Below are 72089 nucleotides of genomic sequence, written 5' to 3'. Positions count from 1 at the left end.
ATCCACCGGGCAGAAAATAAGTAAGGACACAGAGGCACTGAACAACACCCTAGAACAGATGGACCTAATAGACATCTATAGAACTCTACATCCAAAAGCAACAGGATATACATTCTTCTCAAGTGCACATGGAACATTCTCCAGAATAGACCACATACTAGCTCACAAAAAGAACCTCAGTAAACTCCAAAATATTGAAATACTACCAACCAATTTTTCAGACCACAAAGGTATAAAAGTTGAAATAAATTCTACACAGAAAACAAAAAGGCTCACAAACACATGGAGGCTTAACAACATGCTACTAAATAATCAATGGATCAATGAACAAATCAAAATAGAGATCAAGGAATATATAGAAACAAATGACAACAACAACACAAAGCCCCAACTTCTGTTGGACGCAGCGAAAGCAGTCTTAAGAGGAAAGTATATAGCAATCCAGGCACACTTGAAGAAGGAAGAACAATCCCAAATGAATAGTCTAACATCACAATTATCGAAACTGGAAAAAGAAGAACAAATGAGGCCTAAAGTCAGCAGAAGGAGGGACATAATAAAGATCAGAGAAGAAATAAACAAAATTGAGAAGAATAAAACAATAGCAAAAATCAACGAAACCAAGAGCTGGTTCTTTGAGAAAATAAACAAAATAGATAAGCCTCTAGCCTAACTTATTAAGAGAAAAAGAGAAGCAACACAAATCAACATAATCAGAAATGAGAATGGAAAAATCACGACAGACTCCACAGAAATACAAAGAATTATTAAGGACTACTATGAAAACCTGTATGCCAACAAGCCGGAAAACCTAGAAGAAATGGACAATTTCCTAGAAAAATACAACCTCCCAAGACTGACCAAGGAAGAAACACTAAAGTTAAACAAACCAATTACGAGCAAAGAAATTGAAACGGTAATCAAAAAACTACCCAAGAACAAAACCCCGGGGCCAGACGGATTTACCTCGGAATTTTATCAGACACACAGAGAAGACATAATACCCATTCTCCGTAAAGTGTTCCAAAAAATATAAGAATAGGGAATACTCCCAAACTCATTCTATGAAGCCAACATCACCCTAATACCAAAACCAGGCAAAGACCCCACCAAAAAAGAAAATTATGACCAATATCCCTGATGAATGTAGATGCAAAAATACTCAATAAAATATTAGCAAACAGAATTCAACAGTATATCAGAAGGATCATACACCATGACCAAGTGGGATTCATCCCAGGGATGCAAGGATGGTACAACATTCGAAAATCCATCAACATCATCCACCACATCAACAAAAAGAGAGACAAAAACCACATGATCATCTCCATAGATCGTGAAAAAGCATTTGACAAAATTCAACATCCATTCATGATAAAAACTCTCAGCAAAATGGGAATAGAGGGCAAGTACCTCAACATAATAAAGGCCATATATGATAAACCCACAGCCAGAATTATACTGAACAGCGATTAGCTGAAAGCATTTCCTCTGAGATCAGGAACCAAACAGGGATGCCCAATCTCCCCACTGTTATTTAACATAGTACTGGAGGTCCTAGCCACGGCAATCAGACAAAACAAATAAATACAAGGAATCCAGATTGGTAAAGAAGAAGTTAAACTGTCACTATTTTCAGATGATATGATACTGTAAATAAAACACCCTAAAGACTCCACTCCAAAACTACTAGAACTGATATCAGAATAGAGCAAAGTTGCAGGACACAAAATTAACACACAGAAATCTATTGCTTTACTATACACTAACAATGAATCAATAGAAAGAGAAATCAGGAAAACAATTCCATTCACCATTGCATCAAAAAGAATAAAATACCTAGGAATAAACCTAACCAAAGAAGTGAAAGACTTATACTCTGAAAACTACAAGTCACTCTTAAGAGAAATTAAAGGGGACACTAACAAATGGAAACTCATCCCATGCTCATGGCTAGGAAGAATTAATATCGTCAATATGGCCATCCTGCCCAAAGCAATATACAGATTTGATGCAATCCCTCTCAAATTACCAGCAACATTCTTCAATGAATTGGAACAAATAATTCAAAAATTCATATGGAAACACCAAAGACCCCGAATAGCCAAAGCAATCCTGAAAAAGAAGAATAAAGTAGGGGGGATCTCACTCCCCAACTTCAAGCTCTACTACAAAGCCATAGTAATCAAGACAATTTGGTACTGGCACAAGAACAGAGCCACAGACCAGTGGAACAGATTAGAGACTCCAGAAATTAACCCAAACATATATGGTCAATTAATATTTGATAAAGGAGCCATGGACATACAATGGCAAAATGACAGTCTCTTCAACAGATGGTGCTGGCAAAACTGGACAGCTACATGTAGGAGAATGAAACTGGACCATTGTCTAACCCCATATACAAAGGTAAACTCAAAATGGATCAAAGACCTAAATGTAAGTCATGAAACCATTAAACTCTTGGAAAAAAACATAGGCAAAAACCTCTTAGACATAAACATGAGTGATCTCTTCTTGAACATATCTCCCCGGGCAAGGAAAACAACAGCAAAAATGAGCAAGTGGGACTACATTAAGCTGAAAAGCTTCTGTACAGCGAAAGACACCATCAATAGAACAAAAAGGAACCCTACAGTATGGGAGAATATATTTGAAAATGACAGATCCGATAAAGGCTTGACGTCCAGAATATATAAAGAGCTCACACGCCTCAACAAACAAAAAACAAATAACCCAATTAAAAAATGGGCAGAGGAACTGAACAGACAGTTCTCTAAAAAAGAAATACAGATGGCCAAGAGACACATGAAAAGATGCTCCACATCGCTAATTATCAGAGAAATGCAAATTAAAACTACAATGAGGTATCACCTCACACCAGTAAGGATAGCTGCCATCCAAAAGACAAACAACAACAAATGTTGGCAAGCTGTGGAGAAAGGGGAACCCTCCTACAATGCTGGTGGGAATGTAAATTATTTCAACCATTGTGGAAAGCAGTATGGAGGTTCATCAAAATGTTCAAAACAGACCTACCATTTGACCCAGGAATTCCACTCCTAGGAATTTACCCTAAGAACGCAGCAATCAAGTTGGAGACAGATGCACCCCTATGTTTATCGCAGCACTATTTACAATAGCCAAGAATTGGAAGCAACCTAAATGTCCATCAGTAGATGAATGGATAAAGAAAATGTGGTACATATACACAATGGAATACTACTCAGCCATAAGAAGTGGGAAAATCCAACCATTTACAGCAACATGGATGGAGCTTGAGAGTATTATGATCATTGAAATAAGCCAAGTGGAGAAAGAGAAATACCAAATGATTTCACTCATCTGAGGAGTATAAGAACAAAGGAAAAACTGAAGGAACAAAACAGCAGCGGAATTACAGAACCCAAAAATGGACTAACAGGTACCAAAGGGAAAGGAACTGGGGAGGATGGGTGGGCAGGGAGGAATAAGGGGGGGGGGGAAGAAGAAGGGGGGTTTTAAGATTAGCCTGCATGGGGGGGAGGGAGAAAGGTAAGGGTGGGCTGCACAACACAGAGAGGACAAGCAGTGACTCTACAACATTTTGCTAGACTGATGGACAGTAACCGTAATGTGGTTGTTATGGGGGACCTGATATAGGGGAGAGCATAGTAAACATAGTATTCTTCATGTAAGTATAGATTAAAAATTAAAAAAAAAAAAGAAAGAAAGAAAGAAAGAAAGAGAGAAAGAAAGAAAGAAAGAAAGAAAGAAAGAAAGAAAGAAAGAAAGAAAGAAAGAAAGAAAGAAAGAAAGAAAGAAAGAAAGAAAGAAAGAAAGAAAGAAAAAGAAAGAAAGAAAGAAAAGGGGGATTACTCCTTGATAGGATAAAACTATTGGTAAATCAAAGATCAACGCATGCTTTAAATATCCTTAATGTTGATCACTTAAAGGGTGTCAGATGATCAGCTATGGAGGTACTCTTTTCTGATAATATTCCTTTCTCTTAATAAAAAAAAAAAAAAGCAGTTACTGTGTGCTGACCTCCAATGAGTTCTGCACAGTGGTATAGAGGGCATGTCAAAGTGTGGGCAAAGGGTCTGTTTGTCTCTATGCAGAAGATCAAGGCCTAGCTTGGCTACCCAGAAAATGAACTAAGATACGATATGAGGAGGAGCTTCTGGTATCAGCACTCTCTGGAGGACTCGTGCCAGGGGATGATCATCAAAAAGCCTCCACAGGGATCCGGACGATGCTGCGGTTGTGGCTGCATCCAGCCCACTGTCTCCTGGCATACAGTGAGACAACGAATTTGACCGTATCTGTACTGTTGGAACTCAACCAGGAGTTGGGAGGGGTGCAAGTTGTAGCACTCCAAAATCTTATGACTATAGACTATCTACGGTTAAAAGGACATATGGGAGGTGAACAGAACCCAGAAATGGGCTGCTTTAATTTGTCACATTTCTCTCAGACTGTTCAAGTACAGTTGGACAATATCCATCATATCATAGACAAATTTTCACAAATGCCTAGGGTGCCTAAATGGTTTTCTTGGCTTCACTGGAGATGGATGGTAATTATAGATTTGCTTTGTTTATGTCACCGTATTCCTATTATGTTAATATGTGTGTGCAAATTAGTTAGTAGTTTAAAACCTATACATACTTAAGTTACTCTACAAGAAGATATGTCAAAGAAATAATCAATCCTCCCATGTTTCCTTCCATATGCTACATCTGTAGCTTTTCTTCTTCCTTCCTAATTACAACCCTTAAATAGAATTCGTGCCTCATATCGAATTTACCGAGTATCATAATTCCTCCATGTGGTAAAGATACCTCGAGACAAGTGCTGGGCATAGAAGCCACAGGGCATAAATCTGCAAAGAAGTAAAAAGCTAACCTTTTCAAACAGTATGGCTTCTCTCTCACTTACCAACTTTACATTTCCCTGTATGGCCCCGGAAGATGACTGGTTAGCCCGAGACGGGTAAGATTCCTCAAGGGAGGAACAACCTAAGACAGGCACAGTCGCAGGGGGGCCATCAGGTGAGAATTTGGGGATCAACAGAGGTGAGGCTCAGAACCTCACCCCCCCTGCTTTGAGAGAAATCTTCTGCATCCGTGGATGTTTTGCTGCCCTTGTCTAGCTTGGATTAATACTTAGTCCATAGGCACACACCTGATCATCTGATCATCTATATTTGCCCTCTTATAGCACTAAACTATGTTTTCTACCTTTATCTTGCATCTACCTGCCACTTCAGCATTTTATTAAAAATAAGAATAATAATAATAATATTAAGGGAGAAATGTGGGATCAACATATAAATCAAGTACAAAAATCAAACAAATATTCATATTTGACCTGATTGTTTATAGGTCATAATGCATTATCAAAACCGAAAGTTTCTGTGATGAATGCCCTTGTACTGTTCACCATGTAAGAATTTATTCACTATTTAAGAATTCGTTCACCATGTAAGAACTTGTTCGTTATGCTTCAGAAGATGGGAGACTGACGAGAATTAGACTTGAGATGGATTAATGATTGTACATTGAGCATTGACCCCCCTATACTGAATTTTATTGTTGTTAACAACCATTTGATCAATAAATATGAGAGATGCCCTCTCAAAAAAAAAAAAAAAGATTTTGCTATTAGAATTGATAGTAATTAACTAGGTACTTATTATGACAATGCTGAAAGTATTCAAAATTAAATATGAGTTATATTTGCCCTTTCAGGTCATATATCCTTTAGAAGAAAGGTGCATAAATATGAAAACATGGTTATGTTAGTATATGAGTAAAAACGAATGAAACAGGCAATAATTAAAAAATGGTATTAAATAATTTTAATATTTTAATAGTCTATTGAACTAAACAAATCCACTAAAAAGAGTGTTTTTCAGTTTTTTACTTTTTTTTCATATTTCAGTAGCAAATCTGTGTCTTTCAATAGCAAATAATGTCAGTTGTGTTTGCTGTGTTTCTTAATATGCAAAAGGTCTACTTATTTTAGATTTAGAGTATGCTTCTAAAGTCAGTAGGATTTTCGTTGAATTGAACAAATGTCATTACAAAAAGGATAAGCCAAATAATGGAAGTAAGCTCTTCTCAGAGTGAAAAATGATACCACACTATATGATGCAAAATTGTAAGAGACACATGTAGACATTATTAGCTTAGATTAAGACAACTTTATAATAAACACTTCATGTAGGTAACTTTTGTGGGGTATGATATCACTTTCCCTGGTGAAATTTAAGTATCTCATCTACACTTGTTACAGTTTTCTTCCTGCAGCTCTGATAAGGAAAATCTGTTAAGAATTGACCTTTCCCTTTTGCAGTAGTATTAATGACGACAGACTGTGTTCCAGGCACTGTGCTAGAGTCTGATAGGTAGAAAGACAAGCATTTTCTTCTGATAGAGCCAATAAGGAAACATGAATAAAGAGATTCCTAAACTTGAATAACAAGTTCATCTATTTCCTCTGATGATAAATTACTCTATTTTATCTTTCAGATCAGGAGCATAGACATTTTACTTTAATTTTCTCTCTAAGTCATTGGAGTTAAAATTATTATATCCAGAAGTTAAATGCTTCAGAAAGAAGATATTGTTTTACTACTTTCAAAAATTCATAATTCTATCTGTGGATACTGCATAGACCATTAACCCAAATATTTCTTCATCCATGGATTGGTGAACCATGCTGATATCTTAAACAAAAAATGAATACTATTTTCCAAAATAAACATTTTACATGCAGAAAATGTATTATTTAGGTCTAAGTACATTGCTGAGCCTGACCATTTAACTAAAAGTGCTTAAACACCTGTTATCAGAGTTGTAAGGCTTTCACCTAAGCCAGTGGCCTGAGGGTAATAACAGATCAAAAGACAGCATCAAAAAGACAGGAATTTGTGAGCTAACACCAGCTCTTCTACTCAGAAGCTGGACTGCTGGAACTGGAGTCTGTTCCTATAACTTAGTCGATTGGATGAATCATGGGAGGTCTCACCACTCCCTCTTTTTTCCTGATTTTACATGGCTTCCTGGCTGAGATATTGCCAATATATTGGTCTCAGCTTGATATCTTCAGGTGTACTGTAAGGTGACACCACATGACAGGAGAATGGTTCCATCCAAAAAACACTGCAAAAGTACATCTGTCTTGTCACCCCTCAAACATTTCTCTTTATTAAGTTCTTATTGTTGTACTAAAGTCACAATGTGGAACCTCCTCTTGTATACAGAAAGCACAGTAATACAACTTTCATTTGCATTGTTCTTTATAACAGCCTCCCTTTCCCTCAGATTCTGGCATTTGATTGGGTAGACTTAGGTCAAGAGATAATCTGAGAGGCCATGAAATCAAAATATATGCAGTGGTCCTTCATCTCTCCACACCAAAGCCTGAGGTGTTCTTGGTCAGGCAGCTGGCTGCAGAACCAGAAGCTCCACCTTATTTTCCCCCTTAATTGTAATGTTAGTGTACTCTATGCAGATCAACAAGAGATGGCAGACTGGTAGTCGGCTGGCCACAACCGTTTATTGGCTTGATGCTGGGAAATGATCTATGGCTTAACTTGACAGTATTACTTTTTCAGATGATTCTATTTTCAGAGGCATGTAATATTATTCTAACATATAAACAAACTCAGCATTAGACAGCTGTTATGAGAGGAGATTTTTTATTCAGCTTCACATATTTAAGTGGTGAAAGAACACTTTGTAAGTGAATGATCCCTATGGTTTCTTTGCCATTAGTCAAAAATGCCTTCTTCTGTGGCTCTTTCCTATCTCACACTACAAAAATACCCACTGAAAGTGAGTAGCTTGTCCCTAAGGCATTTGAACTAAGCATAGGCAGATGACTAAGTATATTTTATGCTCGTGCAGCCAGAGGTTAGTAAAAATAAGATGTAATGAAATTGTGCTGGAATTTCAACCTTTTGAATTTTTATCTTAGGACTGCTTCAGTTTTATAAGAAGTTATTTGGAAGGGATTTAGAGTTTATTGCAAAAGGGATTCAGCCCCTACCTCTCATACATCGTCACTAATGATGAAAAGCCGCAGTGGGCTGCCATGGCCATAAGTTTTCATTGCAATCCTAATTTAGAATCCAAACACTTCTGGTCATTGTGCTCTAGGCCAGGCTACCCACATACTTGCATGGAAAAATAATACATTTTTTTTCACTAACCACCAACTGTAATTTAACACTTTCTTCTGTTACGAATATAGGCAAAAAACCCACAGTAGCATTAGTTAATTTGTTGATATATACCAACAGAAATTTTGAGGTTTTCTTTCCCCCTTGTTTTACATAGTTGTTGCAGATATCCCAAAATGTCAATTATCTCCACTTTGAGGTTATGGTTGATAATAGACCAGCCATTAAATCTTATTATTTAATGTGTTAAAAAAATCAAATATATAACTGTATAACAAATTTCAAAACATTTTGGTAATTGTATTTTAATATAATTGGCTTCCATTTGAATCCTATGTATTTTATTTTATGGATTTAAATGGATTATTCCAAGAGGTTCTTAGGCTTCAGCACTGTCAAAAGGGTTCATGATACAAAGTAGTTTAAAAACTCTTGCCAGATGCCGACATCCTAATCTTGGGCCTCGTGGTGTCGCTGTCACCAAGGACTAAAGACAACAAAAGATGAATCTAAGAAAAGATTAGCAAGTGAAGAGAAATATAGCTCACCCATGAAGAATGAGGGTGTTGGGGCACTGACCTGCATATAGTGGAAAATTCACGTGTAAGTTTTGACTCTCCCAAAACTTCATGACTGTTGACTGGAGGCCTTAGCAATAACATAAACAGTCAATTAACACATATTTTATATGGAGTATTATTAAATACTATATTCTTACAGTAAAGTAACCTAGAGAAAACAAAACGATTTTTCAAATTGTTGCAAATCTCCAAAAAATTTTCCAATATATTTATTGAAAAAGTCCACCTGTAAATGAACTCACACACTCCAAGCCGTATTGCTCAGAGTCCCCTGCAGTTACCTGATGACTTCAAGTGCTGGTCTGAACAACCTGTACCTAAGAAACTGTGGAAATTTGCACACCTCCCAAATAAGAGGCATCTCAGCTGTGTCTTGGAACATGAATCACATGAAAGAAGAAAGAATAAACCCAAAAAGGGAGAAGGATCAAGAAAAATCTCTAGATACAAATGGAAAGAGGGTTTCAGAAGGAAGTAACAGATTAAAAATAAATAGTTTTCTAAGGTAAATGCTCTAAGAAAAAGGAGATCAGGGCCTAGAGTTAGGAAGAAGCCTTTCTGAAGTTTAATCAAGCCAGAGGAAACAGGAAACCTGTGTTTTCATCTTGATGAGCTCACAACAGCGTTACTCCTTCAAGGTAGAGAATCCAGTAAAAGGAGAGAGAATCAGGTTCATGTTCCTACAAAAATAGACTATTTCTGAGTATAGATGTGTGCGTGTGTAGAGAAAGAGGAAGTGTTTGTGTGTGGGAGGGTGGGGGATTATTTTGGGATAATAGGCACTACATCCAAATAAATATAAATCAGAATATTAACAACAGCAAAATGAAACAAAGAGGCTTTGATATGATTAGAGTTCTTTAGATCCAGAAAGACTCAAGAAAATATTGCTTTACATTTACTAGATCTGATGAAATAAATTACTAAACAAAATACTATGGCTTTTTCAACAGCTATAGATTTTTCAACAATCTTTTCCAAAAAATTGCCATTTCTTTTTCATTCTGTGTCTTAAAGAAATGGTATGCCATGCAATTTCAACATGAGCACTGAGTATATCACAAAGAAGCAAGTAAATCCAGTGTCATTCCTGATTAAATAATCACCCTTTTGATACAAAAGCAAGAAGTTTTTTTATCCCTGTGTTAAGAACTACAACCTAATCTCATTCCTAATCACAGAATTAAAGGTTAGCATTTGACCAACCTGATGCTCTCTTTAAATTGTTCTATTTTTCTTCCAAAATTTCAGCTTTTCTTAACTTCCTTGATTATTCATATTCATGATTGAATCACCTATTTTTATGTTTGGGTTTTTCTTGTTTTTCACATTCTATGCTATATTTTTCATAAAACAATATTCCCTGATCACAGTATTAGAATTGAGAAGTAAATTAACAACTGATACAAACTTTGTATGTTTCTTTTTCTCCTTTGCATTAGTAATTTGTGATGTCTTTAAGTTATGGAATATATAAAATTAATTTTTAAATGACATTAAAATGGTTTGACATTTAACTTGTAACCTTATTGAGCCTTGTTTCCAGCTGTAATTGCTATTATTATAATTCTCTGAATCCAGGAAAAAAGTAATACATTTGTGATGCCTGATGACCTGCAAATTTAAACTTGAACTTCTTCCAACACAGGAACTTCTTTCATGTGCTCCTTCCAAAATCCTACTTCTGTATAACAAAAGATAGGAGCTGGCTTGCAACTCAAAATCTGCATCACGATAATTAGTTTTCTCTTTAGCCTGAGAACCTTTCACTCTATTATTTAAGACAGAAGCAGGTGGCAGGAAGAGGGGACATTGGTCTGCATTTTCTGAATGTAGATTAAGTTGCTGGTTTTGGTCAAAAGAGGGCAGGCATTTCCTTGGTAGAGAAAGATGTGCTTCCTTCAGGAGCATAAATGGTTAAAAACAAGAGCCAGCAGTTACCTAGTCTAGCACTCTTACTTTAACAAAGAAAGCTCCTGCTACTGCCAATAAGAAAGATATACCGGGGCTTGCTGACAGGTACAGAGCGAGCCTTTGTTAGTGCTGGACTTTTCTGTCACTCACCTCTAGATAATATCAAGCACTGTGACAGGGACAAGGTGTATGTGACTGCTGTTCAGGTATTGGGATCTTGCCAGCACCTAATTGAATTTCTTTCAGAGATAAAGAGATTTTTTAAAAGTATCAATTTGTCAAGTAAAAATGATTTGCTAATTGTAGGAAATTACTCAGTTTTTTTATAATGGATCTTAGTTTTATTATAAAAGTCACAAGTTTCTTCATGATCTGAACAAAATCTATTGTAGCTTCTTTATGATGTGCTTATGGGTGCTAAAGTAAAACTGCATTTTTTTAGTTCCTAGAACTTTATTAAAAAAATCTCCATCCATGTGTTGCAGTTACTACAACATTTAAAAAACCACCACCTCATAAAATATTGAAAGTATTGTTTTAGTATTTTCTCAATTATTGATGTATGTATCTATGATCACAATTATTCACTTATATTTGCTAAGATACATACTAGTGTTGAAATTCTATATTGCTAGACAAATGTACAGTCAATGTGCACTGTTTTCAAGGCTTGCTGAATACGCATAGTTTTTCTTTTGCCTGGAGGTACAGAAGGCAGACAGCTTCTTCATCATCAGTCTACTTCCAAATCTTTTCTGAAAATTAAAGCTTCCTATTTTGCATATAGACCTTTATTTCCCTCTCCCAATTACTGATATAACTAATTTTACATTTGTGATAATAAACATGAAAATATGAACAGATAAAAAATCACAATTTCTTTGTTATTTGATAAGGGCAGACAGAGGTAGGAGTCTTCTTGTGATTGAAGATACATTCATCACAGGAAGAGTATGATTTCTGCTATGGTGAAAATGTATTTAAAGGTACCTTGTGCACGTTTAATGTCTGGGAGAGTGGATGACACATTTTGTTACATTCATGTATGTGATAAGCACTATTAGAATTCAGTATTAATTGTAAAACTTCTGCAAATGAACAGGGATTTGAGTTCTTTGATTTAAAAAAATATTTTATATTTTGAACAAAATTACTGAAAAGAGACAAATACAAATGTTTACATAAGTGAGAATTTTCTACAGATGTTCCCAGCATATGTTAACCAAGAAAACAAACATACACATATTAAATTTTATTTTTCCTCTGTAAAGAATACAATGTTAGTGTTCATTTGTCAATCAATATATCAACTTATTTGTTTTCTGTGACTGTAAAGAAAATACCTAGTTAAGTTTAATACTACATATTTTAAACTCAGTTTTTGCTGTTCCAGAAAATGACATTTACTTTTTGTAACTCTAGTGTATGTATATGTCAGCATCTGTGAATTATATGCAAGATATTTCATATCTAAGTGTATCTGTCAGGAAGTCCTATTCAAGATCCATTGGAGCTATTCTGGGCAAATGACTGAAGTGAATTCTTCTGGAGATATCAAAAGTAATTACTAGGCTTAAAAATGTATGTGAAAATTGGAAAATATGAAATAAATTTTAGGAATACACTGTCAAGTCTCAAACCATTTAAAGATAGAAAAAATTCTTGTGAAGTTATTTTAATATTTTTCCTTAAGTGGTACATATATGATGATTTTTTCTTTTTTATTCTAAGCGGAAACATTTCAATGAGAGTGTCTGAAACAGCTATTTGCTAAATGGCTTTCTTTCCCATATTTAATGAAAAGATACATCCTGAGCTCCTTTCAGAAAATTAAAGATCTTTTGAGAAATCATCCGTCCTTTGCTTAATATTCCAAAGTGATTTTGACTGCCTTTGAAATTCTAAAGATGATAGTTAAATTAGAACTGTGCTGTGCCTTTATTGTCATTTTAAATGAACCCTGCTTTCTATGTTCTATTTTGGAGGATGGATAGAAAACTATAGGCACATGGTAAACACTTTTGTTATTGACCAACTCCTTCTGACCATTTGATTAAACTGTTTAAAAACAAAAGAAAACACTTAATCTTTAGCCTGTAGCTCTATTGTAAGTGTGCAAAATCTATTTTAAAAATTACGTTTATAAGGGATTTATTTTTGTCATTTTTAGCATATATGAAGATGTCTATAAAAACAGCATGTAACAAGGTTATAAAAGCCACAAAATTTAAAAATTCTTTAGTTTCCATTTCCTTCTTATCAATCTGCAAAAGAAATGTTTAGAAAGCTCTGCCCTCCATGAGTCTGGTACTATTGTAATTCTGTTCTGTAAATGAAGGAATTGAAACTCAAAGATGTTAGATAACATGCCCCCAAAGTGATTTTCTTGGTGCTGTTTCTACTTGCTTTCATGAATTAATCAGAATTCAATTTATTTTCAAACACATTTCCATCGACTTCTTTTTTCAATACCTCTGTTCAATAGAGGTAGAGAGATTATGGTGGAAAATTTTGTCATTTACAAATGTGGTGACTTCAGTCAAGTCACTTACCTCTCTGAATTACTTTTCTCACTTCTAAAATGTGTGTTTTATTAAGAACACTCCTATCAATATTTTATTATTTAAAAAAATCAATATATCTCAGAGTGCTTTGTTATCTGTAGTGTGAATACTTACTGTAAATTAACCATTTGTTCAGGCATACACAACTTTTTTCAGCCTCGACTGTGTGTTCATCACCAGGTTACCAACTTCTTTTAACTTAGTCCTGCATTGAAAGTCTTTCAGAGTCTTTTAAATATCAGTTAACTTCAAATTGTATTATGATGTCCCTGGCCTAGAAGCTATATATCAGTTTGCTATTGCTGCATAACAAATCGCCACAGTTTAAAACAACGCCCATTTATTAATTCATTATTTCTGTAGGTAAGAAGTTTGAACATGGTTCCACAGGCTTGTCTGCTCAGGGTCTAATAGGCTGAAATGAAGATGTCAGGTAGGCTGTGTTCTCATCTGAAAGCTTCACTAAGGAAAAATTTCACTTCCTAGCTCGTTCAGGTTGTTGGCTGAGTCTATTTTTTGGGGTTATGTCTCTGAGGTCCCTGTTTACTTGCTGGTTCTCATATGAGGTCATTCTCCGCAACTAGAGGCCACTCTTAATACCTAACCACATTGCCTATTCATGACAAGGTGGCTTATTTTTTTAAAACTATCAAGAGAATCCTTGAGAACAGGAAAAATCTAAGTCTACTTCTAAAGGACTCTCTAGTTATGACAGGCCTACACAAGCATAATTTCTTTCTCTTTGCCAAGGAATATCACATAATCATGGCAGTAATATCCATCATATTCACAGGTCCCACCCATACTCAAGGAGAGGGAATTAAACAGGGCATGAATAGCAGGGGGCACGGATTTGGGGACCATCTTAAAATTCTGCCTACCTGTCCTAACATCTGAGGGTGATCTGATTTGAACAGTAGAGGATGGTGACAAATGTGCCTTATTCTCATAAGATGATGAAGGTAGGCTGAATTTGGAGGGTGGGATGGAGAAGCAGCAAGTGATAACGCTGATGGTGGATGTGAATCCTAAGCCTGTTGTCACTGATGGGCGTTACTTTGTGAAATTAGCCAGTCTTGACAAACAGAATGTGAGAGGCACACCAAATTATCAAATTACATTTAATGTCTCCTATATCGGTCTCAGTTTCCAATATGACAAGACAAATTGCAATCCAGAGATCTGATTAATGAATGTATCAAAGTGGTTATTAAGACATTGGAAATGAAATAGGATTTCAATAGTTTGAGTTACTGAGCTAGGGACACATATACATAGACAATGGCACAAAATTGTCTGTATTCATGACCTAGTCCTTGAAGGTTCATATTAACAAACGTCAAATACAATAAATCAGCTATTCTTAGTCACTTTATATGTGATTCTTCCGTCATAATAGCTTCCCTCCTTGCTTCTGAAGCTCATATTGGGAAGTGACTGTCTGCAGTCATAATGTAAAAAGTAGTCCACACTTTGATGGATCCTTATTACTTATTAAATGTTTAATAGGCTGCAAGACTCACTCTAAGCTTTGTTTCATTTCCCTTGGTGACTATAGTATTACTTGTTAGGGGAAGAATACTTGCATTTCTCAGAGAGTTTTATAAATAGTAGGAAAAACTTCAAGATACTAATTATTTCTTTCTATTTAGTTTACACTGAATTGAATTTACAACTGTAATAACCTTGTTGGGGAAAATTGCTAAAGTTAAATACAAAATAGAAGAAAGAGATATCCTTATCTGCATACAGAAAACTAAAAAATTAAAGAAATCTCTCTTTTTCTGTGATCTACGCAATCTTCTGTGTATTAAGAATAGAAAAAGGTCACTGGACTCAACAAGCCACCCCCTACTGCTTTCCTCACTGCTGCTTTTCTGTTCACTCTCTATATAGTCGCTTCTTCCCTTTGTCTAATTTGTATTGACTTTCTTATTTCACAGACTCTGTGATATTTTGCAGAAAGGGTAGTAACCTAGAAGATTTTCTTTCACTGCAAAATAAAGGATCATTCCTCTGAAGGTGTTTCATATATCTTGGTTTTTAAATGTTGTTTAGAAGTGGGAGAAATTATGTAGCTTAAGGTAATATGTTTTACATGAACTTTTCTTTCTTTAAAAACCCTAACACAAAGTATCTACAGTTAGGGCATAAAAGGTACACCTATATTTATACAGTTTATAGTTTGATATAGAATTAATGCTCACACCACCTGAAACATGTATATGTTTGCATAAAAATGCATATACACACACACTCATACACACGCAAAACTCAAAGCTTGGTTGGAGTGAAAGTCTCGTTTAACATGGTTCAATTTTCTGGGACTGTATCCCACAAACTCACTAAAAATGGCTTGACTATTTATGAACCAAGAAAAATAAATTTGTCTCAGCCCTTTCCCCATGCCCAAATTATATCTTGTTCTTGCTTTGTGGCTAATGTTCTTTTCTGGAAAATGAATATTTTCTTCTTCACTGTGTCTAACAACACTGACCTACCATTTCCCATTTTCCTTATTTTATCAAATATATATTGGACCACATTAATAACTCTCCCTTTACATAGAAGACTCTGAAGAAATATGTAGGACACAGGAAGAATTTTCTTTCAGAGATATTTCTAATCCAGGAGCTTTCTCCTTAAGGAGAACTTCCAATTCACTGCTGAACCTTCCCCTCCCATTGCTGAGCAATAAGTTTCAGCATCAGTAGATACATTGATGCCCTCTACTCCTCTCCATCCAAACACCTCCTTCAGCTTCTCCCTAAGGTCAAGCCTTTAAAGCCTTCTTGGAGCTGATTCACCATGGAAATGGACATTCACAGCTAAGTAGTCCACTCCATCAAATTTTACACTACTTAAAATTTTGTCTGTTGATGTCAGTTATCATTGGGGATGCAACAGTATTACTTTTTTTTTCTAGATCCCTCCTCTGAATATGCACGTGTGTTTGTGTTTAACCTTAGGACAGCTGTAGAGCTGCTAGATTTGGCAAACCTACCAACAAACAGGGTATGTCATTCATTTTTGACTTCAGACATATGATGCATAATTGTATAGATGCCACCCTTCTTGACTAGTCTTCCCAATTATGAGTCTTTTTATTCATATTTCTTCAGGGAAGAAAAGTTTTTATGCATATGTCCCTCTGCTTGTAGGATTTCACTTAGGTTCACCAGATGCAACTGTGTTTCTTGGCTATTCATAGCTGGCAGGAAGATGAGAACTCAGTACTGATTTTCATTCTTGTAGGCCTTATATTAGAAGCTGACAAGGTAGCCTGGAGCTGAGGAAGGGTGTTAAGTAAACCAATTACACTTGCTGTAACACCAACCAATTTAAGTTTAAGGACAAAAAAATGGACATTTTTAGGCACAAAAAAAACCCTCATAAATTCTGCCTTTCACAGACTCTTCTTGTAGAAAGATTTACTTGACAATCCACATACACACCAAAATAAGTTAATAAAACAAAACAAAAGCAAGAAACAATAAACCAAACTCAGGAGCAGAACTTCTTTCAAATGCTGAATTTTAAAGGTGTATTAGGAAATAAGCGGAATCTCTTTAAAAAAAAAAAAAAACCTCTGAAACTCTGTTTCATTACAATTAAAGGAAAGTCAAAATTATCATGAGGACATTTTTTTTCCTTGCAAATAGGTTGAAAAAATAATCTAAAATTCTAAAAAATAAAAAGCTGCTTAAAAAAGCCTTAATCCACCTGTGCTGGAAAAAAACCCTATGGCATTATTTTTAAGCAAGAGGCACAAATTAATTGATCACATTTTATGTTTTTTCTTTGTGGGTCCAATCATCACATTTGCTCCTGAAGAAGAAAGTAGTTACTTAAGCATGACAGTATGCTCTTGTATATTGCTTTTTAGTTTGTTCAACATATAAATAAATGCAATAGTATATAGTTGCAGTTTAAGAAGGTATTGTTGTGAACATGGATAATGTAAAACAAGAGCATAATGAGCAGACGTCAAGAGGAGACAGTGGGAGCGAGATGAGTTATACAGAGTTTCAATAAATACTGTCTATAATTAATAGACTAAGAATTGTTTTTATGTATATGTGCTTAGGCAAAGGACTAAAAACTAAGGAGCACAAACAAAAATTGGGGGGCTAAGAGTAAAATTATAAGAGATGAAACAAATTCTGTAATATTTTCCTGTCTTAGGGAATCAATAAATACTGCCTAAATACAATCAAATAAGAACAGGAAGTATCTATTTTGATATTTTCCCGAGAACTGCAAAATGATCTAAAAAGCATAAATAAAGTTGGTAGTTTCAAAGAGACCCTAGATATTTTATCACTAATGATGGGCTTTTCTTCAATTTTACAGTTTAGACATCCTACTTCATTTAAGTTATGATGTTATCAATCAGAAGTACCATTATTTTTTAAATTTTGAGAAAAAAATCTTCAAATTAAACTATAATTCAATTAATTACTATAATTTAGAATTGTAATTTTATACTTTTTGAAAGAGATCTGTCAGATTATATATATTCTTATCGCATATCACTTTAGCGAACGTGTAAATATGGGAAATAACAGTGAAATAAATTGGTTAAGGTATTTTTAAAGTTCTTCATATAAAGAGTCTGAATCATCTCAGTCATGAATATCTCCAATTTATTAATGTCCTTGTTATGTTTTCTCCCTAAACACATTGTCCCCTGGACCATTAAGAACGTCGATGACAAACAACCTTTTTCAGACTACTCTGCGTTGTCTCCAGAATTTCCTTCTGTTATATGGATGCCAGTTCTGCAAGAGTTGCTGTTGCTTTCTTTATCTTACAAGGATGAATCAGTGGAAGGTTGTCAAAATAGAAACAGAACTCATAATCCTTTCTCAGGTGGTCTTAAAGAGTTTGAGGTGAAAATGTCGACATTTCTCTCGTGTAGCATGCTGCATGGACCAATGATGCCCATGTGTACACAGGCAGTGCTGAGTTAGTTGTGAGTGCTGTCTGCCTGACAGAAATCATAGGATGCCATCAATCATAAGATGCATCTTTATTTCAAAGACATTAACTATGAAAAAAAACTTATAACAGATGAAATGTAATACTTTTGCCTACTGTAGGACTTTCCTGCTAGTGACTGATATAGCCAAGTACTGACTTCTCAGATATTTAATGTTGACTAGGATGCAGTATTTTCTATGCCTCATTTCATTACATGTCAGGTACTGATATTTTTCAATGAATAGTTAAAAATTTCTTTACTCTGACTGTCAGAGTATATATAGTACAAATTATAATTTTCCTTCTGCCTGTTATGTTATCTGTCATTGGTCAGGGAGAATATATAAAATGTGTTTAGAAGGATATAAGAAGGAATGATTGCTTTATATTTAGTTTAACAAAATTGGACTGCATGCAACCTCAGTCCTTAGATGAAAGGCAGGAGCAGGTGTTGTGTCTGGCCAGTGCAGCCATGTGTCATTACACTTCGGGGATGTACCAGACTATGCACTTATAAAGCTTTTAAGGCTCTGCTCAAGAGAAAGCCTCGTTTTTAATTTACGGAAGGGCAAAAATTTTCCCTTGAGATGGGTAAAATTCTAGACCAGTGCAATCCAATAGAAATATAACTTTAATCACATATGTTATTTAACATTTTCTAATACCGACATTTATAAAAAGAGACCAATTAATTGAATTTGAATAGTATTTTTAAGCTCAATCATAATGAATTATATTAGAACATGTGAACAATATAAAGTGCTAGTGAAAAATTTTGCTTATTTTTGGTACTAAGTTTTCAAAACCCAGTAGGTGTTTTTTACTTAGAGCACATCTCAGTTTGGACTAGAGCCCAACAGCCAAATGTGACTGGAGGCTAACATACTGGACTGCTTGACTCTAGATTACAAGTACTAGTGTAGTTCTAAACTATCAAGGCCAATGTCTTTGAAGTACCTCTACCCCTAGCTTCACCTTAGATCTATCTGCCTCAGACAAACGTGTGTGTGTCAAGTGTTATGATTTGAGGTTAACTGTCTTCTCAGGCAGCAGTGGTTACCCAAGAACTGATGTAAATATGAAGCGTGAGGCAAGATGTCACAGCTAAGGGATGGCACGGTCCTCAGATTATGAGAGACCGACAGGAGGGAACTTCACGATTTATTCACTGTTAGCAAAGACCTGAACCAGGCTGCTTAGGTCATTAGTGTCTGGAATCTGTCTCACATTTTAGCCTCTATTTTCAGGCCTCAATTTTGAGAGAGAGAGATTTTCTGTGTTTATTTATTTTTCTTCTTGACATCTTCCCTCTGCACCTCATTCTGTCCTATGTGCCATCTCTCTCTTTCTCTTTCATACTCTATCTTTATTCCTGTTTTCCCCTCACAGATCCAAAATTTTTATATCAGCCATGATTAACCTTTATCATTTTATACTTTCCCTTTCCTTTATTTCTGTAGGCTCTCCCCACATGTGTCTTTTCTCTGCTTTTTCTGTCTTGGGACATGAAATCTGCTCACTGTTGATCCATCATTGGGCAATACTGCTTTTTCCCTTTGATATTAGTCCATCTGCATGCTCGAGCATGAACCATACACTCTATCACTACTAACCCTGTGCCTATGCAGAAAATCAGCTACTTGCCATGGGTTTGTTGTGTTTAATGCTTGCTTATAATTTATACTCCATATAATTTCTTAAATTTTATCTGACTCCCTTTCATCAGGATGCCTTTGACATTCTGAGCTGTATTCCTCAAGCTGTGTTGTGGTCTAGTAGGCACTAGCAAATCTTTATTATTGCCATATGCTTAGAATGAAAGATTAAAGAATTATTATTAGTTTCTGGTTTTCTAAAACAGTGTGCTTTTGTTTCTTAAATATATACACAGAGCTTTGAAAAGTTAGCATTGTTTTTAGTCATTTAAAAATAAGACTAAGGCTAGTGATAAACCTACTTAGCCAATTAATGATGTTATCATCTATAGTGGCATATATAAAATATATTTTTCAATACTTTTAGTTAGAAATTGTTCATAAAGATCCCAACTTAAGAAAAAAATTGTAATTCTAGAGCCTTGATTTAGTTTTATATTTGACACTATTAAGTAATATTGGTTTTTAAGAAAACAAGATAGAAATGTATAAATAGTCATTAGAAGAAAAAAATTATAAAAGACTGATAAGAACTTTATTTTCAAACACATTCTAGAGAAATGCAGGCACATAATTCTATGTTGTAAATGTATCAAGCTCTTGTTATGTGTCCAGTGTTGTTGCAAGCATGCGCATCCAAGAACATATTTAATACTTAGAGTAACATAATGAAATTTGTTCCCATTTTTCACAGATGAGGAAACTGATGTACAGTGAAGTCAGTAAGAAAGTAGCAGAGCCAGGATTTATTCAAAGGGCATATGTTTTCTGAGGTGGTTTTCTAAATGGTTACGTTGTTACACTTCTCATTAAGTATTATACGTCTTAGTAGAATGAAGACAATAGGGAATTCTGACATAAGAATATTTTATTAGAGTAATAGGACTGATAACTATGACTCGGAGTAGCCAATTCATGTAAAGCCATAGAACACAGTTTTCAGCCAGGCACAGGGTAGCCTGGGATGAAAACTACATTGCCCAGCATCCTCAGACCGAGACGTGGCATGTGACTAATTTCTGGCCTATGTGAAGTAAGTGTAAGGAATTTCTATTTTTTTTAATGTTCATGTTGTGCCCTTAAAATAAGTTTTGGCCCGGTTATACACAACCCTTCTTCTTTCCATTTTCCCAGTGTGTAGATTGTCTGCATGGGTACTGAGTCATCTTAAACTATGAAGTCAGGTCATCAGCCGAGGGATGTTATACAAAATAGGAAACACCTCAGTCATAGATAACTTCATATGTCAGAGTCTTCACATCAACCTGGGTCTATATTAAAAATAAATAAATTTCTAGTTTCTTTAAATCACTGTTACTTTTGGTCTCTGTTAAAGCAGCCCAACCAATGTCCTAACCAATAGAAGTGAATCAAATTTTCTGTGTAGCTCTTTTTATCAGTATCACCGACGTCCTTCCTGCCTGTCCCTCATCTTTTATTTAGGTGTTGGCTGAAATGTCTGCTCGAGAAAAGAGAGCAGAGCAGAAAAGTATAGTATGGTATTTTTACTATGACTCTGTTCAAAAACTTTATGCCCAGCTTATAAACTATACTGTGCATGTTACATGCACACATATATACACCCATATGCACACATACACTGTTTTGTCACCATAAGCCTTCAGAGATAAATAGTTCTGCACAAAACATATGTGTCTCTGATAGGAGTTGTGTAGATGACAATATTTTCAGGAATTTAGTAACCTAGGAAAGACTTCTTGTTGGAAAATATGACCTAATTTGACTTATTCTAATTGACTGAGACAATGACTAAAGAAATTCATAATATGCAGAAATCTCTGAGTGAAATAATCTGGTAGGTTTTCTTAGAATTTGAAGGATATGGGTTTTTTATGCCTCTGAGTAATATTAGAAATGCCAGTTAAGCTGGTGTTCCAGCTCACAGATTTTTCTCACTATTCCTTGAAAATTATAGAAGGAGAAAAGAATTTCATTATACTTCGTTTTAACTGTTTCAAATTCCTACCTTAGACAAACTATGTACATAGAATCAAACTGTACTCAGTTTGAAACAATTTGACACTGCATATATTAAGCTAAATGGAAGGCAATGCTAGTACACTGAAACTGATTTAGTATGCAATATTTATCCATGGGAGAGAGAAACACAATTCAATTCAGGCTGATTCATCCTCCATTTTCTGTGCACAGAATCCCACAGGAGGTCATCTACTATCATTTTATACCTATTAGGTATGCTTGAATATATCAGGCAGGAATAGAGTAAAACCTGTGATCGTGAGTGATGCGGTAACATGCTTTTCCCCAGGAAGCTAACATGCAGAGCTTCAGTCTTCGTTTTTCTCTCTCACCCACTATGTGAGCATGAAATTACTGTAATTGTTTTGAAAAACTTTTATGTTTTCACTGTATCAGTCAACCTAGGAGGTCTTTCCATGCTGTGTGCTGTTTCTATTTCATGATGAATATCACTTTAAAATTTTGAGATGATCTTACTTTTATTTATTTATCCAGTTTAGTTAATCCTCTTTTCACAACCCTTTGATAGGGGACGACTTTTTAAAACTTTTTCCTAGCTTACGTTGTTTGCTTTCCTAATTGAACGCTGTTGCTTTCTTCATATATTTTTTTCAAGTGTTACTTTTTAAAGGTAGATTTACTAAAGATTCACATGCTAGTAGGAGCAGTGTCTCAGAAGACAAATTTGAGCACTGAATATATTTAATTAAATACATTTCTTTATCTATTCTCACTGAGTTACTATGTGAATTCTATCTAGTATTCTATTTATTTTTAGTAATATTTAATGTCCTAAGAAAGATAACCATTAAAGTTTGAGAATGCCCTTTAAAATATCTATTAATTTAAATACACAAACATATATATGATGACTAGTAAAAAAATAATCAAAATTTATTTTTCTAAATGCATATACTGGATCAAGTAGATTCAAATGATAATTATTCAAAATAGTAATTTTGGAAGGCCATCACTTTTTCCAAAACATTGTCAATGTTTAGAACTTCAACAGAAAATTTCTTATGAACTTTCTGAGCTGTTTTATAAGTTTTACAAAATGACCACTTTTATTAACAAATAACCATACACTTATTACAGTTTCATTGCTTCCCATATTTCCACTCAACCAGAAGGAATTTTGAATTTTTTTTTTGAGAGGGCATCTCTCATATTTATTGATCAAATGGTTGTTAACAATAATAAAATTCTGTATAGGGGATGCAATGCACAATCATTAATCAACCCCAGGCCTAATTCTCAACAGTCTCCAATCTTCTGAAGCATAACGAACAAGTTCTTACATGGTGAACAAGTTCTTACATAGTGAATAAGTTCTTACATGGTGAACAGTGCAAGGGCAGTCATATCACAGAAACTTTTGGTTTTGATCATGCATCATGAAATATAAACAATCAGGTCAAATATGATTATTCATTTGATTTTTATACTTGATTTATATGTGAATCCCACATTTCTCCCTTATTATTATTATTATTATTATTATTTTTAAATAAAATGATGAAGTGGTAGGTAGATGTAAGATAAAGGTAGAAAACATAATTTAGTGCTGTAAGAAGGCAAATGTAGATATCAGGTGTGTGCCTATAGACCAAGTATTAATCCAAGCTAGACAAGGGCAATAAACATACACGGATGCAGAAGATTTTTCTCAAAACAGGGGGGGTGAGGTTCTAAGCCTCACCTCTGTTGATCCCTAATTTCTCACCTGATGGCGCCCCTGCGACTGTGCCTGTCTTAGGTTGTTCCTCCCTTGAGGAATCTTACCCGTCTCTGGCTAACCAGTCATCTTCTGGGGCCATACAGGGAAATGTAAAATTGCTAAGTGAGAGAGAAGAAATATACTTTGAAAAGGTTGGCTTTTTATTTCTTTGCAGATTTATATCCTCTGGCTTCTATGCCCAGCATTTTTGTCTTGAGGTATCTTTACCACTTGGAAGAATTATGATACTTTTGATATGAGGAACGAATTCTACTAAAGGGTTGTAAGTAGGAAGGAAGAAGAAAAGCTACAGAAGTAGCAGATGGAAGAAAACATGGGAAGATTGATTATTTCTTTGACATATCTTCTTGTAGAGTAACATAAGCATGTATAGGTTTTAAACTACTACTTAAATTGCACACACACATTAACATAATAGGAATACAGATACATAACAAAAGCTGACCTACAATTACCAGCCATATCCAGTGAAACCAAGAAAACCAGTTAGGCACCCTAGGCATTTGTGAAAACTTACCAATGATATGATTAATATTGTCTAACTGAATATGAATAGTTTGAGAAATATCAGACAAATTAAAACAACATATTCCTGGGAACTATTCTCATCCTATATGTTCTTTTAACAGTAGATAGTCTATAGTCACACGATTTTGGAGTGCTGCAACTTGCACTTCTAATTCTTGGTTGAGTTCCAACAGTATAGATCCAGTCAAATTTGTTGTTTTACTGTATGCACAGGCCAGCTTAGATATATCCTTCTTCATTCCAATGGCAAGTCCAGGAACCGGTGGGATGGATGCAGCTACAACTGCAGCATCACCTGGATCTTTGTTAAAGGTTTTTGATGATCATCTTCTGGAATGACTCTTCCAGAGTATGTGGATGTTGGAACTTCTTCATATCGTATCTTAATTTGTATTCTGGGTAGCCAAATAAGGCTTTGATCCTCTGTATAAACATAAACAGACCCTTTGCCCACACTTTGATATGCCCTTTATACCATTGTGAAGAACTTATTGGAGATCACCACACTGCTTTTTTTTTTTAAGAGAAAGGAATATTATCAGAAAAATGTACTTCCATGGCTGATCATCTGACACCCTTTAAATGATCAAAATTAAGAGTATGTAAATCATGCATTAATCATTGATTTGCAGTTAGTTTTATCTTATCAGGTAGTAATCCCCCTTTTCTTTCTCTTTTTTTCTTTTTCTTTTTTTTCCTGTTATCATTAAACTACAATTACATGAAGAATATTATGTTTACTAGGCTCTCCCCTATACCAGGTCGCCCCCACAAACCCCTTTACAGTCACTGTCCATCAGCATAGCATCACAAGACAGTTTTGTAGAATCACTACTTGTCTTCTCTGTGTTGTACAGTCCTCCCCTTTCTCCCACCCCCCCATTATGCATGGTATTCATAATACCCCCTTTCTTCTTCCCCCCCATTATCCCTCCCTACCCACCCATCCTCCCCAGTCCCTTTCCCTTTGGTACCTGTTAGTCCATTCTTGGGTTCTGTGATTCTGACGCTGTTTTGTTCCTTCAGTTTTTACTTTGTTCTTATACTCCACAGATGAGTGAAATCATTTGGTATTTCTCTTTCTCTGCTTGGCTTATTTCACTGAGCATAATACCCTCTAGCTCCATCCATGTGGTTGCAAATGGTAGGATTTGTTTTCTTCTTACGGCTGAGTGATATTCCATTGTGTATATGTACCACATCTTCTTTATCCATTCATCTACTGATGGACACTTAGGTTGCTTCCAATTCTTGGCTATTGTGAATAGTGCTGCAATAAACATAGGGGTGCATCTGTCTTTTTCAAACTTGAGTGCTGCATTTTTAATAAATTCCTAGGAGTGGAATTCCTGGGTCAAATGGTAAGCCTATTTTGAGCATTTTGAAGAACCTCCATACTGTTTTCCACAATGGTTGAACTAATTTACATTCCCACCAGCAGTGTAGGAGGGTTCCCCTTTCTTCACAACCATGCCAACATTTGTTGTTGTTTGTCTTTTGGATGGTAGCCATCCTTACTGGTGTGAGGTGATACCTCATTGTGGTTTTAATTTGCATTTCTCTGATAATTAGCGATGTGGAGCATCTTTTCATGTGTGTGCTGGCCATCTGAATTTCTTTTTCAGAGAACTGTCTGTTCAGTTCCTCTGCCCATTTTTTAATTGGATTATTTGTTTTTTGTTTGTTGAGGCAGGTGACCTCTTTAAATATTTTGTATGTCAAGCCTTTATCAGACCTGTCATTTATAAATATATTCTCCCATACTGTAGGGTGTAGGGTATGTTTTTGTTCTATTGATGGTATCTTTTGTTGTACAGAAGCTTTTCAGCTTAATATAATCCCACTTGTTCATTTTTGCTTTTGTTTTCCTTGCCCAGGGAGATATGTTCAAGAAGAAGTCACTCATGTTTATGTCTAAGAGGTTTTTGCCTATGTTTTTTTCTAAGAGTTTTATGGTTTCATGACTTACATTCAGGTCTTTGATCCATTTCGAATTTACTTTTGTGTATGGGGTTAGACAATGGTCCAGTTTCATTATCTTACATGTAGCTGTCCAGTTTTGTCAGCACCATCTGTTGAAGAGACTGTCATTTTGCCATTGTATGTCCATGGCCCTTTTATAAAATATTAATTGACCATACATGTTTGGGTTAATGTCTGGAGTCTCTAATCTGTTCCACTGGTCTGTGGCTCTGTTCTTGTGCCAGTACCAAATTGTCTTGATTACTATGGCTTTGTAGTAGAGCTTGAAGTTGGGGAGTGCGATCGCCCCACTTTATTCTTCTTTCTCAGGATTGTTTTGGCTTTTCGGGGTCTTTGGTGTTTCCATATGAATTTTTGAACTATTTGTTCCAGTTCGTTGAAGAATGTTACTGGTAATTTGATAGGGATTGCATCAAATCTATATATTGCCTTGGGCAGGATGGCCATTTTGACTATATTAATTCTTCCTAGCCATGAGCATTGAATGAGTTTCCATTTGTTAGTGTCCCCTTTAATTTCTCTTAAGAGGGAGTTGTAGTTTTCAGGGTATAGGTCTTTCCTTCTTTGATTAGGTTTATTCCTAGGTATTTTATTCTTTTTGATGCAATTGTGAATGGAATTGTTTTCCTGATTTCTCTTTCTATTGGTTCATTGTTAGAGTATAGGAAAGCCACAGATTTCTGTGTGTTAATTTTGTATCCTGCAACTTTGCTGTATTCTGATATCAGTTCTAGTAGTTTTGGAGTGGAGTCTTTAGGGTTTTTTATATACAATATCATGTCATCTGCAAATAGTGACAGTTTAACTTCTTCTTTCCCAATCTGGATTCCTTGTATTTCTTTGTTTTGTCTGATTGCCATGGCTAGGACCTCCAGTACTATGTTAAATAACAGTGGGGAGAGTGGGCATCCCTGTCTTGTTCCCCATCTCAGAGGAAAAGCTTTCAGCTTCTTGCTGTTCAGTATGATGTTGGCTGTGGGTTTATCATATATGACCTTTATTATGTTGAGGTACTTGCCCTCTATACCCATTTTGCTGAGAGTTTTTATCATGAATGGATGTTGAATTTTCTCAAATGCTTTTTCAGCATCTATGGAGATGATCATGTGGTTGTTGTCCTTCTTTTTGTTGATGTGGTGGATGATGTTGATGGATTTTCGAATGTTCTGTACCATCCTTGCATCCCTGGGATGAATCCCACTTGGTCATGTTGTGTGATCCTTTTGATATATTTTTGAATTCGGTTTGCTAATATTTTATTGAGTATCTTTGCATCTACATTCATCAGGGATATTGGTCTGTAATTTCCTTTTTTGCTGGGTCTTTGCCTGGTTTTGGTATTAGGGTGATGTTGGCTTCATAGAATGAGTTTGGGAGTATTCCCTCCTCTTCTATTTTTTGCAAAACTTTAAGGAGAATGGATATTATGTCTTCTCTGTGTATCTGATAAAATTCCGAGGTAAATCCATTGTGCCCAGGGGTTTTGTTCTTGGGTAGTTTTTTGATTACCATTTCAATTTCTTTGCTCGTAATTGGTTTATTTAACTTTTGTGTTTCTTCCTTCGTCAGTCTTGGAAGGTTGTATTTTTCTAGGAAGTTGTCCATTTCTTCTACATTTTCCAGCTTGTTGGCATATAGGTTTTCATAGTAGTCTTTAATAATTCTTTGTATTTCTGTGGAGTCTGTCGTGATTTTTTCCGTTCTCATTTCTGATTCTGTTGATGTCTGTTGATTCTCTTTTTCTCTTAATAGGTTTGGCTAGAGGCTTATCTATTTTGTTTATTTTCTCAAAGAACCAGCTTTTGGTTTCATTTATTTTTTTCTATTGTTTTATTCTTCTCAATTTTGTTTATTTCTTCTCTGATCTTTATTATGTCCCTCCTTCTGCTGACTTTAGGCCTCTTTTTCCAGTTTCAATAATTGTGATGTTAGACTATTCATTTGGGATTGTTCTTCCTTTTTCAAGTGTGCCTGGATTGCTATATACTTTCCTCTTAAGACTGCTTTATCTGCGTCCCACAGAAGTTGGGGCTTTGTGTTGTTGTTGTTGTCATTTGTTTCCATATATTCCTTGATCTCTATTTTGATTTGTCCATTGATCCATTGATTATTTAGAAGCATGTTGTTAAGCCTCCATGTGTTTGTGAGCCTTTTTGTTTTCTTTGTAGAATTTATTTCTAGTTTTATACCTTTGTGGTCTGAAAAGTTGGTTGGTAGAATTTCAATCTTTTGGAATTTACTGAGGCTCTTTTTGTGGGCTAGTATGTGGCTCTTCTGGAGAATGTTCCATGTGCACTTGAGAAGAATGTATATCCTGTTGCTTTTGGATGTAGAGTTCTATAGATGTCTATTAGGTCCATCTGTTCTAGTGTGTTGTTCAGTGCCTCCATTTCCTTACTTATTTTCTGCAAAGTGGATCTATCCTTTGGGGTAAGTGGCATCTTGAAGTCTCCTAAAATGAGTGCATTGCATTCTATTTCCCCCTTTAGTTCTGTTACTATTTGTTTCACATATGCTGGTGTTCCTGTGTTGGGTTTATATATATTTAGAATGTTTATATCCTCTTGTTGGACTGAGCCCTTTATCATTATGTAATGTCCTTCTTTATCTCTTGTTACTTTCTTTGTTTTGAAGTCTATTTTGTCTGATATTAGTACTGCAACCCCTGCTTTCTTCTCTCTGTTGTTTGCCTGAAATATGTTTTTCCATCCCTTGACTTTTAGTCTGTGCATGTCTTTGGGTTTAAGGGGAGTTTCTTGTAAGCAGCATATAGATGGGTCTTGCTTTTTTATCCATTCTATTACTCTGTGTCTTTTGATTGGTGCATTCAGTCCATTTACATTTAGGGTGACTATTGAAAGACATGTACTTATTGCCATTGTAGGCTTTAAATTCGTGGTTACCAAAGGTTCTAGGTTAGCCTCTTTAGTATCTTACTGCCTAATTCAGCTCACTTATTGAGCTGTTATATACACTGTCTGGAGATTCTTTTCTTCTCTCCCTTCTTATTCCTCCTCCTCCATTCTTTATATGTTGGTTGTTTTATTCTGTGCTCTTTTGTGTTTCCTTTAACTGCTTTTAGTGGGTAGTTGATTTTATTTTTTTGCCTTTAGTTACTGTTTGGTGGTCTGCTTTCTTTGCTGCGATTTTATTTTCTCTGTTGACATCTGTTTAGTCTTAGGATTACTCCCGTCTAGAATAGTCCCTCTGAAATACCCTGTAGAGGTGGTTTGTGGGAGGCAAATTCCCTCAACTTTTGCTTGTCTGGGTATTGTTTAATCCCTCCTTCATATTTAAATGATAATCATGCTGGATACAGTATCCCTGGTTCAAGGCCCTTCTGTTTCATTGCATTAAATATATCATGCAACATTCTCTTCTGGCCTGTAAGGTTTCTGTTGAGAAGTCTGATGATAGCCTGATGGGTTTTCCTTTATAGGTGACCTTTTTCTCTCTTGCTGCCTTTAAAACTCTTTCCTTGTCCTTGATCTTTGCCATTTTAATTATTATGTGTCTTGGTGTTGTCCTCCTTGGGTCTTTTCTGTTGGGAGTTCTGTGTATTTCCGTGGTCTGTTTGATTATTTCCTCCCCCAGTTTGGGGAAGTTTTCAGCAATTATTTCTTCAAAGACACTTTCTATCCCTTTTTCTCTCTCTTCTTCTTCTTGTACCCTTATAATATGGACATTGTTCCTTTTGGATTGGTCACACAGTTCTCTTAATATTGTTTCATTCTTGGAGATCCTTTTGTCTCTCTCTGTGTCAGCTTCTATGCATTCCTGTTCTTTGGTTTCTATTCCATCAATGGCCTCTTGCATCTTATCCATTCTGCTTATAAATCCTTCCAGAGTTTCTTTCACTTCTGTAATCTCCTTCCAGACATGTGTAATCTGCCTCCAGGCGTCTGTAATCTCCCTCCGGACTTCATCCCTTAGCTCTTGTATATTTTTCTGCATCTCCATCAACATGTTTATGATTTTTATTTTGAATTCTTTTTCAGGAAGTCTGGTTAGGTCTGTCTCCTTCTCAGGTGTTGACTCTGATCTTTATCTGCCTCAAATTTTGCCTTTTCATGGTGATAGAGTTAGTTTGCAGAGCTGGCACGAGTGACAGCTGGAAGAACTTCCCTTCTTGTTGGTTTGTGACCTTCTTCTCCTGGGAGAACAGTGCCCTCTAATGTCTTGTGCTGGGCAGCTGTGTGCAGACAGGGCTTCTGATTCCTGCCCAGCTGCTATGGAGATTATCTCTGCTGTTGCTCTGGGTGTGGCCTGCCTTGGGCTGCTAGTCCCATATGGTGGAGCTGCATTGGAGGGGGAGCTGCTGGGAGGCTATTTATCTCCGTGAGGGGCCTCCATGCTCCCTGCTGCCCAGGGGTTTAGAGTGCCCAGAGTTCCCCAGATTCTGTGCTGCTGTACTAAGTGACCCAGGATGCTTCTGTCCATTTTTGGGGTCCCTGTTCCTTTAAGACTTCCAAAAAGCACTCACTTTTCTTTGTCCCCAGGGTGCTGGCCTCAGTGACCTGCTCACAGGTCTTACTGCCCTGTTTCCCTATTATCCAGGATCCTACGCATTCACTGTGTCTGCACTCTGGTCCGGATGGCTAGGGCTGGGTGTTTAGCAGTCCTGGCCTCCTTCTCCCTCCCTGCTCCGACTCCTCTCCTCCTGCCAGGAGTTGGGGGGAGGAGCGCTTGGGTCCTGCTGGGCTGGGGCTTGTATCTTACCCCCTTTGCAAGGCACTGTGTTCTCGGAGGTGTGGATGTGGTCTGGATGTTGTCCTGTGTCTTCTGGTCTCTCTTCTAGGAAGAGTTGTCTCTGTTATATTTTCATAAATATATGTGGTTTTGGGAGATTTCCGCTGCCCTACTCAAGCTGCCATCTTGGCTCCCCCTCCCAATTTTGACTCTTTTTAAGATATTAAATCATTACCTGATAAAGTTTTGCCTATAATAAGAAAGCTCATGTCCAATTTAGCTCATTATTTTTCCCTACTACTAATGGTTTTCTTGATGCTCCAGTCTCTTTCTCTTTAGATCTCCAGGCTTGAAATATGGACAATATCTTTGAATTTTTCTCTCCATTATCCTTACATCAATTTTTGAAATCCTTAAATTCCATGGAATCTGACTCCTTCTTATCTCCATGGCAGAAGACTCCACCATTTTTTTTCAAGATTTCAGGACCACAAGTGGTCCTTAAATATCATGCAAAGAAGTGACACACACAGATTCTGCCCATGCTATGTTCATGCCCAGTTCAACAGGACAGAGCTGTATAATCCTCTGACAGGGAGGAGCACCTCTGGGAGGTGCACCTCTAGATGGAGATGTTTGGACATTCATATGATCTCTCATGGGACATGTAATAGTCAAGAAATGTTTTAACTGACAATAGGTATTTTTGTGATGTGAAGATATCAATTAAAACCACAGTGAAATGCACTGATATGCTACATTGGCAAATACTGAAAAAAAATCTGATGGTAACAAGTTTGGTGAAGCTTTGAAACTCATGAGATGCTCAAATAATGTCATGGAAGTCTGTGGGTAAAATTGCAATACTTTCAGAATCTCTCACCGGCCCTTAGTACATTTCTATATCAACAGGTGTTCCAAGGGGTGAGGAGAAGCAGTCCATCACTGTACCAGTAGATGACTGATTACAAGCAGTGTGAAGAGTGAGCATACAGCTGGCCCGGAGAGGAGTTTTGGAGGCTTTTTCCCAGCCAGGATGAGAGACACAGGCAAACGGGAGTAGATGACTTCTTGTAAGCAATAAATGGGTTTCTTCTACTTTATTTTTCCATTTGACCGATTCAGCTTCAAAGGTTTATTTGCCCCAGGCTGGGAACACATTTTTCCTCCTTATTCTACAAATAAAGACTTTGTATTTTATTTGTAGCACCACTTTGGAAAACAATTTGTCATTATCTAGCAAAGTTAAAGTTTTAGCATCTGTAGACCTGGTCTTCGGCTCTCTGAAGTACACCCTGAGGGACACTTTCCCAGGTACTCCAGGAGACATGTACAACTGCCACAGAAGAATTGTTTTTAATACCACCAAATTGTAAAAACCTTGAATGTGCATTGACAATCATTTAGACAAAAACTGTCTTATTTATAAATTTTCTTTATTAATATGACTCATTTTATGCATAATTATTTTTAAATAATTATATTAGTTCCACTCATAACAAAATAATATATAGTAACAGAATTAGTAAACTACAGCTCATACAAAATCACAAATGTTCATTTAAACACAAACTTACTATTTAAGGAAAAATGATTAATTTCTAATATATGCTAAGATTCTACAGATATAAATCTTAAAATAAGTAATTATAAAATAGGAGGATATATACATAGTGAATGAAATCATACAAACTAGGAAATCATCTTTTAAAAGTCATGATACAGACCAAAGAAAAAAGGAATATATTGTAAATTTGTAAAATCAAAGACGAGCTCCTACACCTTTAACTTGAGTTATTAATGTCAGGAATCTATTAGGAATAGGTTAAATCTATATGCGTTTGGGTTAAATTTAATGGCACAGTAAATTGCCTTAAAATGAATTATTTGCAGAATATCAAGTGACACAGGAATAATAATAACCAAATATAAAATTTATACAGTATTTGAAAAATACATCTTTTTACTTGGAGAATAAATCTCAGTCTACCTCTTAACAGTACCTCTTAACTACCTTCTCACAGTAGTGATAGTATTTTCTTAAAGCAATTTCTGTTGTTTCGGCCTTTGCCAACCTGACAAGGTTTCAGGCATACAAATTGAAGGCTGCTTAGTTTAGCCAAATCAATTTGAAAAGTTCTGCCTATAAAAATCTCTCACTTCTTTAGCTCTCAAACAGATTTAAATGAGGAAAATCTGGTACTTAATGTTCTCCTGGTTAGGTTGCTTAGCGACCACTCCACCCTGTAGCTCACACTGTGGGTTAGGTGTAAAGTTAACTATTGCAACACTTATGGGGATACAAGTAAACATACAAAAGCATGTAAAAAAAAAATAACATACCTGCAAAAATCATGTGGCAAGTCTTCAGTAGATTAATCTCCTTTAAGATATCAGCTTTATTTTCTCATAAATTTGGTGTCTAATATTGCTATTTATGCATAATTCTAAAACTGGTCATGTTTATCTGTTTAAGATTTATCTTCACTGATTAAAGGAGTTTGACTTAAGATATCTGACATGCATAAAGTGATTTTTAAAGACAATGATAAATGTGTAAAATAAGTAAATATTTTAATTCAGATTGTTTTTTGAAGAGAAATGATTTGGAAATGAATACAGCATGTAGTTTTAGTTTATATTAATATTACCAATCTAATGCAACATTTTTAATATTTTATATTTTATAAGCTGCATTCTCATAAAATATATTTTCTTTTATGGTGTGCATCCTTTATTTTGTTAGACACAGTTCTGTGTAGTTAACTAACTAGAGTTGTCATCACTGAAACCATAAGAAAGATAATTTCTTGTTAAATACCCTCAATTCTTAACCGAATCCTTACTTGATTGGTGTTCTATTTTGGATCATTTATGCTTGTAATTTTCAACTTGGGCCTGTCACAAAATTTGCATCAAAGGCTTTTTCAAAAGCAAATGAAGCATACTCTTAGCTGTTTTCAACATGCCTGTGGAATAGTGATCCAGGTATGGTGCAAAGTCATCTAAACCTGGTTTAGTGTATTGTTAGCATATAATTAAATATTCTTTCTTGTGAAAAGTTCTTTGATGCTTATTTGTAAAATGTATTATTTGAAGAGACATATCATCTCTTTTTTATATGCCTAGTATACATAAAACCAAATCAAATTTCAAGACCAATTATGGGGTTAAGTTATAAGTCCTACCCTCTAGTTTTCCTTTGCTTTAAGCCATAAAGAAAATTTTGATTAATTAAGTGGAGATAGTAATATGATTAATAAGTATTGACATCTTATTGAAATGCTTTATTGATAGTAATTGTATTACTCATGAAACTCTCTCACTTGGTTTTAATATTTTTCCTGTTACTTGCAAGACTGATTTTTTTCTAAAGAAAAAAATGTGAAAGAGAAATGATTTTCAAAAATGTGGCTGCTTGAGTTTCCTATGAAGTGTCTCAATCGAACATTGTTTTCCCCAGTAAAGAAAATGAGTTTACAGGGTTTACCAAGCTGATTATAATCATAGCATCATCACTGAAGAATATTTAAAGCCCCAATTACTGTTGATTAGTTCTTTTGCTGCATTATAATGAAACCGAAAGTAAACATTTTCATTTTCATTTGTGAGGTCTCAAAAATTTTCGAGTTAGCAGGTAGTGCCTAAATAAAGGCCAAGGCTGAGTAACTTGATGAGCTGAGCCCAGTGAGGGAACTAGAAACTGAGAGTTCTCATCTTCAATACAAAAATAGGAATATATATAAAATATATAAATTATATATAGGAATATATAAATATGTATATCTATTCTCCTGTTGGGTATTAAATGTTAATCTGGAGATTTAGAGCCAAGATTAGGCTCCTGGAGAGATGGGGCACAGGCAGACTAACAGGGGGTCAATAATAGTAATATTTTGAACATTTATGAGAGTATTTCTGTGCTCTAAACCCCAGAACCTCTTGTGTACTTATGGTGTGGAGAATAAACTCTTGAAGTTGTGAATAAATAAAAAAATTGTTTATATTTTTGTATATTTCTTATAGATTGATCGGTTTGTTAAAGGAGACACAAAATGGATCACAGAATTTCCTAAGCAAGTCCTTTTATGGTTGCGACCTCAGGGTCCCTCGTTGTGCTGACTGTGCCCAAGGCAGTTCTAACCGTCAGTGCCTGGAAACAAAGCACTGATTCTCTCCTAACTATTTGCACCGGCAGATTAAGAGAGGTGCTAATGCCAAGATCGGGAGTAGAGAACATTTTTAGCGGCATGGGGAAGCATGTAAGATTCAGAAACGAAGTTATTGCCTGCATTAAAGAACACACACGCATATATAGACAGAAATTTATTGAAGAGTAAAAAAATGGATATATAAAGCAGAACTGCCAATGACAAAAAGATAAAGGAAAGAAAATGAGGTGTTCCTTGAATAAACAAGTAACATTTGGGTAAGGAGGGAGGTAGAGGGGACGAAAGTGAGATGACATGGAGCTCCTTTACAAAAGTGCAAGATTATACTAAAAACTTCAACTTAACACTCAGCAAAGGGCTAGAAGGTTCTCTTGCACAGACTGGAGTACCTTCCCTGCAGAAGAAAATGAAATATTAAAAGGCTTTATTATTGCACTGGAGCAGATAATTAGGCAATTAAAACTATTAAAATGTGATAGAATATCAGAACTTATAAAGCATGTCTGCCAAGTTTTAACTCTTCAAGCTAAAACCTGGCTTTTGAAACATTATCCTTGCTTTTAAAAATGGTTAGTGTTTTATTTTTGACTGTGTTCTGCTTTCTATTATTGGGAATCAGAAATACTGAAGAGAGAAGTAGGGTGTAGTGCCAGAAAAAAATAATAAATTTGTAAGGAATTCCAAAATAAAGGGTAAAGAAGCAAGCCTGGGCAAAGGGAAAAAAGACTTAGGGATTTAAGATAAGCATATGAACCAAGAATAGTTCTCTGAGAGAAAGGTTAATATCAAAAATCTTTAATAAAGAATTTATATAAAATACATAGGCATTCTCTAGCAAACTGATAAAATTGTTCTACATTTTTATGAAATCAAATGTCTAAAACATGAAGAATATTTTAGCAATAACAAAATAGGAATTAAATTTAAGATTGATAGAAAAATTTCTAATACATAAAGTGAAATCTTTTGGTGATATGTAATTTAGCATTAGTAAGGATATTCTAATATTTCACTTAAAAAGAATATGTAATTAGGTATTGACTTCTAACTCAGGTGAAGGGAAAAATAAAATCATTGTGGGTAAATTAAGTCTCTTTTGTTATCCTATCTCAAAAATACCATGATCTATAGTTGCTGTTTAACCGCGGGGTCTCTTTTGTATTATAAAAATCTTAAATATTTAATCCTAGGCGAGTACTAGGAGCCTAATAAGTGCTTGATTGCTTTATTAAACCTGTAAAAAGTAACACTTAAATCATAAATGGCATCTCATTTTATATTTTGGATTTTAGGTAATTATTGGGTCACATTTCAGGAGAATATCTTAGTGTTTTAAAATTTCCCATCGCATATTAACATATATTTCTGGGTGAATAAATAGCCTTTTGCATTAAGCTAATTTATTTTATTTATTCTCAAATTTATGAAAAATTTGGTTTATCACTTTTCAGGTAACACTGGGTCTTTGGCTTATGTGTTCAGAGAAACCATGGCTTTCTAGACTACAAAGAGCATAATTCTTTTTCTAATCTGAGCAAAATTGTTTTAGAACAGTGTGTCATTATCTTTAAAGAGTTACTGTTCAAGATTACCAGTCAAAGCAATTAATGATATGCTGGAATATTCTTTCTGTTTCAAAGAAATATTTACTTAATTTTTATTGGGTAGTCATGTTCAAAAATAAGAAAAAGAAATCCCCAAGTGACCAAAAACAAAATGGCCATCTGAATGTGAGCAGGAGTTAAATCTACAGGGTCTGCAAAGAGAAAAGGAGTAAATACAGATGTTAGGGACAGGATATAAGACCCAGAGGGGAGCCTTAGTTAAAACTGGTCTGAATAAAGCCAGAAGCCAGGAAGGTACTGTATTACCTATAAATAAAGACTGGAACATTTCTGTCTGCTCTCTCAGGACCTCGGCTGTAGACAGTTCTCCACTGAGGCTGAAATACAGGATAACCAACCACTAAAAAATTGAAAACCTAAAACTCACTCAGTGTCAGTTTTAGTAAATTGATTGTAATAGAATTAAATTTAAGACTAACATCAATTGAACTCGCAATGACACTGTTTTGGAATTTACCAGGAAAAAGGTAATAGTGGATGCAACCAACAAACACAGAGTGGAAGATAAATACTGATGAAGATGAGCTCAGAAACATAACTTAGAATATGTGGGAAGTATTAGTAGGAACAGCTGTCCACAGATTCAAGGTAGGAAAATTCCTAGCAGAGTTTCAAGGAAGCAGAGAAGGACTAAAGTGGCCATAAAAATCTTTTAGGAATTGTGTTTTTCCACCCATATCAGAATTTTTGTCAAGTGAGTGAAAAGAAGAGACGCCTGGGCCCCAAGCTCAGAGGTCTTGGTTGAATCTAAGTTTTTAAGTTGATGGTATTGGTAGAGATTTGTAGTATTCAAAGAGCTTTGGGATGAAGTAGTTTGCATGAAAAATACATAAAACATTGTAAAAATCTGGAAATAAAATAGACTTAATTTAAAAAATCAATGTTGTTAAAGAATAAGCAAGCTTAGAGTTTCCCAACACTATTACTACTTGAGTATAGTTTACTGTGAGATATAAATGATCATAACTTTTAACATTAAAATACTTTTACAACCATTGGAAGGTCTGCCTGTGAAATTATGTTGGAATGTTTTTGTGTGTCTTTCTATAAAATTACTAAATTTATAATTCATATTTTTTCCTATATGACTTTGTGCCCAGTCCCTGCCATTGGAGAAAGTTCTGTGTTGGCCATACTGTCTGGTTCTATCCTCTCTCTTCCCATTTTATATCTCAGTTACTCTGACAATTACTTATTGTAATTTTTATTGTCAGTGACATTCCTTGTTTTATGAGCATATCATATATTCTTTAATTTTGTACTTTCTTTATAATCTAGAATTTTTGTTGAATTGTGGCAATTGTTACTCTTCCCATCATCTGATCTTAACTCTTTCTCAATGGAACTTGCTTGATTGCTTTCTTTTAGATCCTTCTTTCTTTTGTCATTACTTTTCTTGAAATTAAAAATTAGCCACAGTTTGATATTTCACAGAATTTTATAATAAACTACTTTTTGGAATGAAAAAAGCATTTATTTCCTAAAGCTAGCTATATTGATAAATAAAATGAGCTTCTTAAAAGTTATTTTTCTAAGTATTTTGTCATCCTCTCATTTTTTCATTTTATAGAATTATGCTTTTTAATTAAACAAATATGTCAATATTTCCTAATTTGTTTAAAACTGCTAGATTTCTCAACATGTTTATTATAATTTTGTAAATTATAATATTTTAATTATAAATAAATTTAAAAAATTTGATTTCTGAAGCCAAAATGCCTCTACTTAAGTATTTTATCTTTAATATAATTTCATCTTTACATATCTTTATTGTCTAAGCATAAGGAACCATGTTTTTAGTTTCCATCATCAAAGTCACAAGTAAATGTAGTAATCAAAGAAATTGTAAAGAAAGAGGAAAAAAAGAACACAAGAAAGAGGGAAGGAATGAGTGAGGAAAGAAGGAAGAAAGGGAGGAAAATGGAAGCAAAAGAGAAGGAGGGAAGGGGGAAGGAAGGAAAGAAGTGACTAGAATTAAGATTCACAAAAGTATCTTGGTGGGACTCAATAACCTTTTTCATTTTCAAACTAAATAGTTCATTGGAAATGCATCAAATGAAGCAATGATATCGTATATTCTATAGTTATGCCAGCAATAGTGCTAAACCTTGTATAATTATACTAGTGAATTACTACAAGAATATCCACTTGTAGGCAGAAAAAGATTTGAACTTTTTAAACTTTTCTTAGGAGGACATTGCTAGAGTATTAGATTGAGCTCAATAAGCTAGTTGCAAATCTTACCATTACTAGCTGAAGTCAAAATAAGCACACCCAATTGCAGAATTCTCTTAACCAGCCTGCACAGCAATTGCTGACATTTGGTGCCAAAAAAACAAGAGAAACAGAAAGGTCTAGTTTCTGAAGAACATGACTAATACTCACAGTGATAACATGTCAGGCAATATAAACACAAAACCAGATTGTTAAATTAAAAAATATTTTTATTATAAACTGATGCACCTGAAGGTAATAATTAACTGTGCTTGGTTAATAGCACTGGTTATGAATCTTGGCAACATTACTGAAAGAACATCAACTGTTCTGCTAAATATTTAAAGTCAATTACTGGAATGAGCAGACTTCTCTTTTACTCAAGTGTGCTTTGTTAGTATCAATATTTTCTTTAAGTTCTGCAAGGAGATGAAAGTTGGGAAACACTAAGATTGAATCTGTGCACAGATAGTGAATTCAAAGGCGAGCAAGAAAATGTCTCAAAATCCAATTCAGAGTGATACAAAGATGGTAGGAAACTGATGAGGCCCTGTAACATAGATTCTAAAAGAACAAGCAGGAGGAAATAAGGTGAGTGGTGGAAAGGAAATGTTTGAAACAATAAAATGTGAGATTACATACTAGAATAAATAAGCCTATGAATTATCAGTTAAGTCCCCTGAGTGTGGAAGTGCCACACTGTAGTGAAATTGCAGGATATCAGGACAGAGAAAAAAATCTAAGAGTCTACAAAAAAGTGAATTCAGATTATGTACAGAGGAATGATATCAGGACAGAAAACTTTTCTTCAGGTGCAATTGCTGAGAAAAAAAAATTGATGACTTCTTAGAAAGAGGCTACTCCCAGAGACGTTGGTAAAATCACTATCAAAGGAATGCAGAAATAATTAGACAAAAAATCAATAATGAGAACACATGTTGGTAAAACATAGTAATACATTTACTAAGTATTAATGATAGAAAATAAGAAATATAAAGAAAAAAAATAAGGTAAATATAGTTTTATGGTTAACAATAAATCTGAATTAAATGTGCAAAAATGACATGAGCGGCAAGGGAGGAAAGAGTCCTAAGAAAGTAAAGTACACCATAGGAACTGTGTTGTTCTCAATAAACAGCAAGGCATTGATTAATATTAGTATTTATTAAGAAAAAATGTAGATTTAAATGTAGAAGTTAACAACTAATAGGAAAACTATGCAACCCTGAATATGAAAAGTAAGGGAAGGAGAAAATCTATTGAAAGTCAAAAGAGGCTAAAAGCAAAGCAAAGAAAATTATGTCACAAGAAAATAGCAAATGAGTCCAAATTGTCAGTAACTGTAACAAATGGAAACTGACTTAATTTCCTATCAGATGATCAAAAAGTCTTTCATCAGGTAAAAGCTGAAATTCAGATATAGGCTCCTTTTAGAGAAATACCTAAATCAGAGGATACAGGAAAGCTGAGTGTAAAGAGACAAAACTATAAATACACATAAGTAAATGCTATCACATTAGTCCTGGTGCAGCAAAGATAACCTCATATAAATAAGAATGCAAGGTAAATAGTATTAATAGGGGCTGTGGGTAAAATTGCAATATTTCCAGAATCTCTGGCCTGGCTTTAGTGCATCCCCATACAATGGGTGTTTCCAGGGGGTGGAGAGGAGTAGTCCATCGCCGTATCAATAGGTAACTACAAGGGCGAGTGAGGGCTTATCTGGACCGGAGAGGTTGGGTGGGGCTTCTTATTCTGCAGCTGGGTGATGAGAGAGACGGGATAGCAGAGCTGGGCTGCTTATAAGAAGTAAATGAGCCATAAACTTTATTTCTCCCTTTGACTGATTTCAATTTCAAAGGTTTTTTTGCCCTGGGATTTTCCCTCTGGAGTTACAAGGGCCAAGAGAGTCCTTTCTAAATGCTTCTTAATTTGAGTAAATTGTCCAAAATAACAGCCAAAGAAAAATCCAATTCAAAACCATTATATGGTTCTAGATACACTTTCAACAAGTGGAATAAAATAAGCAACAACTAGTGTTTGTGTCACTTTCCATTTTGTCAGAATTGTTAATAAATATTTTTAATGGATTCAAGAGTTACTTTGTATATTTGGTTTAAAACAGTTAATATTACATTATTTTATATGATGAATATTTTATAGTTTATTAAAAACACTGGAGTAATACTGTTGGGCTCTTTTTATTTCATCTCAAAACGTTACTTATTTCTCATGCAATTCATGGTCCTAATAAAGACCTAGAAAAATAATATTAAAAAATTATATAAAGTAATCCGTTTTAATTCCAACATGAGATAAGCATTGTTAATATTTTAGTTTGTATTCTTTCATAAAAGGATGAGGATGATAATTATAGATGATTTGTCAAGTTCTAGTGTATGTCAATGACTATTTGAATACTTTATAGCTGTTATAGTATTTAATATTTATAATAATATTATTATTATCCTTGTTATATAAGCACAGAGAAGTTAATACACAGGAAAACTAGAAGTAGAAATCATTCAGCCTGATACAGAAAGGTTCCAAGCTAGAACGTACACTACAATTTAGAAGCAACTGTATGTTTCTTGCAAATAATTAGAGCCACCTTACCAGGTATGTATTTTAATCTTTGTACTAGCTCCTGGCCAGACCTAAAACCCTTGTAATTTCCCTATTTAAGAGCTATAGGAGCATCTTTTGTTACAATATTTGGTTTTTGTTCCCAGCTTCCAAAACAGCTCTGTAGTCTTTTGTCATTCATGAACAGCCTCTTTCAAAAACACCAGAGTTTATGTAAATAATATGACTTTTGGAAATCCTCTAAGGATCGAGGGCAGGGGTGAGTGTGGGGGGTAGGTGCTTGTTGACAGGGGAACTAATCATGTGATTAGCAGATTGGAACTTTCAGCCCCACCCCCACCCTTCAGGGCTGGAGCCTGGGTTGAGTTAGACACCAGTGGAAGAAGGTTTAATCGTGTCTATTAATGAAGCCTCCACGCAACACCCTAACCTAAGGAGTCAGGAGAACTTCTGGGTTGGTGAACACATGTACATAAGGGAGGGAAGCACATTTGGAGAGACTTGGAAGCTCCACACCTCTTTTTCATATCTTGCCCTATACATCTGTTGCATTTGGCTGTTTCTGAGTTACACACTTTGCAATAAATGAGTAGTCTAAATAAAGTGCTTTGCTGAGTTCTCTGAGACATTCTAGCAAATTATTGAACTCAATGAGGAGATTGTGGGAACCCTTGATTTACAGCCAGTTGGTTCCAAAGATGAGAGGCCCTGGCTTTGATTGGCATCTCAAGTGGGGGCAGTCTTGTGGGACTTAGTCCTTAATTTGTGGGATCTGATGCTAACTCCAGGTAGAAAGTGTCAGAATTGAATTTAATATTAGGACACCAAATGGTCCAGAAAACTGGAGAATTGCTTGGTGTGAAAAACCTACACATTTGGTTTAAGAAAAGAAATTGTATTTTTTCTTTTCCTGTGTGTGTGTGTGTGCATATGTGTGTGTCTGTGTATCATTGAACAAATTTTAGGAAAAGGAATTTTAGGAAAAGGAATTGTGAAAAACAGCATGGATTCTGATACTTAGATACTTCTCCAAACTCTGATGGAAGGCTGGGGAAGCGCTGGATGTGAGAGTAGGGGGAGAGGGGTCCAGGCTGTGAATAAAAAAAAGCAAGTAGAAGAGCTGTTTCACAAAACATTGTCACTTTGGAACACTTGATTGGTTTTAAATAGTGCTATGTACTTCACTAAACACCATGTAAGCAGTTATTTTTTGACTTCTAAAATAGGTTTTAGCAAATGGCAAATACACACACACACACACAGACACACACACACACTCATACACATATGTACATACAAGATCAAATACAAATTGCTTGTATTTTTAACTGTCATTGTAGGATCAATTGCCTTGTGTAAAACGAGGGAGCACAGTCTAAATACTATGTTGGCAAAGTTATCCAGTTCATGCATGTCTTTAAGGAGGGAATGGGACTACATCCATATATAGGTCCAACTGCAACACCATTCTTTCATAAGTTAGTCACAGAATCACAACTTTGAAAATTGCAGCTTTAAAACACATACACAATTGAAATTTTACCTGGAAGACCCTTTATATTAACTGTTGAAACACAATGAGGAAGATGTTATTAACATTGCACAGTTCTTAGTAGTTTTGCATTTCCTCCCTTAAAGAAATAGTATAAATACTAAGAAAGAGTTGCAGGAAAAAATCAGTTTGGATGGTTTTTCAGGACATCCCCACAAATAAGTCAGCTTATACATTTTGCCTGGAATAGGTCAATAGGCCAATGAAATGTGTTTCTTATACATCATCCATCTCTCTATTTAACATCTACCTATGTTCTGTAAACATAGTAATATATTTTCTAATATAATTTCTTAGAATATCATATAGATATATACTATGTACTATATTTATATCTATAGGTCACTATAATAGTATAGAGAATTCTACCTAATAGAGTAATGTATGAGTGGTATAGGCAGTATAGATAATATACATCTGTATGTTATGGGCTGAATTCTATTCCCCTAAAATTCATACACTGAAATTCTAAACCCTAGTATCTCAGAATGTGACCTTATATGGATATAGGGTTATTGTAGATGTAATTAGTTAAGATGAGGATGTATTGGAATACCCACACCTCTTTTTTCATATCTTGCCTTATACATCTGTTCCATTTGACTGTTTTCTGAGTTACACACTTTTCAATATATGAGTAGTTATAAGTAAAGTGCTTTACTGAGTTCTTTGAGCCATTCTAGCAAATTATTTAATCCAATTTGGATTGTGTGAACCATAATCCAAATAACTGGTGTCTTTACAATAAGAAATTTATACCCAGATGCATTCACAGGGAGAATGTTATGTGAAGATGAAGGCAGAGATTAGTGATGCTTCTACAAGCCAAGTAATGCCAAAGATTTCCAACAAATAATAGAAAGCATGGGACAGATTTTCCCTCACAGCCCCTGGAAGAAACCAGTTCTGCTGAAACCTTGATGTTGGACTTCCAGCCTTCAGAACTGTGAGGACATTTCTGTTATATAAGCCACTCAGTTTGTGGCAGTTTATTATGACAGCCTTGGCAAACTATACTACATTATCCTATATACTATACCCTACATACTATAGATAGCATATCTATCTAATATGCTAATGTATTTATACTAATACATGTCTACCTATCTAATTAAAAGGTACCCAACATTCTGAAAGATACAAAAAGTTCTTAGATAAAACAAAAATGCAGTTAAGTGAAACACAATTTACTTTTATTTGAGGAAATTAAGTACAAAAGCTAACTGTAATTGGGCTTGTTGATTGATGTGGGTAATGCTTATTCAAACTAATAGCTAGTAAAATGTTGGTAAAGAGTCGAAGTGACCTTTAAGGTTGTTTAATCCAGTATCTATCTCAGTATAGGAATGTGTTCTTTGACTAGCAGCCAATGAACTTTCTTGGAACAGAGAGAGGGTTGTGATTGACTCCTACAGGCCCCAGGGAGGAGTGGAAAAGAGGAAGTGATAATAGACTGAGTGAAAACATGCACAGGAATGGCTAATTTCCCTAAGGCTACAGTTCAGTGTGTGGGAAAGAGAAAAGTGGGGGGGTGGGTGGGAAAGGCTGGCTTAACCAGTTCGTGATGTGTTGTAGTACTGTCCAAAGACACCTTAACTAGTTTCTTAGGCAATAGGTAGTTTTTGGAATGTTTTATGCTGAAGACTAGTAAGATACAAAGTAATTGTGCCTATTATGAATAAGTATATATTTTAGAAAAAATTCACACTTGTGAAAGAATGGTACACTAATATGTACCACCTCTACTCATTTTCTTACAGAGATGTGGTGACTTATATTCAGTCAAGCGTTCTTGTATGGATCTACAATTTTTATAAAAACGTAAGTGTTTTGCTGTGAAAAGATACCACTGTACACTTGAGCAGTTACATAGCACAGCTTGCTTGCAAGGATTTTTCAAGAAGTAATCTTGACCCAATATTGTCCAATATCTATTACATTTTAGTTAAAAGAAAAAAAATAATGGAGGCACACCTAAAGTTTATGGACACAGCACCCATTCCCATAGATCACTGGTTTTTAAACATTTTTGTGGTGTTGCTGTTGTTTCCATAAACGAAACCATTATTTTCCAAGGAAATCTTGCACAGCAGCTCAAGAGATAAGACAGATTTTTAAAATTTGCTTAGTTTGAAAGATGTGGGGACCCCCACCACAGTTATTCATCCCTCAGCATCTAGCCCTTTTGTCCCCTAAAACAGAATCCTCTGATTTTGAAGATCAGAAACTACTCCAAGTATTTTAATTTCTGTTTGTACGACCCAGGAAATCAGAGAGTGGTGTTCTCAGATAATATTGTGTTAGCTCCCCATTATTTGAGTCATCCCAAAAGTTAATTATTAAATGGTTGCTCAGAGCCTGACATTCTTCTTGGTGCTGGGTCATAGCAGCCACACCACCACCAAGGGTTTGCTTCTTGGGCTGTGTTATACCTGGGGGGACGGGAGATAAGCAACATGTGAAAAATGCCTGTGTGTACGGATCATCATCACATACATTTCTAAGTTCCATGATGATGAAAACAGGGCATCATAACAGAGGGTGTGGGCTGCAGAAGAGGATCCCTCTGGACAAGGTCCATGGGATTCTCGGGGGAGGCAATGTTTGGGCAGTGGCCCAGATGAACTGAATTAGCCATGCGTGTGAAGATCTGGAGTGAAAGCCTTCCCATAAAGAGGGGAAGCAACTGCTACAACAATAAACTGCATAGAGTTGGGCTTATCTGCAAATTTCAAAGAAGGGAAACATTTAAGAAGCTCAGTGAGAAAAGCAGAGATGCTAGCCATCAGGGTATTGAAACTTGGGAAAGAACCAGTTCATATATATGGCTTTGTGCAACCTAGTTAGGAGGTGAGACTTTATGTCATGTTCAGTAAAATACCATCTGAGGATTTAGATGGTAAGATTTAATAGGATTTGGAAAGATGGATTTTATCTACATCTTGCAATGATCTCTCTGACAGTCAGGCAGAGAGAGAATGGTCCAGTATCAAGATAGGCTTTTTAAATTGCTTTTATTGGCCTCTTATCAGAACCATAAAGCCCTTTTTTAAATTTCTTCAGGAAAAAAGTTACATATTTGGTTCAAATATTAAGAAGAGTCAAATGTCTGCCAAGTGATTCGTTAGTATTTATTTGATAATGATCACAGAACGATTTTACTAATAACCCTGGATTGTAAATCACTTCCTGGACTGCAGTCCATTATGTGCACCAGCCTTATCATCGGCGATTCTTAATTTAAATTCCTTATTTTCTCTTTGTCTTACCATTCTTGCTTATGTGCAAACTTATATTAAGTTGTAAAGCACATAGCTATGCAGTGTTCAATACATAGCTTTGGAATGATTCTTCATTCCTTTGATTCCCTTTTTATTTGAAGAAGTAGAAGGAGAGAAAGTCATGGTTGGATGTTAAATAAGTTAATGATTAAAAATTGGATGTACAAATATTCTAGGCATTATCAAAGCACATTCCATGTGTCACTTTAATTTCAACAAATCTTAATAGATTTTTGTGTTGTATAAATTATATTCATTATCAAAATCAATGAACACAATGGCTCTAAAGAGACAAAAATGAGGTTGTAATATATAAAAGACTCATATAAAACCAAATCCTAAATCCTTGATATAAAGTTATTTAAAACCAGAAATGTGTTGGACACTTGAAACCAATATAATATTGTATATCAAATATGCTTCAATAAAAAATAAGAATAAAACCAGAAATTATTGTTCCCTGTTCTTTGTCACAATTGCAGGGAATATCACATTTATTTTTATGAGCATTTTCATAATTTACTTATGTATGTGACTTATTCCAAAGATCCTTCTATGTTGTAAGTACATATATTATCCTCACTGATTTATGAAGCATTCAATGTGACTTTCTTAATCTGTTGGAATTTTATGACATTTGCAGATATCATTATATATGCATACAGATATGTAAATATACAAGTATGCTGATCATATTCAATGTCATGAATCATTTTAATATTTTTATGTTAAATAACCTTTCAAATATATATAATGACTGGTTTTTATTAAAGTTTTAGAACTATTAACATCCCATGGAAGACAATAGAAAATGTAATTAGAACCAGAAATTCCAGATCAAGGTTTAAAAGTAGAAAACAAAGTGTCAAGAAAACCTACTGCGATTGTTCATAAATGAATGTGTGTAGAATTAAAAATGTGACAGTGTTCTAAGTTAGGCCACCTGAAAAGAGCCTGTACAATTGGAGAGCATGTCTTGACATTTAAAGTATATGTAGCAATTCATTGTGTAAAAATTGCCTTGTTCCCAAGACAGCAGCTCAACTATGTTCAATACCTGAGAAACATCTGCAAAGCTGCTCGCTTTTGCAAAATTTTGGGTTTGCCGATGGAACCAGATTGAACTATGCAAAACAGAGGACAGCTCCAAAAAAGCAGAAGGAAAATCAAGATAATGTGTCTTAGTGGTTATATTATGTCAAAAGCTTTAAATAAAAATTTGCTTTAGCAACTGATGTTTATTTTTTTGCAAGTGTTGAAAGCAAATAACGTGGAATCTAGTGATATATACTATTTGTACCTATGAATATCAAGAGATGGTTTAATTTTTATATTTATACATGTGCATGATGACATCTCATATAATACTTAATTGTTGATTAATGAATTGTTATTAAATAATTGTTTAATATTTTAATTTCTTTATGTGAGCGGTTACATTTTCATTAAACTATCATGAATTGGATATCTTTGTTGCTTTACTTACAAATGAGATATTCATGCACCAAAATGTTAAATTATATATTTGACTACTAAGTAGCAGATCTAGAACTAAAACTGGCCTATCTTGGTCAGTGTACATTGAGTGAGACATGTACCATTAAAGAAAATGCTTTGTAAGTTGAACCTTGAGATTCTGTTTACTTTTTTTCTTTCTAGTAGACATCATTCTGTTAAATAACTCATAAGCAAATGAGCACCTTCCTTTAAGTACAGTCACCTTCCAGATGGTGAGTTATTTTTTCCTCACTGTTTTCTCCAAGGCTTTCCTCCACGATCTTTCATCTGGATAACAACTACATCGTAAAACCAAAGGAATCATGTATTCCCCAAACCGAGAAATGTGAACTTCTGCTGTTTTATCTCCTAGCCTTCCATTACCCATGATGCTCCTTTTTCTGTCTCATATTGCTCTTAGATTTGTATGTGATTTCTATTTTGATGCATTAAATTTAGAGAGAATTTGCAAAAATAGTACAAGAAATTTCTCTGTCTTCTTTGTGCAGTTCAAAAAATGTTGACATTTTGCTCCATTTCTTTTAATATTCTCTCTTACATAAACACACATATTTTTCTGGGCCATTTAAATGAGTTAAAGATGTACTTTTTATTTCAATGTATATTCCCTTAGAAATTCTTTGAAATAACCACAGTGCTTTATCAAAATCTGTCATATTATATTATTTCAGTCCATACTCAAATTTTATTAATTGCTTCAATAATGTCTTTTATAGTGATTTTGCCCTGCTCCAAAAACCAATCCAAGAAGATGCATTCATTGTATGTAGTTGCCCTGTTTCTCTAGGCCCTTAAATCTGGAACATACTGTCTTTATTTGTCTTTCTTGATGTTGACATTTTGAAGATGATAGGCCAGTGATTTTGTAGGAGTTGCCTCAGGTGGGGTTATTAGATATTACTTGGCGATTATACCAAGGCTATGCATAGAGGGTTGCATTTATATCCATATCAAGATACGAAACTGTTACCTCCACAAGTTCTCTCATGTCTCTTCCCAGTGAACTACCTCTATTGTCTTTGAAAGGTCAACAGTGATTTTTTTCACATTATATTTGTTTTGCTTCTTCTTGAACTTTCTATACATGCCTTTTTAACTAACTGCTAAGACGGTATCTGTGTTTGTCCCAGTTTGTGGTTTGCTTGTTTATTTTTCTAAAAGTACTTTTTTTAATAAACAGAAGTATTTAATTTTGTGATGTCTCATTGCTTTTTTCTTTCATTATTTTTTTTCTGTGTCTAGCCTAAATACTTTGCTTAATCCAAGGTTGCAAAGGTATTACAATAATTTGGTGTGTGGAATAAGTAAGAGTCTAGATTCCCATCCCTCAATATATATAATATATTATATACATAGTCACTTTTTCTAGCACTATTTATTAAAAAATATTTGCCCTTATCTATTGAATTGCTGGATGACATTGTAGAAAATCAATATCTGAGTCTATTTCTGGGCTCCATGTTCTGTTTTGCCATTTATTTATTTGGTTATCCTTATTTGGTTTTATTTTATCTTTATATTGAATCTTGAAGTCAAGAGCTCCAGAATTGTTCTTCTTCAAGATTAATGTGTTCTAGGTCCTTAATATTTCCATCCAGATTTTAAGGTCTGCTTGTCATCTGCTATTAAATCAAACAAAACCAAAAATCAAAAAAACTTATTGGTATTAGGACTGAGAATGAGATAAAATTACAGAACAATTTGGAGAAAGTGACATTTTAAACATATTGAGACTTCCCCTCCATGAACATGATATATCTCTCCATTTTTTAAGGTCTCTTTAAATCTCTTTTAGCAATATTTTATAGATTTTAATATAGAGAATTTGTTCACTTAGAGCCTAAGTTTTCTAAAATATTTATATTTTAACACTATTATAAATTTGTTTTTAAGCTATTTTGCTATTTTAAGCTATCAAGCTATTTCTATTTTGCTCTAAATTATAGAAATTAAATTCATTTTACAATGTATGAAAGTACAGGTATACCTACCTCATTTTATTGAGCTTTGCCTTGTTGCACTTCTCAGATAATGCATATTTTATAAATTGAAGGTTTGTGCAACCCTGTTGAGCAAGTCTACTTGTTCCGTTTTTCCAACATTTGTTCACTTTGTGTCTCTGTGTCACACTTTGGTAATTCTTAAAATACTTCAAACTTTTACATTATATTTGTTATGATGCTCTGTGATCAATGATTATTACTCACTGAAGGCTCAGATGATGGTTAGCATTTTTTAGCAATAAAATTTTTTTAAATTAAGGTAAGTACCTTTATTTTAGACATAATGCTGTTGCGCACTAACATACTAAAGTATGGTGTAAACAAAAGTTTTATATGTGCTAGGAAACCAAAAAATTCATTTGACTGTACTGTGATTTTGTTTTATTGAGGTCGTCTGGAAATGAACTACAGTGTCTCCGAAGTGTGCCTGTAAATGCATTTGCTGTTAGATTGGGGTTAATTTGGTTCAGCTGCTTATTTACTGTATTGTAAGCTTGTTTTAACTCTGCATACTTTGTATGGTGTGCAGATTTGAATGCACTGTGGCCCTGTGAAATACTCCTTTACTTGTCCCTAACTTTTCACTAACAACACTTTAATCATCCTTAGAGTTTTTGTTCTGGAACTAATTCCTGATAAAGCATTAATTGTGTCATGTGTAAATGTCATGAGAAGATATAATCTTTTGCTGTGGTCATAACTTGATTCGTTGTTATGAAATTTCACTCTTTAAAATTATTATGAAGTAAATGTATGTGTTCTTTTATCTAACATAGGACTGTTCTTGCAAATGAGAAGATGTAAAATGTTTTTACATAAAACTGACTAAATGAGCACATTTTTAAAAAGAGCTAAAGCGAAATGCTCTTACTTCTGATCTCATCTTACATGGTACATCTTTATAAGGCAAGAATAAGTACATTGATTGGCCTATTTTTTTAAGATTGTGGTGTTTTATTATTTGCTGGAATAATATGGTTCCTATCAAACCAATGTAAAAATTCTGAATAAGTTTGAACATACTACTAAAGAATGCAATTATCCTTCTGTGGTTTTCTATGTTTAGACAGAAATGAAACAATTTTGCTGGGAAAAAGATGAATCATTTCAATGGTTTCTGTGATAAAATAAGAATGATGCACTTACTCACCTGCCAATTACTGTTAGCAAATAGTCTGACAGTACAAAAAGGGTCCAAATATATCAAAGTAGACAGTATGTGAAAATGTAACATGTAATAGTTTATGTACTATATAGACTGAGATGTTTGATGTAATTTGGTGTCTGTAAGGGTGTCAAATCAGAAATAGTTTACTTTTTGTCAGTTGCTATTTATTGATGCCTAGGAATCAATATAGAGTTTGCTCTTTTTATGAGACTACATAGTTTAAAGAAAAATGTTGTTTTTCATTTCAGAAAATATCAAAATCTCTCATATTACATTAATTCTATCTCTACCCTTAGATTTCACCACTTTAGAGAAAATATTGTAAATTAAAAATTTTTGTACTTCTGGCTCTCTCTTGATTAGCACTCATTAAATCTGTTATTTAGACATACTTAAACTTGACAGATTAAAATATCTTAGTAATATGAGTGACTGTTCATCCATTAATGGACACAAATTTCTAAAAAGACCTAATAAAATCTGTTCTAGAAAAGTTGCATTGCCCTTGAATCTGAGCAATCTCTGGTTCCTCCATCAAAAAGTTCCTATTTCATCAAGAGTATGTTGAGGCTATATAATTTTAATAAAGACTGTTAACTCACTTGTGAGCATAGATATAAATTTAATTATGTGGTTTGTCTGACTTCCTTCTGATAATAGATGAGAAAAGTAGTCCATTAAAAATGTCTAAACCATGATATTCATGCCTTAACATTTATTTTCAACTTTATTACTGTGTCATTATTTGTAAGGATCAGAATTATTTTCTTGATTCTCTCATAAGAATTTATTTATTAAATCTTTCACTTCAAATGATCTTGATCTTTTTTGAAACAATGTGATTTCCTCTTTTCTTAGCATTATATCATGTTTGAACCAGATTGAATGACATTCCCAAAAGCAGAATATATCAGATTCTATTGCTTTTTTTCTCCTCAAGATATTGAGTAGAAAGGTCACTCTACTGTTTCCAATAGTGAATCTTTCATTTAGTGGTTTAGACAAAGTTAAATTAACTAGGATCTTGGCATCTAGGTTAGTACTGATATATTGTATTTCAGCATTTGGCTTGAATGCCACAAACTAAAGATACAGAAATACTGTTCACTTCAAAATGATACTAGATTTTCTTCAAGATGTTTGTCTACAAAATTTGTCTCCAAAACCTCTTTATATATAATTTTCATAAAGTACACTCTTACCAGGAAACCAAATGATTAGTAGATTTTTTCCTCTGTTTAAAAAATAAAAATAAAAGAACTTCTCATTAGGAAGTGATATAAGACCAACTTATTGGCACAAATGATAATGTGAGATACTTTATAGTAGATGAATAGCACCGTACTCCCTGTGAAACTGCTGACAAATTTTTAGAAAAAAAAATAGTACTTAGTTTTAAGGGAAATATAGAAAAATGACAGCTCTAATTTAATTGGTCTTGATACATAATCATGTGAAGGTAACTAACATATTGAGCTTGCATTTTGTCACTTCTGGTGAAGTATAACCATGAAACTGTGCTATGATAATTACTTTTAATAAATTACTGACATTACTAAAGTGTACTGAATGCACAACTTTGTGCTTGCCCTAGTTTATCTACCTTTATGTTACAGATGCCATAATTTTCCCTTTTACTTTGGGATGGCTTTCTCTACACAGGAACTCTAAATCTTTCCCGTCCCATAAATACTTGAACATAAACCCATGATTTATTGCAATTTAGCTTCTATTTCTGTGAAGGAGGTTTACTGTGCTGAGAAAACTCATTAATCTCATTCACAGCTCATAGTATAAACATAACCTTTACAATATATATAACAGAACAAATTATGTGTTTGTGTGATTTACCATTTCTGTTTTGGAAAGAGAACACACTGCAGTGTTTTTTTCTAATTTCAGTTTCAATATTCATTGATAAATTTGTACTATTAATACACACCAGGCATAAAATACATTACTTTTCACTTTGATGTTTGTTTTTACATTTACTCACTATAAAAAGAAATATCAAAATGTAATTTGACATAAACTTCAAAGTAAAACTATCTGCTGCTGTGCTTGTGGGTTATAAAATTGGCCTGTGATTCTGAATGTGATTGTGGACACAATGTTACATCTACATGTCAGTATCTTTTAAATCCCATTTCATATTAACTTCTTATGGAATTTCTTTAAAAGAAACAGGCTTAAAAACATTATACTATTTCAATTTGTGCAGAATAATTTCTTTACTTTGGGCTGTCAATCATTTTGCTATGTCATATAGATTCCCTGAGACTTTCAAGTGGAGTTTTAAAGCTATAACTGTGGTAATACCAAAAAAGGTCTGCTGCTACCTTGAAGGCTTTGTTTTATTATTTCTTAATCATTTCATTTGTCTTTGCAACACTCTGAAAATTTTACTTTGTATAGTTCCTTCTCTTTGCAAATATCTGGACTAAAAAAGATAGTTCTCAATTTCTTACATCAAACTAGACTTTCCCCACTACTACAAAAGCATTCTAGCATCAGTTACTGGTTTAAGAAATGCAAATTTCAACAATTAGTGGAAGGGAATACTGTATTTTGGGTTCATAATCTGCAGTATAAACATTTTATTTTTCTGTAGTTAACATTTTAAAGCAGCGATGTATTAACTTATCAATTGTTAATGACATTTTAAAAGACTTTTAACTTGTTTAAAAACATTTTTGTTAATAAATTAACACTTATCTAATTAGAGTATACTTTTATTTAAATTTACTGGGATAGAATATTCTGAGAGGTATTAATGAAGGACCTTCGACCAGGGACTGAAGGAGAAACACTGCTTGCAAGCATTTAAGATGGTTTTAAAATATATCTTCCAGTAATTAAGAACATGTAAAAAAGAAATCTCATTATTTTTCCTTCTTCTATTATCTGGTCTCCCAAACCTGAAAGCACACACCTCGGCTTTCAACCAACCTACTGCCTCCAAGCCGGCTAGAAGGCAGTAGAGGGCACTATGAGAATGTGACAGTACAGCAGAGATATGGACTGCTTCAAGCATGATGCTACGAAACTCAGCAGACAAAGAAGGGGAGTCATTTTTCAGTCCTAAATTATCCTTGATTTACTGATCCTTGAATTGAGAGTGATCTGTCAAAATCGGATGCTTACCCATGAATGTTTGGTGTTCACTTGGCTCCTATCTTGGCCTCTTGGCTGCTAGCGGAAGACTCTTCTCTGAACCAAACTTGGACAGTAGGTCAGTGTACATCAGCATACAGCTCAGTTTCTACCATCCGAGGGATTTTCTTCATCATGCTCTGATGAACTGTAATTCTTTCCATCTGTCCATTTGTCTTGCCTCTTGGATCCTGGTATAGATGGAGCATACGGGGAGTCATGACATAATAACTGACCAAGGCTCTGGCTGCCTGCCAACAACAAATTACTTCTGGAAAGCCTCAAAAGTCAATGTACCTCTGTCATTTCCCTACTACCAAGGTGTCCTGGGCAATTGTTATATGACAATGGCAGTTTTAGAATAGGATTTGAGCTGACAATAGCACCATGATTGTCAAAGAACAGCGGTTTGTTGGTTGGTTTTACTTGTGCTTCTAAATCAGGGAGTAGAAGAAAAGGAGAGGCAAAATATCCTCTAAATACATTACCCTAATTATAGTATTGAATCCAGTTCTACAGGCCCTCTATTTAGCAAAACATTCCCCAGATTATGATGGCCAGTTAACCATTAGTTCTACTGTTCTGTACTCAAACAATCTTTTACTTTTGGCTTTCCATGAGAATTTAGTAGAAAATTAGAAAATACTGCACCAATAGCTGCCAGCCAGACTTTATTGTTAAAGTATCTGCTTAGAGATACTTGCTCCCAATCTTCTCTGTGCAAGATTAACATCCACACAAACATTACAATTGATTTTAGATCCATGATTAATATTTTTGCCTTCTCCCTGACTCATTGTGACTGAGAAAATACCTCCAAAGAATTAAGACCACATTTACATCTGAATATTAAGAAACATACATCTAAATGCTCTTAATAGATAAGGGAATGATAAAAAGCAGCAGACTATTACACACAAATGCACTTGTATCTTACTAGTTTATATATTTCCTAAATTAGTGCTACTTCAGGAAAGCATGTTGAGTTTAAGAATTCCATATTGCATTATCCTTAATGTCTTCATATTTGTAAATAAAGCTGAAAAATAACCGCAGAGTGAAACCAATTTGCAAAATCTGCTATCAGGTATTTTTGATTATAAAAGACACACTTTTATAAGAGATTTTGTCTTCAGCTCTGGGGATAGAAGCAGTTAAGTGATTCAGAACAAAAGATATATAATCCAGGATCACTGCGAATGCTCACAAAAGATATTTTGACGTAACATGGTTATTTTCTTGTGTATTTATTTCATATGATTGACCTATAATTTCATAAATGTATGAAATTCTCACATGTCTAAAATTAATGACTCAATGTCTAAAATTAATGACTCAATGTTAACGTATCTACAGAGAAAGAAATAGAAGACAAACAGTGGATTTGTACACATACTCTTTGTTCTTAGGCTGAAAAATCAGCATAATTTGATTTGAAATTAAGGGTGTGCTTTATAGTAAAGTGGGTAATATATTGCTATTACAGTTCAATTTGTGAGTTCCTTCCTTACCATTTTCCTGCTGCTTTAATCTCCGTCATCTCTACACCCTGCCATCCTTGCCAGGATTTTTCTTAGTGGTAAGAACACCTGGTGATTGTTCTTGTCCTGAGAGTGACTTTTCAGGAATTTGTAGGATGATCAGTGTGTATTTATATACTATGATAAGTTACCATATAAAAATGCATTCCTAGTCCCTGGTATCTTATAGTAAAACAAAATGTCCTGCTATTTGCTACTTTCATTAGATCAGCAACTTTACTGGCATTATTTTTGCAAGCGTTAAGCTTTTGGAAGCAGCATTAAATAAACTTTATTTTTTTTGGTTTAAAACAAGTAAAGAAAAATAGTTGTGATCGGTTAAGTGCTTATCATGCATCAGGCACTCTAATGATGGTTTGCATGAGTCATTTCTAATCCTCACGACAGCTATGTTTAGCCAATCTTATCAGCATTTTAAAACCAGGTAAGAGAGGCTCAGAGATCTTAAAACATTGCTGAGCATGGAAGCAGTCTGCAAAGCGAGGCCCTTTGAGAGCACAGTCCTTGCTCTCTCTAATGTGTCCAGCCTCCAATCACCACTGCAGTCTTCCTTGCAGATGTCTAGGCTGTTGGGTTTGAGTAAGAGGTAGGTGGGGGCTGAGTTACTCTGTTAGAAATTTGTAGTTGCATTTTTCAGCACAATGTGAAGGAACCTGTTAGGAATAAGAATTCTGTTCATACTTTTTCTGACCTTTCCTCAGTATTACACTATTTACTTTATATTGCAATAGTTAAGCAGTCTTAAGGACACATGAAGATTTAGGGACCATTTGAAGTAGCAGTTGGAACAAGCCCCAAACTAATTCTGGAGAAAAAAATTCTAAGCCTGGGTATAGTGTCTCAGCTGAAGTACTAAGAAGTCACATGGTGGTCATTGTTTTCTAGGCATACGATTTTCAGTCGAGGATTTCATATGGAGTGATTTCACTTTGGATATCAGTATTAGGAATTGTTTACAACTGAGAAACAGTTTTATTTCTCTTAGAACTTTCAATGTTTATATTTTGTAAATAGAAATGTTTCTTTCCATTTATTAGGTTCTAGAAATGTTATAAGCAAATCGTGTCCCCTTTCTAGTTAATGTACAGGATAGTATAGCTTGCAATTTAATTAATTTTCCTCATTTTTGATGTTTATCTTTTGTCTTTTTGCTCAGTGTTCACTTCACCATGATTGACCACACATTTATTTTTAATTAGCAGTGTCTTTAATGAAACTACACATTAGAATCTTAGAATGAGGCAAAGCATAGTAACTCTTTGTTACATAAATAAATAAAATATTGTACCACTAACAGGATACTTTTTCTTGGATGTTGTAAAACTTTAAAGACTCAATGTATAGTTACAGTTTCCAAAGATCTAATGTCTATTGCTTCATTAAAACCAGCGTCGCTCACCTAGATTATTGCAGAGTTGATCTCCAGAACTCAAGTCTGCTCATAGTGCCCCATCCATGGAGCATCCAAAGACATGTTTTGAAAGATTAAAATTAGTCACCTATCTTCCATATACTTAAAATATTTTCATGACCTTGCAATGTTAAACAAAAAGCCCAAATTTTTTAACCTGTTCTAAGAGACTCTTCATGAACTAAACACTCCAGATCTCAGACTTTACCCTGGACCATTCACAGTCTGCTACATCTACATTGATCTGCATCTCAGAGTTTTTAGATGCATACGCTCAGCCTGGAACTACTTCCTCTCATCCTCTCACCCCAAACTATGCTACTGAGCAATCTGCTCTCAGCTAAAATGGCTCCTTTGAGGAACTACCATTCCCAATTCATCCATTCTAAACTCAATCCTTTGCACTATTCTTTTACACATCCCTGCTTTTATTGGTATCACTGCGTTATCATAACATCATTATATATTCATTTATTATATGCCTTTTTCTAGATGATAAGTTTTCCAAAGGAAGGATGTCAATATCCAGTACCTATTAGAGCATTCACTTAGATTGTATAATTAAAGCATAATCGTGGGTACTTACAAATACATTTCCCTAAAACCTAGACTATAATATCTTTTTATTATTTATTACTATGTTTCACCATTAATTTATAACTCAGTCATATTTATTCAATTATTACAATTAAAATTAAGCTTGTGGAGGTGACAGCATCATTCCGTGAACTGCGTTTAAAACTGTATATTTCATTGTGAGATCAAGAACCCTTAATTATAGGGAATTTCTGAATCAATAAAATCCTAAATATAAATTTTGCACTTGGAGAAGAAATTTGATTATTTGATATCCAAGTCTCGTCAATGTTTGGTGTATAATGTCTATATTGCAGTTATATTTGTGATAAAGATAAAGATTTATAACAGAGGCAAATATGGTATGGTAGGAAAACAGGCATTATGTTAATCACTAGAATGGCTGTTAGTTCCTACCCTTAACAAACCTTCAAGAAACAGTTTGGTGTCATGAGCTGTTTATGAAGAGCTTTTTTACACTTGACATATAATTCTACATAATAACAACAAACTGCTAATCACATCAGGACACATTTTACTACTTTTTTCTTCTAAGCATTTATACACTATCGTTAAGCTTCCTGATTTTCATTTTGCAACCATGCTTTCTCTTTAAGAACTTAGATCCCCAAATCTCTAATTTCTACCTTTCAGTTGCACACTTGTTGCTTATGCCATAACCACTTTTGCTTTCTCACTTAATTATGCTAGCTCTTTTTTAGCAGAATACCTGCTGAGGGGTTAGCTTCTTTTGAAAAGATCCAATTGTCTTTAGAGCAAAATGAAATACAGGCACAGAGGCCCAATTATTATTAAGTGTCAGCATAATTGTAATTATAAGTAGAGTGTTTCATTATATTACATCTGTTGAAGTTTTAAATGAATCTCTGTAATGTGCTATATTAATAAGCAGCAAGGAACTGCTGACTTGGCACCCTTTTGGATCACGTTTGTGACAACATAGGAGCCCTGCTGAGTTAGTTACTATGATTCACAAGTTTATTATGGTAATAAAGCAACATGAGACAATACTGCAAGGGTCTCAGATATACAAGGGATGCACTGAGTTGCTCTGAAAACATTATAAAAAAGAAGGAAGAAGTGCTGGGATTTCTCCATAATCTAGCACAGCAGCTGTTGCACTGCTGAAGAAATTCTGAAGTTCCTCTTTACCTTGTCCCTTCACCACTGGGTCTTTACCCAGCACCAACAGTTTTCTTGACTGAGAATAAGTGAGTTGTTTCAGTTACAGAGAGAAATTATTCTCATCATGGTCTATAGTGTGCAGATTCTCCATTTTAATAAAAGGACACAGAAAAACGGCACAGATCTGACCTTCAAACACAGTGGCGGGCTGTAATCTCTCTCTCCCCTCTGTGATTTCCACATGAAGTGCAGGGTTCAAACAAGCACCTGAAACAGAAGTAATGGTACAGGGATATTGAAGGAAACAGCCTTTGGAGATCTGTAAATCTGGATCATCTCTCTAGCATATACAAATAAGATAGCATGTGTTTTGAACTGAAGCATAATAGCAAACTCTCTGTTAAATGTATGCTTATTTAAAAATATTACTTAAAAACTTTTTTCATTTCCACTAACATTGTCTTGTTGACTAGAGATAATTTACAGTATGTTCATAATAATTTTTAAAATTGCTTTCTCATCATTTCTTTCGAGACTGAATTTTAATTTTAACAGCAGAACTAACAGTTAAATTGAGTATTTTCAAATTTTATTATTCAACCGTTAAAACTGAAAAGGTTATGGACAGATAAATTTGACTCATCTGAGCCCCATACAACTTTTCTTTGCATCTGTAAACCAAATCTACATTTTTCTATACAGAGACATACTCGCTTGTTATTGCTGCATAACACATTTTTACTTTTAACTTAGAGGCTTAAGACAGTACCCATTTATTAACTCACAAGTCTTTGGATCAGAAATCTGGGTACAAGGTGGTTGGATTCTTTTCTCAATTTCCATGGCTGAAATTCAAGATGTTGGTCAGAGTGTGTTCTTGTTTTGAGGATCTGGGGAAAAATCTGTTTCCAAGTTCATTCAGACCATTGACAAAATTCAGTTTCTTGAAGCTGAAGGACTGAGGTTTCTATTTCCTTGCTGTCAGTTAAGGGTCATGCTCAGCTCCTAGAAGTCTCCTTTCCCCAGCACCACAGAATGTCCTCTCTTGCATGGAATTTCTCTCACACTTCATCCCTCCACTCCTGTCTCTAACCTCTAGACCTAGATTTAAAGGGTCATAGGTCCCTCCCATATAATTTTCTTATAAAGTCAACCCAATCTGGGTTCTTAATTACATCTGCAAAATCCCTCCATAGCAGGCCTAGATTTGTGTATTATTGGAAAAATGGAAGAATGTATATGTGTAGTGGAGGCTGGACTAGTGGGGACTGTCATAAAATTCCTTAATTTTATGGCACTTAGTCCTTAATACAACATGCTCAACCCATCAAGTAAATGCCAGGGAATTGGACTAGCTAGACAGTGTTTCCAAAGTGCAGCACCAAAAATCTACATTGTAACTTTGCAGAACATATCTTTGATTTGTCACTTAAAAAATTGTATCATTTTATTATATGCTAAGTTCTTTATTCATTCTGGCAACTAATATTTATTGCACCCCCCCAATATACTCAACAGGTAGGGGTAAAAGGAGTATGGCTGGGTCCCTTCTCTCAGGGAAACTTACAGATACTGCGTGTCAGACACTGCTAGAAAAAGAAGTAGTTACAAACAAGAAAGACTCCTTTTGAGCAGCTTATTGTGTTGCTGTAAGAAAGACATAAGAGGAATAATTACAGGAATAATTATTTAAGTACTATTGTGGTGGGTACTATGAAGGCAAGAATGTAGGATTTATTAAGACATGTATCAGGGCTACCGCCTAGAGAGAAAGAGATCAGAGACTTCCCTAAGAAAGTAATATTTAAGCTATCATTTGAGGGCCAGGAAACTGTGATGTGATGAACTATGTGAGGAAGAAAGAACACAGAATGCTAAGGGAGAATCTTAATTTTTGGTTAACATGTAAAAAGATATTAGTAGCTTTTTTCTTTTATGATAATACCTTCTAAAATGGGCTATGAAATTGTTCTTTATAGTGAAATCTGTAATCTTTTTATAATTAAATATGTAACTTCTTGAACTAATCATTGGAGTAGTTCTTGTGACAACTATTATACTTTTGCCTTGAGGCATATGAATAATATGAATTTAAAATTATATTTAAAAGACACAGACACACACACACACACACACACCTTAATATGTGTCTGGCATTCTTCCAAGTCATTTATGAATAATAACTTATTTAATCCTCATAATAACCCTACTAAGTTACTACAATAATTATCTGTATTTTATATGTGAAGAAACCTGAAGCACAGAGAAATTAAAAATGTCTCCCACAATCACAGAGTGAGCGAGAGAATGCAGGTTATTTGGCTCCATAGATCCTGATATTAGCTCTTATCCTGTACTTACTGCCCAATGTGAAGACCCTCGCAATGCCCAGGACCTAGAACAAATGACGCTATGTCGTACAGTTACTGTTTCTTTCTCTTTCATCTTGACTCCTTTGAGTCACTGTATTCTGCCTTTTCGCATGCATGGTGATTACTGATCATCTTTGAAAATAAATCACACCTAAAAAAATGCCACCTTTTACCAAACGGATACATTAGTTTTAGAAAGTTCTCAGAAGCTGAAAGAGCATACATTCTTTTTGAATGCTTACCTATATTTGATAAACTCTTTTTCCAATGCAGGTAAAACACATCTCTAAAAGATATGTAAAATACAATCAGGTTTCTTGAAATTATTGCAGAAGTAATTTGTACATTTCTTTTATTTTAGGTTTGAAAGATGTATAAAGGTTCTGAGTTTCTTATGCAATCAAATATGGCCATAAGTTTTTCTTTAAAACTGTTCTCTCCCCTCTCAGTACCAATTCTGTTTATTTGTATAAATAATTTCTCACAGCACAAATGGAGCAGGTAATTTCTTCTAAGGCTTTGTTTTCCTTCCTGGATTATATAAGAAAAAGCAATAAAAGATATACAGATTGGGAATAAAGTACTAATCTGTCTTCTTTTGCAGAAAAAATATTCATATACATCAATAATCCCAGGGCATCTACTAAAATGGACTAGACAAACAAGTGAATTTAGATAGATTTAATATTTCAAGTCAAAAATAACACAAATTTGTTGGGTTTCTTTACACTAGCAACAAACAAATGAACAATTAAATCAAAAATACAGTTTAAAATAGTATCAAAAACATACAATGCTTTGGGATAATCTTAAATACTATGTTCAATATTCTGAGTGAAAAAAATTTTTTTTTTAGAACTGTGTTTTTCAGAAATGCTTTAAAAGAATTTATTAGCGAAACTGCCCTAGAGAAACAGAACCAATAGGGTGCATATAAAGAGAGAGATGTATTTTAAGGAATTGACTGTGTAGGTTGGCAAATCCAAAATATGCAGGGCAGGCCAGCACGCTGGAAACTGATGGGGTTGATATTGCAGGCTTGAGTCTGAAGGCAGGCTTGAGTGCTTCTCTTTGGGGCGCCACAGTCTTTTCTTCCTAAGGCCTTCCATTGATTGGATGAGGTACACCCACATTATGGTGGTAATTTTCCTTACTCAAGAGTCTACTGATTACATGTTAATCACATCTAGACAATATCTTCACAGTTAATCTAGACTGAAGTCAAACTAAAGAACTGAGTATTCTGGCCAGGCCAAATTGACATATAAATTCAACCATAACAGTGAGACATATACCATGTTCATAAATTGGGAAACTCAATATTGTAAAAATTATAATTACTCGCAAATTGATCTATAGATTTAATACAATCTCAATAGAAATCTCTGTGAACTTTTGGGTAGAAACTTGTGAGCTGCTTCCAAAATTTGTAGTATCTGAAAATGAAATAGTCCTGCAAACAGAATTTTAAATGTGAAGGACAGAATTGGGGAATTTAAACATCCCAATTTTAAGATTTACCGCAGATTCAAAATAAACAAGAAATGGTATTGGTGATAGAAAAGATTAAGATTAAAGAAATACAACCATATGTATATGATAGATTTATTTTCAACACTGCGAAGGTTATTAAATAGAGAGAGAGTAGTCATTTCAATAAATAATTTTGAAGCAATATGTTATGTAATGTAATTTAATGCCACAGTGTGATGCCACTATACATTCACCACAAACACTTGAATTTAATCAGACGAGAATACCGTGTTAGTGGTGTTGTGATATGACTAGACCTCTGATACATTGTTGGCAAGAGTATAACATGTAACGAACACTTTGGAAAACAATTAGGCATTTTCTATCAAAGTTTAATGCAACCATTGTATGGCCCAGCAATCCCACTCTAGGTATTTACCCAAGAAAAGTGAAAATTTATTTTCTCACAAAAATTTAACAATTATGCCTCACAATAGCTGTCTTCATAATAGCTTACAACTAGAAAACTCCAAAATGTCTACCAAAAAGTGAATTATTTAACATAGTGTGGCATAAATACTATCAATTTAAAAAATGAACAACTGATGTAAAAGCTCTATTATTTTGAAAATAAGAAGCCAAAGCAAAAGTGTACATACTACATAATTCCATTTTTGTGAAAATCTACAGTAGGCAAAAAATAATCTATAGTTGTAAGTAAGAGGTTTGACTAAAAACGGATGAAATGCTTTTGGTGATATGAAAGTTCTGTTTCTTCATCGGAATTGCAGTTACATGGGTATATATTTTTTCCAAATTTACAAACTTCCACTTAAAATGGGTCAATTTTATTGTATGCATATTATATTAAAATAAGATGACTTAAAAAATAAAATCTCATTTTATGAAATACTTTTGGTGGTGTTCTAATAGTTTCGTGTCCACCACCTGTCTTCACTCACTTCCATTGTGTGATATTATGCACGTTTCTGGAATTGTATCACCCCCTTCACCACTATTAATCATTTCTGATCATCAAGTTAACCTACATCACATATGGCAAAAGTTTTCAGCTGATTATACTATTGGGAGAATCAAATAAAGAAGGAAGAATGTTTGGATTTTTTTTTCCATTACTAAATATGAAGACTTGCTTGTATGTATTATGCTGAGTTACAAAGAATGAGAACGTTAGACCCAGTTTAAAATGAAAGGTGATGAGCAAATAATAGAGAAATTGGGTAACACATCAAACTCTAAATGGCACAAAAATAATGGGGTGGAATTGGGAATAAATTTTAAAATTAAGTTTTTTTTTCCTTCAAATACATGGAAACCAATTTCATGGTCTGAATAACTGTGTCCCCACATTCACACACTGAGACCCTAACCCCGGTGTGATTGTATTTGTAGATGGGGCCTTCGAAGGGTAATGAGGTTTAGATGAAGTCATGAGGGTGGGCCCTCAGGATGGGTAGTGTTCTTCTAGGAGGAGAACTAAAGACCGGTGTTCTGTCTCCCCACCGTCTGGGGACACAGTGAGAAGGAGGCCATCTGCAAGCCAGGAAGAGGGTTCTTACCAGGAACTGCATCCACCAGCAACTTGATCTGGGACTTTCCTGCCTCCAGAACTGTTGAGAAGTCAATGTCTGTTGTTTAAACTACACAATCCATGGTATTTTGGCATAGCTGCTTAAGCTGCCTGAGACAGTCAGTTTCTAAAGAGTTATTTCCCTCTCTCCTCACTACTAGTTACTATGCAAGATGATTTGTGCAGACCTATTTTTAAAAATTCAGTTATGTTTCTTCAGTATATATTAGAAAAAATATATATCAACACCATAACTTCATGTGAAGTTTTGCTTTATTTTAAAATAGGTGAAAATGCATTCAAGGTCTACTGAAAGATATCAGTAATATTAGTATAGTGAACTCTAATATAAATTAAACAAAAATTGTGAAGGTGAAGCAAAAATAATTCAAAATGCTTTGTATTTCTGTTATTCAATTTCTGAATGACTGTGCTGTTCTTTTTCTTTTTATCTCAAATCCAACTTTTTTAAGAATACACAAATCATCTTAAATTATAGTCACTGATTCAAGTGCATATAATCCTTCTATTAATGGTTTAATGTTGCCTAGTTATTAAACTTTTCTTATTTTGTGATTCTTTAAATGTTGCTTGGATTGAATTTCTAGTTAATCTTTTGGAAAAGTAAAGAAAGTAAACTGTTCTAAAACTAATGCTTATTTATCTGAAGTGTTTGTTGTCTCTCAGAGGGCACAAAACACCTCTATTTAGGTTATACTATACAGTATCTAAAAAGGATTCAAAATCTTGTGTTTTTAAAAAAGAGCTTTGTGCAACTACTGCTTTATAAGAGTGTACAGGGCAGGTTATTTCCAAGTTCTTTTGTCTAAGGGAAAGGCCCTGTTTATGTCTAGCATAGGAAGATTATTTTTGATGCAGTGGGCTTACTTTTTGCTCAAAATTTCTGGTTATCTTACCGAAATCCATCCCTATGTATACTATTTTAATTCTATTTAAATATGACATAAACATTCAAAATCAAGCACCAAGTTGGATGATTATATATGACATTAACAGTTATCCATTGCTAATAATCAATTACTGCCAAGGATAATTTAATGTATTCATACTTCCAAGAACAGTATTTAAAGGTTTTGTTCTTCTGATGATTCACTGCTGTCATATTTCCAGCTGTGTTGAGGCTCTTTCAAAGGCCTTTTCACATTCATTTTAATTTGATATTTTAATCAATAATATCGAAGTCACAGAGAGGAAAAACAGCCAGCTTAGTAACTGAAGTCACAGAAAGGAAAAACTGTAGACTCTGTTGGTTTGAGTTAATTATGCCAATTTCACACATACACACATAACCAGGTTAAATGGAAGTTTGATCCTTTGCTTCATACACAGTAAGTTTTTATAGACAATGACATCTCATGGAAGAAACACCTTTTTCTAACTCTGATTTTGATTGTGTGAGTGTTTCTTCTTCCCTACATATCAGTTTTATCTTCTGCCTGGTTCATGTAACTTTTGCAACTAAATTTGGATGCATTGCCAGACCAAATAGATGCTTCCCTGCTTTTATGCCTTTTCTTATGCCATTTCTCTGGCTCTTGCAAGGAGTTGGTGAAATGCCAGCGTTCTACAGAATGGAAGGATTAAGAGGACGTTGAGTTTCAGGATGAAGAGGTAATAATGGGGAACTTTAGAAAGGGGAACTTCCTTAGGTAGCCAAAACATTGCAAATGTTTCTTAAAGAAGTTAAGAATTGTTAATTAAGTAGAGGCAGTCAATACATACCAGTTGTATGAAAAATTTTGAACTGAAAATGAAATAAAGGAAAAGGAAGCCGAAGCATCATAGGAAGATATTTCAAAGCTTTAGACTTTGGAGAGTAACAGGTGAGAGACCAATCAAGATGGAGAGGTTAAATATTTTATAGTATTCTGGGTAACTGAAGGAGCAGGTCCCCAGAAGACAAAGAAGACAATGGAATTGAGGAAATTTCAACTTAAAAAGACAGCAGTACATCAATGCCTCTAAGAATGTGAGCAAGTAAAAGAGGATATTATCCAGACTGAATTGTTTTAGATGAGAGAGACGTATATTGGGGAATTCATGTCAAGTCAAACATGACTTTCTAGTAATGTAAAAACTTTGATGTATGGATGGGGCAGGCGTAATGGAGAATTTCTATACATTTCCCTCAATTTTACTATGAACCTAAAAGTGCCTGAAAAGAGTATATTTTTAAAAATATGTCATCTCCTTATAATTAATGACATGAACTATTAATTCATGCCATTAACAAATCTTCTGAGCAGCTAGCATCAGCTTTATAAGGAATCTGTCCCAGAGCTTAATAAAATATTTCTAAAACAAAAATAAAGTTAAATTTAAGACCACATGATTTTGCACTGAATTCTGTATTTTTTTCATTTTATAATTCCAAAATAAGACCCAAGAAAGCAGCATTTTGTTTTGTTTTGTTGTGTGGACAGGGACTATATTGATTGGTGAAAAAAAGAATTAGGAGGTAAGAGAGACCACAATTCTGGTAACAGTTGCTAATTATTTAGCACCATGATGGCTGTTGCTCATGTAACTTATCACTAACCTTGAGAATATCTTATAAGATAGATATTATTGTGCCCATAAGACAAACATTACTAATATTATTATTAATTACCGAATGTAACATTTATTGAATGATTACAGGTGGCAGTGCCAAATAAGTGTTTCATAAGAATTATTTATTTAATCCTAGGGACTTAAATGGGGCTCCTATGTACTGGGCTCTATAAGGTGCTTATCACTCATGATGTCCACTCACCTTTACCACAACTCTATGCACCCACTCACTTCACTTTATAGGTAAGAGAATGGGAAAGAAAGTTAAGTAATTCTGAATTCAAGTACAGACCCTTTGGCTTTAGAGGTTGCATCCTTAAATGCCACGTGTTGGTCTTTGCATTTTAAGATGAATTTGCCTTGCTTTAGATTTCTTACTTCAAAAAATGCCAAGAGTAAATTGGTTGACAGTGGACTTCGGGTTCGTAAGGGGGTCAATTATTACTGGATCAGAAATGAAATGCAAAAATAGGAATTGTTGTCTCATTCACATATAAACAGTAGATAAAATCAGATTCAGAAGGTGTGATTTCTAAATTGTCAGGTAATGAATTTATGGCTATGGAGGGTGTTGGAAGTGAAAGAGATGACAATGGATATGTCCAAAGAATTGGCCTTTATCCTTGCAAAGAGCTCAGTTGGAATCAGATGACTATTAAAGGCTGGATCAAATGGGTTTTGAATTTCTGAAGGATAAAAAAATATATAAAAATATATAAGTGGCAAGACAGTCCAGATGCTAGTGCTATCTAATAGTATAACAATGGTTAAAGTCATTTAAGAGATAATAGTGAAAGGACTTTCTAGAAGATATTAATATGTTAGACAGGATTTATGAAAAGGGAAGCCAAATGGAGGGAAAAGAAATAACAAGTTGCACATGTATTTTAGTCTCAGTTCCTTTGTGTGTTTAAAAATATCAAAAGATCTAATCTTATCACCCACAGTTGATGTAATGACAAAAAGTGAATGGGTCATTTATAAAAACAAGTGATACATAGTTTTCAATGTGTTGTTATTTTATGAGTTTGATAAATTAAGAGTCTTAAAAGAAGATGAGCATCAACTTTCTAATTTGCCATTAGTTAGGGAAATCCTTCTTCTGACTCTTCCATCATCGGAAGAAAAGCTGATGTAATTCTAGGAAATAAAGACTGGAGACAAAAGAAGTTAAAGAGGTATGTAAATGGCATAACTGAAAAAGGCAGATGGAATCCAGATTCTCACTGTTTCCAAAGACCATTTCCCTATCCTTAACCTTATGCCTCGTTTGAATGAATGATAATGAGTAAATTAAATGCTAAATACAAATTTTTCTTCCTAGTGCAGAATCTGCAATCACTGAGTTGACAATCCCTGAGCCTATCAGGGTGCAGACTGAGCAGCCACAGGCGATGTTACCCAGTCTCAGGCCGATGAGCCGACAATGTGGTGCTGCTGCTCACGGACCGACCTGCAGCGCACCACATGCTCTGCCCGTGAGGCCCATTGTCTCCCTCCTCAAAGGACAATTTGGATTAAACCTGTTATGCCTATTTTTATTATTAGTAATCAATCCATTTCCAAAGTATAGGTCTCCAAGCTCCTAACTCCCTTCTGTAACAGCATCCCCATAACGAGCTCTGTGTCCAGTTCTCCATGCCCTTTGCCCACCCAGCATTCCGCCTCTCCCTCTTCGTTATCACCAGACTCCCCGATATTCACATCAACTTCTCTGAGGCTCCTCCCGAGCACATTACTTAACACCCAGGCCTTCTGAGTGGGAATGGTTGATTTTCTCTCACCACATACCTCATCGAAAGAAAATTGGTTAGTGTTCTCCTTGCTCACCTTTGCTGCTTCAGGACTGTGATTTCCCTAACCACTTGTAAAAATCATTTCCTTGAAGCCCATGAATTTGTTTATATACTGCCCTCTCCTCCATTCAGTAATAATCAGCTTACTTTTAGGTAGTGTTTATTAGGTGTTAGCTGCTGTTTTAAATATTCTGCATTACTTAATCACAATAAAAGCATCCTCTCAGCTCCTTCTCTGGTCTCTGTCACCCTCATACAGATGTATTCTGCTTTTCCGATCTTTAAATGGTACAATGTTGTAAAGTCGAGTCCTAGACTCACTCTCTTCTCACTCTGTGCTATGTGCTCTAGCAATCTCATTTACAAATAGATTCATTTACTAGTTAAACAGCACTAAGTCCTAAATGTGCATCTCCAGCCATGCTTTGCCCCTGTGCTGTAGATTAGTTTCTGCAACAAGTTGCCTGACAATCCTATCTGCATATCCTAAAAACCTCAAATTCAACAGTATTAACATGAATAGTCTTTCATACACTTTATTATAATAAATAGGATAATATATCTGGTAGTGTGTGTCAGAACCACAGGAGTCATCCCTAAAACATACCACATCCTCCCCACCTAATGGATTACCAAGTACTTTCTATCTTACCTAGTAAATACATCTTGAGTCCATCCACTTCTCTCATGCTTACTCTGTTATTTTTTTGTTTAAACTACCATTACCTCCTTTCTGGACCATATATTCTTGCATTCACTCCTTACCACTCAAAATGTAACACACTGATTTAGAGGGAATTAAAAAAATCTTTGTGGTTTCATATTGTTCTTATGTGAATTACAAAGTCCTTAAAATATCCCATAGGGAGAATCTTAAGTAATTTGTTCCTATTCCTACTTGAATTGAAAAATACACAGTGAACTTAGAACTTCATGTTCCCCTCATCAGGTAGGTTGCTCCTTGCAAGTAGATTGCATTGACTTCAAACACTATAGGTACATTTCTATAGGATACACAAGGAATATCAGGAAGCCATACACTTACTTGTATTCTTAGTTGGGTATAGTTTACATCCCCTGTTTGGCATTTGGAAGTTAAAACTTAGACACACAGACATGCACAACAGTCAACCCAATAGCATTAAAAAAATGAATAACAATAACAGAAAACCAAAATTCAGCCAATTCTAAGTTGTCATTCTTGGGCATGACCTTTGAAATCTGTAGGGCTTTTACAGTATGATTAGCAGATTAATCAACAATAATGGGAGAGCCACTGTGGAAAGCAGTATGAAGATTCCTCAAAAAAGTACAGATAGAAATACCATTTGACCCAGTAATTCTACTCTTAAGAATTTGCCTAAAGAAAACAAGGTCCCTGATTTCAAAAGATATATGCACCCCTATGTTTATCACTGCCTTATTTACAATAGCCAAGAAATGGAAGCAACTAAAGTGTCCATCGATAGATGAATGGATAAAGAAGATGTGGTACATATGCACAATGGAATATTATTCAGCCATAATAAAAAGAAATCCTTCCATTTGGGACACATGTATGGACCTAAAGGGTATTATGCTAGTGAGATAAGCCAGGCAGAGAAAGACAAAAAGCATATGAATTCACTTATATGTAGAATCTAAAAACTAAATAAAATAAAAGGAACAAAACAGCAGTATACTCATAGACACTGAGAATGTCTGGTGGTTACCATTGGGGAGAGGTTGCAGTAGTGGGTCAGGAGGGTGAGGGGGATAAAAGGGCACAAATATTCTCAATCATAATATAAGTTGGTCACAGGGATGGTAGTACAGCATGGAAAATATAGACGATGATTCTGTAACATCTTCCTATGTTGACCTTTAGTTTGCTGAAACCTAGTGGGCCCGGGGATTTGGTAACTGTTGAACCACTGTGTTGTATAGTTGAAACTAATATAAGATTGTACATCAACTATACTTTAATTTAAAAAAATGGACAAAATAGCAATAGACTCATGGACACTGAGAAGTGACTGGTGGTTACCACAGGGGAGGTGAATAAAGGGGCACAAAAATGATCGATTATAAGTTGACCATGAATATGGAAGTACAGCATGATGAATACAGCCAATGATTCTGTAACATCTTTCTGTTGACAGATAGTAACTGCACTATTTGGGGTGAGGATTTAATAATGTGAGTATCTGTTGAACCACTGTGTTGTATACTTAAAACCAATATAAGATTCTATATCAACTATACTTCAATTAAAAAAAAGAAAGAAAAATGAGAGAAATAAATCTGAAACATCCCCACCTGTTTAGACTGGTTCCTAGTGAACTGACTGCATGCAGTTACATGTATGAGGTCTTCTTGGGAGATACAGCTGTGATAAATTCACAATTTGGTAGAGGGAAATGCTGTAAAGTTGCAAGTTACACCTCAGTCAACTCTCAATGGCAAAGTTCAGAGTTGGCATGTACCTTTAATATTATCTCCAACTGAGGCTGTGCTTTTGTAGCTCCCTAGGACAAGGCATAGCTATGGTGGATGATGCAGTCTCTAGTGATCAAGGGCACTTCCCAATGAGGGGTACAACTGTGAGCAATCAGCATTGTGGACCATGCAGTCTCAATCACAACTTCTAAGCTATGATGTTGTAAAGCAAAAATAGTCATAGACAATATATAATGAACAGGCATGGCTATGTTCCAGTAAAACTTTATTTACAAAAAACAGGTGATGGGTCAGATTTGGCCTGTGGGCTTCAGTTTGCTGAAACCTAGTGTAAAAGGAAGAAAATCCATAATTTCCAGGCACCTCTGACTTGTGAGTAACTCACTTTATGGGAGTTTATTTAAGAAGAATGTTGTGGCAGGTTTCCATCAGGAATGAGGGATGCAGAAGGGAGTGGTGTCCACTAAGCTTATTCATAAGAACTTTGCACTGCATTCTGTTTGTCATTATCAGTCTTCATATCCAGGCTACTTCCCTGTAGTAGGACTATGTATCTGGTAAATATTTCCATAAATAAATGAAAAAAATGAAAATGTTAGTATCTTATATCTTTATAAATGTTTTCAAAGTTAGTAAAGTGGTAATATTAGTTCTGTTCTGACACAATTCTTGAAATGTGAGAGTAATATATAATAAATTAAATTTTAATTTTAGATAAGCTAGGAGTGATTCAATGATACAAACTATTGAAACATGCATGTCTAATGGTTTGGGTACCAGTAAGCATTAACTAGAAGTTATCACAAGCTATCCATGATACCTACAACTTGTTTTAAAAGACTAGCTATAAGCATTTGTGGAGTTACACGTGTGCAGTTCCTGTAATGTAAGCTGAAAACACAGGTTTCTGAAATAAATAAGACAGGAGCAGCATTTAAATTTGAAAATGTGCACTCTATATTTTATAAATGGAATTTAAGAACAGATTTAAAGACTGTGTTTCCAAAGCATAACCTCCTTCACAAATTCAGCACAACATGAAAATTAAAATGTTATAGTAGAGCAGAAAAATCTTGACTGAATTAGTAT

General features: G+C 34.7%; 1 long non-coding RNA gene across 2 annotated transcripts; it reads right to left on the bottom strand.

The window, feature by feature from the left end:
- Positions 1-34932: 34932 nt before the first annotated feature.
- LOC118973420 (uncharacterized) lies at positions 34933-59129 on the bottom strand. 2 transcript variants are annotated; one of them, XR_012121351.1, is made up of 4 exons: positions 58945-59129; positions 54073-54272; positions 36853-36923; positions 34933-35375 (listed from the first exon to the last, which is right to left on the bottom strand). It is a non-coding gene; the product is annotated as an uncharacterized lncRNA (long non-coding RNA). The 2 variants fall into 2 exon arrangements; XR_005062732.2 differs by lacking the exons at positions 34933-35375; positions 36853-36923 and adding an exon at positions 48360-49379.
- Between the last annotated feature and the right edge of the window lie 12960 nt (positions 59130-72089).

Source organism: Manis javanica, chromosome 9 (genome assembly GCF_040802235.1).
Source record: "Manis javanica isolate MJ-LG chromosome 9, MJ_LKY, whole genome shotgun sequence".
Classification (NCBI taxonomy): domain Eukaryota; kingdom Metazoa; phylum Chordata; class Mammalia; order Pholidota; family Manidae; genus Manis; species Manis javanica.
Note: the sequence above shows the minus strand (reverse complement) of the source record. Positions and strands in the feature narration are given on the sequence as shown.